This window comes from Electrophorus electricus, chromosome 19 (genome assembly GCF_013358815.1).
Source record: "Electrophorus electricus isolate fEleEle1 chromosome 19, fEleEle1.pri, whole genome shotgun sequence".
In the NCBI taxonomy this organism is placed as follows: Eukaryota; Metazoa; Chordata; class Actinopteri; order Gymnotiformes; family Gymnotidae; genus Electrophorus; species Electrophorus electricus.
In genome coordinates, this window is record NC_049553.1 from 2,630,690 (window position 1) to 2,702,778 (window position 72,089).

At 38.8% G+C, this 72,089-nt stretch overlaps 2 protein-coding genes, 1 pseudogene and 1 gene segment (V, D, J or C); all 4 read right to left on the reverse strand.

Annotated features, from left to right (window-relative positions):
- Positions 1–497: 497 nt before the first annotated feature.
- On the reverse strand, positions 498–1,415 carry LOC118240119. The segment is given in 3 exon segments: positions 498–763; positions 920–1,282; positions 1,370–1,415. Coding segments are annotated over 3 exon segments (675 nt in total).
- Positions 1,416–15,817: 14,402 nt separating this feature from the next.
- On the reverse strand, positions 15,818–20,339 carry LOC118240090. Of its 3 annotated transcripts, XR_004775265.1 has the most exons (7): positions 20,210–20,339; positions 19,742–20,092; positions 19,300–19,644; positions 19,070–19,168; positions 18,916–18,950; positions 18,578–18,753; positions 15,818–16,057 (listed from the first exon to the last, which is right to left on the reverse strand). XR_004775265.1 is itself a non-coding variant. In XM_035519744.1 (6 exons), the coding sequence occupies exons 1-6, from the start codon at positions 20,247–20,249 to the stop codon at positions 18,694–18,696; spliced, it is 930 nt and encodes a 309-aa protein (XP_035375637.1). In that variant the 5' UTR covers positions 20,250–20,339; the 3' UTR covers positions 18,477–18,693. The 3 variants fall into 3 exon arrangements, 2 of the variants coding, with proteins under 2 accessions (XP_035375637.1, XP_035375638.1); XM_035519744.1 differs by lacking the exon at positions 15,818–16,057 and having other exon boundaries at positions 18,477–18,753; XM_035519745.1 differs by lacking the exons at positions 15,818–16,057; positions 18,916–18,950; positions 19,070–19,168 and having other exon boundaries at positions 18,731–18,753; positions 20,210–20,337.
- A 4,153-nt stretch (positions 20,340–24,492) lies between these two features.
- On the reverse strand, positions 24,493–26,197 carry LOC113569116. 3 transcript variants are annotated; one of them, XM_035519748.1, is made up of 5 exons: positions 26,139–26,197; positions 25,676–26,023; positions 25,191–25,535; positions 24,956–25,021; positions 24,493–24,604 (listed from the first exon to the last, which is right to left on the reverse strand). In XM_035519748.1, exons 1-5 carry the CDS (start codon positions 26,176–26,178, stop codon positions 24,600–24,602), a joined length of 804 nt encoding a protein of 267 aa, XP_035375641.1. In that variant the 5' UTR covers positions 26,179–26,197; the 3' UTR covers positions 24,493–24,599. The 3 variants fall into 3 exon arrangements, with proteins under 3 accessions (XP_035375641.1, XP_035375640.1, XP_035375639.1); XM_035519747.1 differs by having other exon boundaries at positions 24,956–25,054; XM_035519746.1 differs by having other exon boundaries at positions 24,493–24,819; positions 24,956–25,054.
- A 24,875-nt stretch (positions 26,198–51,072) lies between these two features.
- On the reverse strand, positions 51,073–54,315 carry LOC113568752 (annotated as a pseudogene).
- Positions 54,316–72,089: the final 17,774 nt, after the last annotated feature.

Here is a 72,089-nt window from a genome sequence, read left to right on the forward strand (position 1 = left end):
AAAAAGAATCCATCCCCCAGGTTTTTGTGAAACACAAAATCTGAAGAAAAAAACAAAACATCCGAATATGACATAAAACAGTTTATGTTAAAACAAGGCGGAAAAGTCAGAATATCAATAAAGCCAAAATGAAAAAAGAATGATGGAAAAGGGTTTTTTGAATAAGCAATGACATATCAAGCCTTAAGTCACATGATTCTGATGGCACAGGAGATCTTTTACTGGAACCCACTGGCCCTACAGATGTTCTGATCATAATACATAGCTTTTTAAAGTTCTACTTGTAATTATTATATCTATACCAACTCCCTTATACAGAATAATTCACAGAAGTCTAACTACACCTCATACATACAGCTAATTCCCAGAAGTTCATTGTACCCAACAATGCTAAATTAACCAATAAACCCATGGTTGGCTAAATACGTGTCCAAGCCCTGCTCTCTGACTGGAGCCTCCAGCTTCCATGGCCTACCAAGCTGGCGCCCACTAGAATATCATCTCTTCTTCACATTTGGTTGGGTCTGCCCACATGCAGCCACAGCACAGTAGTAAATTCCAGCATCAGAGAGGCTGAGGTTCCTCTTGGGGAGTATGTACACACAGCTCTGTGTATTTTGAGATTTTCCAGAACCATGTCTGAACCAGTAGACACTGTGCTCTCCTGCACAGCTCTCAGTGAGGAATGTACACTTCAGAGTCACGGAGTCTCCTGGATTCATTATCTGTAATGCAGGCTGCTGGAGAAGTTTAAGGATAGAAACTGGTGCAGCTTAAATAATAAATTAGAGAAAAGTAACTAATACTTAAAATATTACCAAATAAGAAAATCCATGATTCTGTCTGATAAATATCGGCAATAATATCCAATTAAAATTCTTCTTTCTGCATTAACATTTGGGTTGAAAGTGTGACTAACCTTCAGAATCTTTGATCACCAAAACGGTTCCATCTCCAAAAGTAATGATATTCATAAAAGCCACAGCACAGTAGTAGGTCGCAGAATCAGACTGCTCTGTTTTCACAATGCTCAAAGCACAACTGCCATCTTCATTCTGTACAATATAATGGTTTTTGTCAAAACCATTATAAAATGTGGCTTCTTTTGAATAGCGCTGAGAGTCTGCAACTAGTAGTGGTCTTGTTCCGAAAGTCTGCTTGTACCATGAAACTTTATTCATTAAGTCGGAGGAATAATTACAAAGAATTGTCACATTGGCTCCAAGTTCAGCCGCTATTAGAGGGTCCTTTTGCACAACCACCACCACCTGACATTGTGCATCTGAAAATGCAGAGAATATATGCATAAAAATTAAATGAAAAGGACACTATAATCATATGAAAAACAAAAATAGAAAATGTAACTTACAAAAGCAGTCTGAGCAAAGGTATATAATCAAGAACAGGAGCCTCATTTCTCAATGAAGTCTGGAAGAAAAACTTTTAGTAGAAATATGTATGTGTATGCAAGTGAATTTATGCAAGTGTACTTATCAAACAAATCATATTAACAGACTGGTAGAATTCAAAGACAATTTAAACAATTTAACAAATCTTAGTCTGTAATTTCACTTTTATAATATCGACATAAAATCATAGATACTTGATTATTTAATGTAATGGTCACATTTGTTTCATTCCAGTACTTAAAACAAACTGGTTACACTTACATGTTCTGTGTATAAATTTTAGGTGGAATAATCCTTTAACTCTGCCCATGTATTAATTTGCACAGAATAATGACTAGTGAGAACATCAAAGGATACTGACATCACAGTGTTTAATTGGTTGTATGACAATGAGGGGCTGGATCATTTATGTCCTTAAAAACCTAGCTGCATTTGTATTTTTTAAATCACTCTCATTTTCTGGTGATTTTTCTGTTTCCATTTCACTACATTATTAGTATTTAATAAGTATAGTATATTAGTATATTTTCTTGTCAATTTCAGATGCATCATATCAGGTGACAACTGTTGATAAAACTAAGCGCCAACAGCAATGGATCCAGTGCAGCAAATCTTCATATATTTATTGCACTGAATCTATACATAAGTTTCATTGTAATAAAATATATACAGCTATGGAAACCCATAGAAAATGATGTGTCTGGTAACACGTGTATTTGAGTGTAGCAGTAATTTACTTCAGATGGTCTCGCATTGTGCTGAATGGCCTCTTCCTGTCTTTTGTTCTACAGAATGTAACTGACTCCACTGAATGTGGTGATTGCTGGGGACTCAGACAGTCTGAGCTAGTGTTTCTCTTATGTACTCCTCCATGGCCTTGCTTCCTAAGCATAACAATGGGTAAACTTGATTGTGGGGAGATTGTAGAATCAGGGAGGAAATCTATTGTGCAATCTTCTCTATTAGGTGGAAGAGTCATGGCATAGATTTTGATGAAATCTATTGAGATAGCAGAAGCTGTAGTACTCTTGCGGCAGCTGAAGGAGTTCCAATGCATTAGGAAGAGGAAGAGGCCAACCTCGTCCTCGAGGGAGCGGGAGAACCCTCCACACTGACAAGAAACATCTTAATGTGAAACCAAAAACAAAATGAGAGATTGATACACAATTCATTTTTAAACTGTCTTGCATAAAAATGTATTGTAAATGTTAAAATGTCTTTTAACTGTATAGTTAAGACTGTAAGTTTTAATCATTGCACAGGTGTTATCGCTGATTCTTCCCACATGAAAGTGATGGAATAATTAGTGTATAAAAGCCAACAGACCAAACAGTCAGAGGAAGACAGTAAATGATAGAGGCTGTTATAATTACGGAATTGAGAAAGGTGACTTACCATATCATCCAGCTGGCTATTTTTATGTTCAATGCTGTTTCCCTTTTATGTTGACCCATGGAGAAGGGCAGTGATGTGTACTTGGGGGTATTATATATACACACACAACTCTGGAAAAAAATAACAGACCACTACAAAATGATCAGGTTCTCTAGTTTTATAATTGATGGGTATGTGTTTGACCAGGCTGAGCAGTTTTGTTTTATTTTATAAACTACTGGCAACATTTATTCCAAATTCCAGATAAAAATATTATATTTTAGAGCTTTTTTTTAACGAAAATGACTAATGGTCAAAATAACAACAGTTACAGAAATTTCAGACCACAAATAATGCAAAGAAAAAAAGCTCATATTCATTTATAAAGAACACAGTACTAATATTTCATCATAGGATGAGTCAAGAAATTGTGACATTTAACAGGTTAAGGAGGATGCGGGGACGATGCATGCTAAACAGAACATACATTTTAATAACAAGCATGACTCAACACGCATACAAACACGCTACTTGGGTCAAACACTGACAACTTTGACGATTCGACACGAGACTTATATACACTCATGACACACAACAAGGATCAGGTGCACAACACAAGAGGGCGTGACAAAATGGACACAGACACACATAGACACACACACACCCACACAGACACACATTTGAGAGGGGAAGGGCCGTACCATGACAGAGCTCCCCCTCAAGGGCGCGACTCCCAGCCTACCAGGCTGCGGCCCCGAGACCAACGCCAAAAGGCGATGTCGGAGGACCAGACAACCCACCACAGGCCAGTGCGAGCAGGGTAGCAGGGGGAAGGAGATAGGGACGCACACAGTAATGGGCACGGGCACAGACACAAAGGGGAACAAAGTGACCGGTACATTTAGCGTAATAGGGACAGACACGATGACAGGCACATAAACACCACCACACACATTCAATAGTCCGGGGAAGGGGGAAGGAACTCCAACCAGTCCCCCAGTTGTCAGCTGGGTCGAAGACTGACCAGCCTGGTGGGAAGTGTCCTTCGCCAGCCTAGGACTGTCCTGGTTCTGGTACCAGTGCCGCTACCTTTTTGCCTGCATGAGGCTTCGGTGTAGGTGCATATGCTCTGGAGCTCTTCACCTCAGGTGGGGCAGTGACCTTATCCAACAACGGTGCCTCCCTGCTAGCCACCTGGGTTAACCTGCTCGCACCTTGGCGGCATGCCCTGGGCGGTACTTTGGCTGCTTGAGGCTCCTTGCTCTCTGAGCTTTTGGCGTCGCCGTGGGAGGGAAGATCTCTATGAGTGTACTCTTCTACCTCCATTGAAGCTTCGTCCTCACAATCGGAACCACTATCTGACTGCAGACAGACATCGCTGCACTCCTCTGTCTCTCTGTAATCTGTGTCTCCCCTATGATCCTCCAGGTAGGGGTCATAGGACCCAGCAGAGTCCATCTCTGAGTACCGGTCCTCTTTGTCTGGCTGTTCTCCATAGGACTCTGCACCATCCGATCCCGGACCATACACAGGGCCCCCCCAAAATTGAACAGTGGGTTCCTGCCTCCCGGTAGCTCCATGAAGTGAGGCCAGGATGAGGGAAAGTCTTACCACTGGAACGTAGGGGTCCACAGAGTCTGACTCCGAGGACCGGAAATCGTTATACCAGTCCTGGTCGTCTGCCGGGGTTCCGTATGACTCCCCTGCTTCCACACCTGGAGTCAGGAGGGTGCCCAAGAACACGGGGGACTTCGCTGCAAGTGCTGTGGGAGGGCATTGACTTCCTTTCCTCCCCTTCTTCTTCTTACCTTTCCCAGGCATCCTCGGTCGTTGTTTCTGTGACGTTTAACGGGTTAAGGAGGATGCGGGGACGAGGCACATAAACAAAACATACGTTTTAATAACAAGCATGACTCAACACACACGCAAACACACTACGTGGGTCAAACACCGACAACTTTGACGATACGACACAAGACTTATATACACTCATGACAATTACAGGTGTACAACACAAGAGGGTGTGGCAATACAGACACAGACACACACACAAACACACACACACACACACATTTGAGGGGGGAGGGGCTGTACCATGACAGAAATCAATATTTGGTGGAATAACTCTGATTTTTAATCACAGCTTTCATGCATCTTGGCATGCTTTCCACATTGCTGTTGGGTAACTTTACACCACTCCTGGCACAGAAATTCCAGGAGCTCAACATTGTTTGATGGCTTGTGACCATCCATTTTCCTCTTAATCACATTACAGAGGTTTTCAGTTGAGTTCATGTCTGGAGATTGGGCTGGCCATGATAGGGTTTTGATCTGGTGGTCCCTCATCCACACTTTGATTGACCTGGCTGTCTGAGTTGGAGCATTGTCCTGTTGAAAAAAACAATCATCAGAGTTGGGGAACATTGTCAGAGCAGAAGGAAGCAAGTTTAAATCCAACACAGTTTTTTAAGTGGCTTGATTCATGTGTCCTTCACAAAGACAAATCTGCCCGATTCCAGCCTTGCTGAAACACTCCTAGATCATCACCAATCCTGCACCAAATTTCACAGTGGGTGCAAGACACTCTGGCCTGTAGGCCTCTCCAGGTCTCTGTGTAACCATTACACGACAAGGTGTTGGACAAAGCTGAAAATTGCACTTATCAGAGAACTCCAGTCCTCTATGGTCCAATTCTTATGGTCTTTTGCAAAACTCCAGTCTGGCACAACTTTGCTTCTCATTGATGAAGGGCTTTTTTCTAGCATTGCATGACTTCAGACCTACCTCCAGAAGCCCGTTTCAAACCGTTTGTATAATTCACCCCAGCTGCTGCATGCCATTCTGTTTGTAGGTCACTTGACATCATCTTACAGTTGTTAAGTGACATTCGAATGAGGTGGAGATCATCATGATCAGTAGAGAGTTGTTTTTTCGACCTCTGCCAGTCTGTAGCTGTTGTTGTCCCGTGTGTTTGCTGCTTGACCATGGTCTGTAGCTGTATTTTGACTACACTTAATTTTTGGGCAGTCCTAGCACTTTTTTTCTCATCCAGCTGGATCTATAACAAGAGAATAGTGATGACAGCAGCAGTGGTTTTTATACTGTTGCTTGTTAGAATAGGATTTTGTTAAGGTGATCACCTATTCAGCATCTCATTAAGTAGAATGAGGTGTGTCTGTGAAGGAATTCAACAAACACTTGAATGGAATGACTGCTGTATATGTGGAGATGCTGAAAAAATTAGAGTCTATATATATATGTAAACCATCTATGATCCTATGATCCTGTTACAGAATTTCTCTGTTCAGCCTTTCCTCTCTTGTTTGCTGGGCAGACATACAATTTCTCAGTAGGTTGCTGAGCTGGGACACCATATTCTCTTTTCCTGTATGTGTAACCATACAGGAAAATAGTACACTGTAACACATACAGGAAAAGAGAACGTGGTGTCCCAGCTCAGCAACCTACTGAGAAATTGTATGTCTGCCCAGCAAACAAGAAAGGAAATTCTGTAACAGCATCATATATGGCGGACACTGCACCATCAGTTCGAGCAATTTCAAAATACAGATACAGATAGATACAGATAGAAAGGCAAGAGTGACAGCTACTGGGAGGACTAGCAAGCTCTACAATAAACAGCCTCACAACCACACCATATGGTGAATGAAAGCTGCTGACACAGTTTGTTGAGACAAACTGTAAAAGAGAAAGCAAACACTGCAACCTTAACCTGTAAGGCTTGGCACCAGGCCAAGGCCCCCTCCGGCCACCAAAGGGAGGCCTTGAGTCAACCAAACCACTAATCAGGCTTAACCTTATATAAGGGCTAGACCTTATATAAGCCCAGTGACCCAGTCATTCAGTGCTGGGTCTTTGCTAAAGTTTTGAGCCAAGCACCTAGTCAGTATCTTCAGGTATTGAGGTCTGTGAGCCTTCGTGCTACACCTCATTTCTTGACTGCGAGGGTGTTTGTGTATTTACATGTCCCCTCTCCAGTTTTCCCTCTTGAGTCTGTCTCTCTCCCGAGGCTTCCCTTAGCCTTTCAAGTTCCTTCCTGTTTTCTGGTTTTGTTTGGGAAGTTTTAGTTTGGTTTTCCCCAGTGCATCGTGGTTGCCATTTCTTCCTGTGGCATCCTTTTGTTCTCCCTTTTTCCATGCTTGGCATGGTGGTTAGTTTTTCCTTTTTGTTTTACTTGTTCCAAGATCTAACTGTTCTGCACACAGGCCCACTCTCATTAGAACATGTTTGCTCACCCAGTATTCTGTCTGTGTCATCACCTAGCCGACCTGGGTTTGAGCTCATCTTACAGAAAGACCCAACCATGGACCCAGCTCAACAGTGCTATGCCGGTAAGGAAGGAGGTTGTAGGGGGTTTCTCCTTCAATATTCACTGGCTTTCAAGCAGCAGCCCTTTCGGTTCCCCACTGAATGAGCTAAGGTGGCATACATCACCTGCCTTCTGACTGGGCAGGGTCTGGCATGGGCCACTCTGGTCTGGGAGCACTAAACAGATGTTCCACTGTGGTGGAGTTCACTGCTGCTCTCAAGCAGACTTTTCACCATCCAATCGCTGGAGGGGAGATGGCTTCCTGTCTCCTTAATATACCTCAGGGGAAAAGAGCGGTGGCTGATTACACCATCGAATTTTGCACTATGGCAACCGGGAGTGGATGGAACTCAACAGCACTGATTGCCACTTTCCACCAGCACCTCAGTGAGGAGCTTAAAGATGAACTGGTCCACTGAGATACTGCTGCCTCTCTCGATGACCTGATCGATCTGGTGTTGCGAATTGATAATCGCATATGGGAGAGGCGCAGAGCATGGGGACCAGAGATCAGTGGAGGCTCTCATGGAACTCCATGCACCTTTAGCCCTGTTCATATGCCTGACAAGCGGGGTGAGTTTGGACCTCAGCCAATGCAGCTCGGACACACCTGCCTTTCCCGAAGTAAGCGTGATTCACGGATGCCGGAAGGGAGGTGTCTGTACTGCGGAAGCTCAGGTCATCTCCACCCAGCTTGTCTGGAGCTCCAGGGGAAAGGACAACGTCCATCAGGGGTGGGAGGACCCCTGACTGACTCAACTAGTCCTCCCCGAGCTCAAGAGTTGTTAAGTACCACAATTGCTTGGGGAACATCTGAAACATGTCTCCAGGCATTCGTGGACTCGGGAGCGGTGGACAACTTTCTCGATGCTGATTTTGGGGTACCCCTGGCTTCAGCGACATAATCCCCATGTGGACTAGCTGACCCGGTCAGTGCTGTCTTGGGGTTTGTCATATCGGAGCTCCTGTTTGCTGCTACCCAAGCCTCGTTCTGGGTCCGGTCATGGTCCTGGCGGTCCAGACCTGTCTAGAGTCCCCCAGGAATACTGGGACCTCAGGGAAGCATTCAGTAAACAGAAGACCCAACTATTGCCTCCCCACTGGCCATACGACATGATGAATGGTCCCGCTGTCTTTCAGTAGTACATCAATGAGGTCTTAATGGAAGCCTTTGACAGGTACGTGTTCATCTACTTGGATAACATATTGATCTACAGCCAAACAGTAGACGAACACGTTACCCATGCTAGGCGGATCCTCCAGCTCCTACTCGAGAACTACCTCTTCGTCAAGCTGGAGAAGCAGGTGTTCAAAGAACTAAAGCGCCATCTAATCATGGCTCCTATTCTTTGGCTCCCTGATGCAGAGCTTCCACTCATCGTTGAAGTGGGTGTTGGTGCAGTTCTGTCCCAGCGATTGGGAGGGGACAAACTGCATCCCTGTGCCTACTTCTCTTGGTGTCTGTCCCCAGCAGAATGGAACTACAATGTGGGTGACCACGAATTACTGGCAGTCAAGCTCACACTCGAGGATTGGAGACACTGGCTGGAGGGGGCAAACACCCCTTCCTGATCTGGATGGACCACAAAAACTTGGCCTACAAACATGCAGGCCAAGTGACCTAATCTGCGCCAGGCCAGATGGGGACTGTTCTTTTCCTGGTTTGATTTAACCTTATCATATAGTTCTGGCACTAAGAACATTAAACCTGATACCCTCTCCCACCAGTGGGAATCCTCGCCGCCTTCTGCTCTGCTCTCGACCGTTATCCCAAAGGCTTGCGTGGTAGCACCGATCCAGTGGGGGGTTGAGAAGGCAATACTTCAGGCTCCCCTTACTGAACCAGACCCAGGTGAAGGCCCACCAGGATGGCTGTATGTCCCTAAGGCGGTTAGAGCTCAGGTCCTCAAGTGGGGACATGCATCCCCATTTTCAGCACACCTATGAGTCACACGGATGCTTGAATTTCTCTGTAGGCGGTTTTGGTGGCCACGAATGGAACCTGACGTCCGAGCATTTGTGAAGTCCTGTTGCATCTGCGCTCAGTGTAAGGACCCCAGGACAAGGCCCGCTGGTCTGTTGCACTCACTGGCTGTCCCTTGGTGCCCTTGGTCTCATCTGTTGCTCAATTTTATCAAGGGGCAACACTGTGATTTTGGTGGTCGTCGACAGATTTTCCAAGCCCGGCCACTTTGTTGCACTGCCAAAACTGCCATCTGCGAAAGAGACAGCTAAACTATTATTTACTCAAGCTGTCCATCTTCATGGGCTGCCTAGCAACATCGTGTCAGACAGTGGGCCTCAATTCACTAGTCAGTTCTGGGGGGCCTTTTGTCGGTTGTTGGGGGCAGAAGCCAGCTTGTCCTCTGGCTTACATCCCCAATTCAATGGCCATACTGAGAGAGTTAACCAAGACCTGGAACGCACCCTCTGCTGTCTGTCCTCTTCCTGGCCATTCTCTTGGTCTGAGTACCTATTTTGGGGTGGAGTTCACCCACAACACCCTGTGGCACTCCTTTAGGCATGTCACCATACGAGTGCCAGTACGGTTATACTCCGCTCATGTTTGCAGACGTGGGTGTCCGGTCTGCTGGGCAGACAGTCAGGCACTATCGCTTGGCATTCGGAGGGCATGCAGGGCTCTTTTATCTGCTACAGCTGCTCAAAAACGTTATGGCGACAAGAGACGGTGACCAGCACCAACTTTATCGGCCTGGACAGCGGGCTTGACTGTGAGCCAAGGACCTGCCTTTGTGTGGTTATACCCACAAACTTGACCCTCACTACATCGGGCCATTCAAGGTTCTTCGCCGCATAAACCCTTGTTTCTTATCGCCTTGCCCTTCCCCCATTGTTGCGTGTCCACCCCACTTTCCATGTATCTCGCCTTATGCCCGTATTGTGTTTGGTGCCCCCCTCCGACCCGCTGGGTCCGCGCATGGTGGATGGTGCAACGGCATACAGTCAAGCATCTCTTGGACATCCGGCGGGTTTGTGGTGGATTCCAGTATTTGGTGGACTGGGGGGGGATACGGGCCCGAGGAGCGGTCCTGCACCAACAGAGGCAGCTTGGCAGTGGTGCAGCTTGAACCAACAACCATCCGATTACAAGTTAAGTACCTTAACCACTGAGCTGCCACTGCCCCTTTGTATGATTTGGTCATTATACCAGAGTAAATGGAGTACCACTTTGCAGTAGTTTTGCAAAACCTTTTCATGTGGCACAGCAAATAAGCTTACAGAATATGAGAGACATTTCATCTGGGGTACCTGTTGATGCTTGTTTATACACTCAGAGTACTTACCTTACATTCATGGGGTATTTTCTCCTTTGTCTATATTACTTTTATCAAGATGTTACGACCTCGTCTAAGCTGTGAGGCCATAACAAGGAAAAAGAAGTACAAACAGCTAATATAATGGAAGTTGTGACAAAGTAAGCAGCAACAAAACAAACAGAAGAACAAATGGAAGGTGTTTTTCAGTGCATTTTACAGAGGTTATGGTTCATAAAGAATCATACTGGTGCAACTGTCTTCAGGAGTGACCCAAGCCAAAATAACAAACCAAACTCACACTAATTAAATAAAACTACACACGAACTAATCCTAACAACACAACAAACTGACAACAAACTTTCCTAACTCCCTAACACAAAAACAGAGACAAAACTCACACCCAAAAAAACTGGCAGTCGCTCCCTACCACCAGTGTCCAACACCAAGCAAACAATATTTAAACCATCGATTATATATGTATATATCCACAGCTACTGAAGCAGGAGGGGCAAAGCCAAAGATGAAGTCCAAAAATGGGGGAAAAACAAGGTCATACACAAAATGTCATACAAATTTTAAATCACAGCAAACTAACATCAATCAATCAATCAATCACTCTCTCTCTCTCTCTCTCTCTCTCTCTCTCTCTCTCTCTCTCTCTCTCTCTCTCTCTCTCTCTCTCTCTCTCCTCTCCTCTCCTCTCCTCTTCTCGCAGTAAATGGTCGACACAGTTGGCTGGGAAACCCGGCAAGGAACAGGGCGGAGTCTCAATCAGGGTGGAAATCCTGGCATTGGATCTGGAACACACACACACACACACACACACACACACATCCATCCATAACAAAGACATATCTTAGTCATAAATAAAACATCTTTTTTAAACAGTATGATACTGTTTAATTAATGTACTATAACATGATCTGATAGACATGCATGACATAAGGATATAAACAATGTAATCATAAAACACTTGAAAATATTATTAGTATGAAATGTTTCATATATTCCTAGAGACCTTGGATATATAACATAAATCAATATAAAATATCAAAACACCATTTATCATGATTTGTAAAGGACCATTTAAGCCAAAAATCAAATTTTCACAATTTATTCTAGATGTAGTTGATCAGCCATGTTTGAAGTCCAGGTTTTGCTAGTTTAGTTTAGAACTGAAACTGCAAGGCTAACATTACTATCAAACACTAGAAACCAATAGTCACAAAATCAGCATTTTAAATATTTTTCTAAAATCTGAGTGTGATGTACAGGCTGAACTCATTCCTGTAGGTCAGCATTACCTGCTAGCTACTGCAACATGATTCAAACACTGATGAATAAATAAACAGTAGCATAGCTCAAACAGAAAACATATCTCAAACAACATATCTTATTCCGGAATGGCTCACTCAAAGCCCTGACCATAATCCCACTTTATTGCTGTTGTCTCATCTGAACCACTTAAATCCTAGGCAACTATCTCAAAATAAAACTATATATTACTATCCCAAACCCATACATTGCTGAAAGAAGTTTGTGTAGAGGAATACAGGTTACAGTACCTCCTAACAGTAGTAACTGATAACTCTTTTAAATTCTGGATTCAACATACTTTTCAAATTAATGACCTTGTTTGTTTAACAGTAGAATTACCAAGATGATCCTTTTGACCAATTTAAATTGATGTAATTGAAATTGATAATTACATAACAAAATAAACCCCAACCATGTCTACCAATAGTTGACTTATATTAGTGTATATGGGTCTATACAGTATTTCAGATTTCAGAGAATTTAAAAAATGAGTAGTTCTACCATAAAGGCCATACCAGACACACTGACTGTATACAATATTAGATTATGTGATGAATGGACACATTTTATGAAACCTTCATGTTTAAGTGCAGATGATTGTAAAGGGTTCTCATATATGCTGTGATCGTGAATAGGTAAGTAAAATGTATTTATAAAGGTTATTTATGAATATGGAATGGCAAGATTTGGTAGGTTACAGGAAAAAGAAAAGGGACAATGTATACTGTAGTCAAGATGACATGTAGAAACAGTCAGGAATTCAGGAATTAAGGTCTCTTAGAAAGCAATGAAGGCATGTACTGGAGAAGAAAGAAGGTATTAATACACTACAGAAAGAGAGGAATGTGCTAGTGCAGCCTTCTTTAGGAATTCTTTCAATTATATGAAGACCTTATTTATTAAGGAGAATTGGTGATTTGAAGAGCTGGAAAAAGTTAATCAGATGAGTATTTTGAGGCTGTACAGAGAACAATAAGGAAAAGGAGATGGAGTTGCCACTACATATTCCAACCACGGGTTAAATTGAGTAGTAAATGGATTTTAGCCCACCAAAGTGGAGGGAGGTTCAAGATGTGGAGCGTCATGAAAATGCAGTTTCTGCACAAGGACCTAATGGAGCTCCGTATCGGGTGTATAAAAAGGGACCTGAAGTTTTTGTGGAAGTTGATGGTCATAATCTGAAAGAAAGGGATTATTCCAAAAGAGTGGAGAATAGAAGGAGGTATCCTTATTCCAAAAGAAAAGGATTCCATGGTTATAGAATATTTTCAGCCTATAAGTCTTCTTAATATGGATGGTAACATTGAAATTAGTGTGACAGTGTGGACACTGGCAGCATACTTGAAGACAAATAAAGTGATATGTCAGTATCAGGCATTTCTGGATTTGCAGGTTGTTTGGAGAATAGTAGTATGATCTGTCATCTGATTCAGGCAGCAAAGCAATAGCATAGGTACCTACATGTGGTTTTCCTATATATAGCTAACACATTTGGTTCAGTTCCACATAACCTCTTATGGAAAATGTGTAGATTCTTACAGGTTTCAGATAAAATTACCACTCGTTAAGCATATTTTGAAGATTCTGTTCTAATACAGCAGAGTTGGTTACGTCCTGGCTGAGATTGAAAATGGGCATGATGGCTGGTTGTACCATTTCACGTTACTATTTATAGTGGAGATGGAGGTAATAATGAGAGCCCTGAAGTGGGTTGTGGGTGGAAGAGGCTACACGATGGCTTCTGGTTACCTCAGGTTAGAGCATACATGGCAGACATGACAACACTGACAACTACTGTGCTGTGTACCTGGTGGTTGCTAGGGAAGATAAATGATAATCTTAGATGGGCAAGGACGAAGGTTAAATCTAAAAAATATAGAAGTCTAATAATTGTTAATGAAAAACTTGTGCAAGAAAATTTCATAATGGAAGGAGAAGTGACATGAGTTTACGTAGATGGTACAGTGCAGCCCTAAATGCTAAAGAGCAGGTTGTCAGGCTAAAGGCAGAATTGTTGAAGGCTATTAATAGTACTGAGTAATCATATCTTACAAGCAAATTGAAATTGTGATGATAGTGTCTCCAGTTTGGCATACTGTCTCATATTAGATGGCCACTAACTAATGTGTGTATGAGGTCCCAATTATAGTAGTAGAGAGGCTGCAGAGGATTCTGAATAAATCTATTAGGAATAGGCTGCATTGTTTATGTAGTATAGCATGGTATTGGATGGGAGTGCTGGGGGTACCACTGACAATCTTAGTTGAGGAATTTAAATGTGCAAAGGTGACTCTCGAGTTTTTTTATGGATTGAATGTTGTAGTGATAAAAACAGTTGCACTAGTGATGAAATCAGGGAGGAAGTGGAGTCCACAAATGGTGGAGCAGTTCTTTAGAGTAAAAGGATGCCATTGGATGAGTGCAATGGGAAAACAGGCCTTGGTTCAAGTAATTCCTGAAAAGCATTTAATAAGGCCACATTACCTGAAAGAAGGTGTATGAAGGATCATTTCAGCAGAAAGAAGATGCATGGTGCACAGCAGAGTATTGCATGGAAAGCAAGCCCAATGGATTTGCTGGGAAAGTGTGGATAAATAAATAAAGTGTTTAAAGTATTAGAGTGTTTATTTGATAATAAGCAGCTATAAGTTAACATGTCACAGATTGGTAGCAGTAATAAAGCAATTACGTGCAAGAAGGGCAACATGTTGTAGATCGAGCGCAAGCTATAAAGATGAGTAGATATGGTAAAGTGTAAGACTGGAAATTGGTAAAACTACAGGTCCCACAGTATTATTGCATTAACTGTGCTGAGGCCAGACATGGTGTTGTACTGTGAAAGTAAATAGATAATTGATATTATTGAGTTGATATTATCAATTCCATTTGAGGATTCTGTAGATGAAGCTTGAACTCACCTACCTCAGTTTGTCTTTGGGACAACACACAGTGATGTCCACCTTCACCATAAATGGACTAGAGGGATCCAGGTTCTTGAGAAGAGGGGCCATTCCGAACCTCTTTGTCAACATAGAGAACGCTTTCTCTGACTCGGGGGTCCAGTCCAAATTCTTTCCATGCAACATGGAAGTGAGAGGAACAGCAATACAAATGAAACTTTGGCTGGACCTGTAGTAAAAACTGATGGACCTGTGGTAAAAAGGGAAATGTTACAGTGCTTTCACAGAGAGCATTTTGGGTCATGAGTGCACTGCCTCTAACTTGTGGTCATCCATCTCTATCCCCTCAGATGTAATCCAGGAAGGAGAACTAATCTTGTTGGAATTGGCCCTTCTCCATGCAGTATAGGCAGGTACTCAAAGTGGCTTCAGATTGTACTGAACTCTGCCTTCCAGTCTTTCCCTTATGAAAATGAAGTTATATATACTGTGCAGGTGAAGCTTCACAACAGTTTGGTACAGCTATTTATAATCTATGCATGGCCTTAGACTAACATCCTTTTTAGCAAAAAACCCTGTGGACAAAGGGGAAGTAAATGGTCAAATAAAACCTTGTTTATAGGCTTCGTCAGTGTAGTTCTCTGTGGCCTGAGATTCTTGTAGAAAAAGAGAGGGTAGACACTAGCCCTAATAGGAATTGTATTTGCACTGAGATCAACTGAAAAGTCCAGGGTTGATGTGGGTGCTGGGTGGTTTGGTTTTGTAAAGCCATCCCTGAAATCCATGTAGGTTGAGGGAAAGATTGGTCAGTGATTTTTACCTTTCAGGTCATGCTTACTCTAGCAGACCATGAGACCACTGCATTTTGTGGTTGATGTTCAATGCTTTAGGGTATGTGTGATAAAAATGATCAGGTTTCAAATTGTGAAGGGGGATTATGTTATGAGTAATATAGCCCCTACCAACAGGTCTGCTGTCATTGTTTTTAATATTCATAGGATGAGAGAGAAGTATACAGGAAATGTGTAGTTCTCACATTAAGTTCTTGTCTATGAAATTGCTGGTTTCACCAGAATTTAGGAGAGCTAGAAGAGTGAAGGGTCTCTAATTCAAAACATTAATTGGAACAGCAAACATATGATCTGAAACAGCATCAAGGCAAGGTGAGGCAAATTTATTTGTATAGCACTTTTCAAACAGTGACAATTCTAGTGCTTCACATTGACTTCTGGATGTAATTAGTTATCTCCAGGATGTAGTGAATGTGTCGCAGGCAGCAGAGAGGAAGTAAGAGGCAGGGTAGCAAAGAAATGCTCTTTATTATCCATAAGAGAATAACTAAGAGAAGCACTGACAAGCAAAAGAATCCTTCTTCACAAAGACAGCACAGCGATTTGTAGAGACTCTCTGATCCATAGTCCGCTAATGTGCAGCGCTATCTTCTGGGACCTGTGGGTTTAAATAGGTGGAGAAGAAAATGGGGAACAGGTGAAAACAATTAATAAGCAGATGATTGACAGCGGTACAGCTGAGTGGTGTGATCCCTAGCAGGAGTGGGTGTGTCCCTCCTGCTGGATGGCTGGCCAACCATGACAGAGATATTTATCAACTTGGGAATGTTTTCACCAAATATAAAATATTACATTTTGTTGATTTAAATAGAAAACTAAATGTAAAGGAATAAAACAGAATATTAAATAATGAGATGAAAATTTAGTTAATATAAATATGCTTCATAAATGACATAAAATCATATGTAACCTATAATGTGTTGCTTTAAAAGATGAAAATAAAGGCAGAATAATGAGGAATTAAATAGTTCACTATCAGAGGAAATACTAACCCCAGAGCTCTTGCAAGTGGGACATTGGGCTTCTATTGTCATACTTTAAGAATATCGTTGAAACAAATCATCATGCAAATTAACTCCTCAAGGGACGACACTTCATCCCGACACACCAGCTCAGTTTGAACATGCTGATATAACTAATTTTGAAACATATTGCTAACCATACAGCCAGTGGTCTGCCTAGGCTCTGGCTATGGGGCTATAGCCCTTGGGCTTTTTTCATTAGTCCTGCAACTTTTCTAATACCAAATTTACATTACTAGGTGAACTTTGAGTAAAACCACTGTAAAATATAACCACAAATTCACTCACCAGGACTAAAAATGGCAAAATGTAGCATCAGCTGCCCTGCCCTGCCAAACTCAATTTCAAACTAACAAACTCCACCTCCTTTTTTCTTTTTTGTCTTTGAATCTCAGACTTCTTGTGAGTAATACAATGGTGACACACAAAACAATGAGAAAGGTAATGTTAATGTTTACATTGTAGACACTTTTGTAGAACATTAATTTTTCTTACCATGAATAGAAGATACTTCCCATCAGCAGGCTGTTAGACAGTTTAGTGAGTCTTGCCCCTACACCATTGCCATTACGCATATAATGTTAGTGTTCCAGTGAACCTATTATTTATTCACTTTTCTGGTTAAGGTTATGATGTAGTGAGGTTAGAAGTGTTGTATTTATGATGATGTTCTTGAAAATAAATTGGAGAATCAATCTAGTGTAAAAATTATTCTACATTGTGGGAATAACTATTGGTTTTGGCTAACACTAGAGTCAGAGCCCTGACCTACCTAAACTGGAATAAAATTGAATTACCCATCTCTTCCAGCCTGCTAGATGGCATTAGTTGATATAATAATTCATATTAAAATGGTGTGTGAAACTATGGAAGTAGGTTAGTAGTGAATAGAGACAGGCAAGAAAAGAAAAAAATAAACCAAAACTAAATATAATGGTAGTAATTAAAACTAGCTTCACATAAATTTACTGGCAGAAAGGTACACAGGCCACATTTCATAATATTCTCCATTTTTAAAAGATCCTATATGTTTTCTAGGTGGACATAAGACATTTTGTTCAGTAAGCAGGATGGAACACAGAGCAGTCTTGGTTTTTCTAAAGGTTTTTTCCTCATGTTGTAAGGAGATTTTCCTTGCCACTGTCACCCTTGGCTTGCTCATTGGGGCTTGGACTCAGACATTTGTAAAGCTGCTTTTTGAAAACAACTGTTGTAAAAACTACCATATAAATAAATTTGACGATGTGACTCATTGATTGTTTTCCAAGACTACCCTTGCTGTGACTCCAAAAAGTAAGATAAGATCAGATATGGTTTTGTGCAAATTGTTTAGCTGTATTTTTGTATTGTGGGTAATAATGTTCATTTATCTTATGATAAGAAGTAGTAGTCTCAGCCTCAGATGGCCTGCTCACACTCTGTAGTTGGTCATCTTGCATGTTAATTAAAAGTACACTGAACCTTATCAAATGTATGACCCTAATGTTGGTATGTTATGTATCATATCGTATCTCTGTTGCTTTGTGTAAAATGTATCAGAAAACACATTACCTGTGAAACCAACAATAACGGGCAGAATAATTTGTTTAGTGTGTTTAGCAAAAAATACACAGTAATGCAGGCGTTTTTTGAATGTTGCAAAAATTGTCAGATATGCTTGTATTTTTCAGTTAACATCATGGATTTTTATCTTGCTATTTAGGTGTACTGGTAAAGTACTCACATTAAATTAATCTCATATTAAATTTACTTGTGCAATGTAATAGAAATTTATAGTTTCAGTATAGTTCTAATATATCAAAGTACCTAAAAGTAAGATCACAGTTCATTCAGAGTGTGGTTTCATGAATATCTGGTAAAGATTTCACAGAGGAACATTTCTTATTTGGCTGAGCCTCAGCTCTCTGTGCAGTCTAGGCACAGAAGGCACTTTACTTCGGTATACCACTTCTGCATACTACAGTTGAGACTTCTTAAAATGAGAGTTACTCCTGATAATGGTTTCTCACAATGGGCTACAAGTTTATTTAGCTTATAGCTAGCTATGTCGCTGTAATATAGTTGTTTACATGAACCATTCAAAGAACTTGACTCACATCATTAAGCTTTCCTAAAATGTGGGGATACATGTCCATGTTGGTGATGATTTTGATGGATATTCATTTCACTTTAATCTGTATATCAACATCTTGACTGTCTTTGACTCTGGATATCACAAACGTTTCTGTGTAAATCTCACAGCTGTGCAATTTGATAAATCAAAGTCTTCAGCCTGAGGGAGAACAAGAGCCGTTACAAACTAATCACAGGACAAAATACACACAGAGCTAAAAATATAATTCTGTATTTTGTACAAATACATTATTGTGGACAGATCCATGTATATTATTAAGAAAATGAACGCATGAATTTGCATAACAGATTACCCTGTTACCTGATTTATGTGACTTTGATTGTAATTGGAAGCACCTTTATGAAAAAAATACGACTATTAATAATATTCCTGGTAATAAACTACTAATATTTACCTGTAGTAAGTGTTTACATCAGATTGTTACACATTAGCAATAGTGAAAGAGAAAAAGTACCTTTCTGTTGATTTTTAAATAGAATTCCAACCAAAACTACCATAATAACGTTAAATATACTGGATGTTGCCAGCGCAATAACAATCCAGTGATTATATTCTGAAATCATAAAAAATATTGTGGATCAATATCACACAATGTAGGGGCAAAGGTGCCCTCTAACTAAAACTATGCAATGTAGTCATTATTTCATTATTCTAGGAGATCTCCTGTTTTATAAAAATTCATACCTTCAACATCAACTTTAGTTCCATTTCCAAAGAGTATTTCCCCACATGCAGCCACAGCACAGTAATAAGTTCCACCATCAGAATGTCTGGTGTAACTCCTGGGAAGGTCATAGACACAAGTCCATGTAGGAGATCCACCATCAGAGTCTGTCTTACACTGATCACTCCTGTTTCCATAAGTGTAAATGATTCCTGGATGAGATTTGTTTGAGCCATGTCTGAACCAGTAGACACTGTGTTCTCCTGAGCAACTCTCAGTAACAGCTTGTAGTGAACACTGGACTGTAGAATATTCTCTGTCCTTGAAAACCATTTCAGTCTGAAGCTGCCACTTGATCTTTTCAGCTTGAAAATTTGTAAAAACAGCAAGTAATGAAAGAGAACCATGAATCAGACCAAAGGAAAAAAAGAAGCAGAAGAGAAAACCTGTGCACACAGTTACCTTGAAATAGCAGAAGGGTCCCAGATCCAAACTCTACAACATTTGCCTTCACTATTCCACAGAAGTATGTTCCAATGTCATCTTCTGAGACATCATTAATATTGAGGTCAAACATTTCTTCACTTAGAGAAACAGTGAAGTGGCCATTGGCAAATGCTCGAGCAAATCTGTACTTTGTACCATCCTCAACTGTTCTCAAAATGTACTGAGGCACCTTTCCTAAACTCACCTTATACCAAACTAAAAAATGATTTTTTCCATATTGAACTATGTTTTGGCCACATTTAATTGCCACACCAAATCCCTGCCTAACTGTGTGTACTTGAACTTCATTGACTGTAGAGGTTTTAACTGGAGAGAAAAAAAGGAAATGTTTAATGGCTAGAATCCACCAGTTATTTATATGTACCATGTACTTAACAGGTAGATTGTAGCAAAAACATACTGTTTATTTCAAATATGACTTACCAGTTATGAAGAGGCAAAGAGTGAAAAAATGACTAAACATTTTTACTGTTTAGACAGTGAGATAGTAAAATCTAATGAATCAGTACATTGTTCAACTATGCAACAGCAAAAGAGGCTTTGTGTTGTCTGAATGGATATTTTAAAGTTATAAGCAGATTTGATTGGTCCAGTAGTTTTGAGGAAATGCTATGTTGTAATTTCCCACTACAGGAAGAGTATTGCCGTGGTGCTATTTAAAGCAGTAAAGAGGTGAGCCAAAATGGGGCACAGAAAAACTTAGAAGAGCTATGTTGTCCTGTAGTGCTATCACATGAAACTTTCATCTTAATTTATTTGGTTTGTTTATTTCAGCTTAGTTTATTTAACAAGTTTTAAACCACTAGACTTTTGTTTTAGGCACAGTGAGCCTTGAAAACAATCACATCAGGTAATCCATAACAAAGTGCTCTAATTACAAAACATTTTAAATGTTGAACTAAGATCTGCGTGTGATGTGGTGGTTGAACTCATTCTTGTAGGTCGACTTTACCTGTTGGCTACTACAACATGATCCAAAAGACATGAGTCAACAATAGCATAGGTCAATCAGAATAACAGAAACATCTCTTATTTGGAATGGCCAAGTCAAAATATGGGGTTGCCCATATTGTGTTGTTAATGTCATTTGCTTTTCCTCTCAAGTTGTTTTGATTTGCACAATACTGTGGAAAAAGGTCATGTGGATGATCGATTGCCTACCTCAAAGTTCAATGTTATTATTTAACATTTTCAATAAAGAATTTATTGAAAGTGAAGTTATTTGCCAAGTGATTACTGGATAATTGTGTATCCTGACTCAGCCAGGTTACAAAAGTCCACTTAAACATGTGACATTTTGACGTATGTGCTTTAGATTAATTTCTTATCCTTCTGCTATTACCAACACAATTCTGGTTATTTATTGCATAATACCATCTCATAACATGATGTATGGTGTAAAATGCTGCACAGTATAGTGACATAATCCTGGTCAGAAGCATTTTAATCAGCACTGTTTCTGTGCTATGGTGAGGCCTAAACCCTGACTGAAAGACTTAATGTATCTGGTTCTTATTCAGGTATGAGGTTAGCTGCTGAGCTGCAGTTTTTTCTAAGATCTTGGAAATAAAGGGAAGGTTTGAAATCAACCTGTACTTTGACAGCTGACTTGGGTGAATGTAAGATTTAGCACTCAACAATATACCAATTGCATAGAGGAAAACAAATATTATGGTTATAGCAAAACTAATCTCAGCTTATTGCTTTCTTCAACCCAAAACCCTCCACCCAATGAAATGTTACATACTCATACTAGTTAAACCAGAACCCCAAAAATAAAACAGATGGCAGGCCTGAGTTGTTGCTCGGGAACACTGAGGCCAAAACCACAATGGCCACTTCACTCTAATAAGCTCAAAAATAAAAAATAAAAACAACAAAAGAAAGGTACCTTTCTAAAGTCAGTTCTGTAGGTACAAATGTGAATCTCTCTCCTGAGTAGGATCTGCAACACGCCATCACTAGACATGTAAATGCGTCACACTCACTCTGAGCACCTCAGTGACCCAGGACATTATTCAGAAACTACCTTTAGCCTATTAGGCTAATACATTGATATGCTACTTCTCTACCCTAAGTGAAAAAAAAAAAAAAACTTCCCACAACATACTCATAAGACATTGTTAGACACAAATGGCAGTTATGCAAAGATTCTCAAATCACCACTGTGCTTTAGTAAATTTAATTGATCAAACTGGAAAACCATCTTGCTACCCACCACATACATCTTCACATTCCTCCCTCTCCAAAAAACTGTTAAAGGGGCAGTTACACAAACATCACTATTCATCCCTGGATTACCAGATCATGTTTGCAATACATTAAACCACTACTAAACACATTTTCAGATGGGCTACATTAGTATTACTGTTGCCTTTCCATCAGCCAGACGCAGTCTAGCCATTCTCCTCTGACCTTTGGCATCAACAAGGCATTTTTGCCAAGACAATTGCCACTTACCAGATATTTTATCTTTTTCAGACCATTTTTTTGTAACTCCTAGAGATGGTTGGGCATGAAAATCCCAGTAGATTAGCAATTTCTTAAATACTCAGACCAGTGCACATTCAAAGTCACTTAAATCCTTTTTCTTCCCCATTCTGATGTTCTGTTTGAAATCCAGCAGGCCATCTTGACCTTGCCTAAATGCTTTTATTTGCTGCCATGTGATTGGCTGATAAGACATTTGCGGTAATGAGCAGTATATGTAATATATATACACAGCATCTAAAACCACAATACCACCATATAAAATAGTATTTAATTCAGTATTTTTGTCAGCTTAGGTCATTTAATGTCACAAAAGTTATGCATTTAGCGTGACATTCATTTAGTAGTATTTAAAATGTGCCCAAACTTTTTGATCATGTAATAGAAACATGGTATCAGTATGTGGGTGGTTTTCAAGAGTACATAGCTACTCATAGAAACATGGTATGAGTACGTGGGTGGGTTTTAAAGCATGAACGTCCTTGGGTGCTTCGCAAAATCTAGTATGTAATTTATTTAGGTGCTTAGCCATATTTCTATTCCTTGTGGTTTCCTAGTTCTAGTGTCCTTTTGTGACTTGCTTATGCCTTTCTGTTACCAATTATGACAGATTCACCACTGATAATTGTCTGCCTCTGTTTTAAACTCTTCTGCTTCTATTGACTGAAAACCCCAATAAAGCCAAAATAAAACAGCTTGGACATTACAGCATTTTAATATATGCAATTTAGGTTAGATTTTTGTTAAAGATATGGTATCAAATCATTACATCTGCATATTTTTATTCTATGTATATAGAGAAAATGCTTAGCTTCTCAATAAAAGCCACCATATTTGCCATTATCCTCTCTAAAGATAATACCATGTTAAACTCAGACTGCAGGGTCAGTGGGTGAGATGAGAACAACTGCACTTTTAAACACATAGGCAAGTTATTGAAAATGACATAGGATTCAGTGATATCTCAACTATGTATATGATACTTTCTATTACAACAAAAAAACATTCAAAATATTGGGGTTACAGGAAAAGCCCTTTCCTGATTCAGACGCTACCTAACCGACCTCCAAATATCTGTTAATGTAAACAGTGATGCATCCACCCACACATAAGTAAAATACTCACTCAAGGCACTCTGCTTGGAACTGTTTTAAACTAAACCTCTCAGTGGAATGATTCATAAACATTAGTTTCTATTTCGAATGACAAATTTGTATATCAGTTAATGTGATGTTGCATGGAGCCCTGTTGCCTGTGTTACCTTATAGCAGCAAAACTGTTATAACTCATTATTCCAAAGGCTATCCTGCACTTTGTGAATCATATTATTTATATATAACTGTTTTCCAAACAGTGCTATATCCATGTTTACTTCTCTTTGCTGAGCTGCCCCTCTTGTCTCTTCTAATGATGATGAAAGCTTGACCCTGAAGGAGAGATCCTGTTGAGTGCCCTTCTGACCACTATGATCCCTCCAGCTCTACCTGATTGGCTCCTCTGTATAAACCACCTACTGAAGAGTTCACAACAGTGAACAGAACCTCCACCACTATCAGTGGCTCTTCTGTTTAGTCTGTATTTAGTTTAGTTGTTTCTTGTGTAGACTCTGAGCCTGTATCCTCTTAATGTTTCTCCCTCTTGCTCTTAAGGAGTTTTTCCTTGCAACTGTTGCTTTGGCTTGCTGATTAGGGGCCTAAACCAAATAATTTTGTGGCAGAACTTCAAAACCAGAGAAAAGTATGCAGAATACTGAAATTGTGTACAATTATAATTTAAAATGATCCAAGACAATGACAAATGTTACATACTAAAAGTATGTCTAATTTTCTACTTGGACGAGCCACCGTACTAAACAATATCCCATGTGGTGAACATAAACTAAAAGCATACCAAGCACATTAGTACAATCATGGTTTTATTGGAAATATACAGAAAATAAATTTTAAAAAGGCACAAACTTTTTTTGTGGTAGGACACTACATGAACCCGTACTATATCTAGCTATAAGTTGAAATTTGTGATTTTCAGACCTTAATGAATTCTACCATGTCTGTTTTAATAACATTTTAAAACTGAAATAATTTACTGATTATATCCATGAAATAATTCGCTGATGACATATGATTGTGCCATTCAGAGTACTGGACTCACATTGTTAAGCTCTCTTAACCACGTTCATGTTGGTGATGATTTAAATCTGTACCCATTTCCCATGAGCTAAGAAACTTTAATCTGTGCATAAACATCTTTGACTCTGCATGTTGTGGAGGAGGAAGGTTTCTGAGTAAATCTCACAGCTGCATAGTTTAATATAGTTGAGTCCTCAGCCTGACAAAGAATATGAGCTGTTATAAACTATACATAGGACAAAATACAAGTAGAGTTTAAAAAGGATGTTTTTTTAATCTGCACTTTTTAGCTATAAATATAACAAATGCATTGTTGATTCTAGGACAGATCCATCTTTACCAGTAGGAACATGAATGTGCATGATGGGAGACCAGTTACCTGATTTGTATGATTTGGGTTGTAATTGCAAGCACCTTTATGAAAAAAACAGAACTTTTTGTTCTGTATACTTTTATACTCTGTATACTCTTAGCAATACTTTAGAAATGTCTACATATAGCAAGTTTTTATATTTGTCAGATCGGTACATAGTAGTTAAAGTGAACTTACCTTTCACTTGATTTTTAAATAGAATTCCAAACAAAATCACCATTATGACAAGTATTATAGTTGATGCTGCCAAGGCAATAACAATCCAGTGGTTATTTTCTGAAATTATGAAAAATATTTTGAATTAATACCACACAATGTATTTATAGGCAGATATTTCCCCATACAAAAATTATACAATTCAATGAAGTTCCATTATTTCCAATGTGCCTCCAAATATTATAAAAAGTCACACCTTCAGATGCAGCTTCAACTGCAATTCCATTCCCAAAGATTATCTTTCCACATGCAACAATAGCACAGTAGTAAGTTCCAGTATTAGTGAGGCTGAGGTTCATCTTGGGGAGCTTGTACACACAACTCTGTGTAGAATAGCCAGCCTCAGATCTCTTCTCACATTGATCACTGCTGTCTACATGTGTGTAAATGATTCCTGGATCAGATTCTCCATGTTTGAACCAGTAGACACTGTAGTTTCCTACACAGCTTGAAGTATCAGCTTGTACTGAACACTGCATCATGGTAGATTCTCCCCTCCTGATAACCATTTTAGTCAGAGCACTGTGGACATTCTTCTCAGCTTTAAAATGAATTAGGCAAAACAGAAAAGAGCAATCAAAAAACTAAAAGTGGTGTAAAACAAAATACAAATGTAAACAATGTTGGCCATGGTGTAATGTTGGAGTAAATTATGCATGCTGACACAGCACAACTCTATACCTTCAAACATCAAAAGGGCCCCAGATACAAACTCTGTAGTACTTGTGCTTGTTTTTCCACACAAATATGTTCCTACATCATCTTCTTTAATTTCATTAATGCTGAGATCAAAAACACCATCCACATTAATACTGAAGTGGCCACTGTTAAATGCAGGCTCAAATCTGCACTTTTTATTGTCCCCAAATGATCTCACAATATTCTCTGGCAGCTTTCCAAAATTCTGCTTGTACCAGGCTAAATAAATGTTTTTGTTTTCTTCAGCCATGTTGAGGTCACACTTTATGGTAATATTGTCTCCATGCTTTACTGTTTTCATTTGAAGCTCGGAGATGTCAGATGTTTTTACTGTAAAAAAAAAAGTGTTAAGGCTTTGAAGTGTTTAAAGGCTAACAAATGTGTAATGACCTTATTCAGCTTAGTAGCATGAAACATAAAAATATTAAAGCAGAATGACACTCACCAGTTACAAAAAGATAAAAGGTGATAAAGAACACAGCCATTGTTCCTGCTGAAGACAATAGTGAGGTTTCAAAGATTGATCTCTTGTCAGTTCAGTAGTAGGCCATATATGATTGGACAGTTTGAAGTTGGGGATGGATTTGATTGGTTCAGTAGTTTTGAGGAAATACAATGTTTACTTAGAACTAATTCACAAGCCATTTTAGATAAACAAACAAAAAAAATAATATTGCAGCATTTTTAAAACTTATCTCTATATAGCAAATTTGATACCTTTGTATATGGTTATAAAAGAATATAAAACCCTTTGACACAACCCACACTTAATGTTAAACCTTCACAATATTTTAAACACCAGAATGAATAATAAAACTACATAAAATGGTCACCATTATCACTCAGCCAAGCAAAGAAGAGGTAAACATTAAAAATAAGGTAACAGGGATTCAAATTGCACAAGTACAGCAAACTGAAAGAATTCATAGATTATTTGCCACAGTGAAAGTTTTTAGAGTAACAAACTTTAATTTAGGTTTAAACATACAAGATCAAAACAAAGGGCTCAAAGCATGTTCATTTTCTCAACTGACTTAGTCAAATATAATATACAAGAACTTATCCAGGAAGAATCTTTTTACTATTTAGAATCAAACCTACTTGAATAGGACACAGTGACAAGTGAAGAGCTTTTCACTGAATGTATTATTAAATCACATGACCAATTGAAATGATCAAAAAAGAAAAACAAAAACAACACCCTACTCCAACCATGTAAGATACAAAAATATTAATAAAGAAATAAATAGAAAAATAATCACTAATTGGTTAATCCCAAAATATTCATATCCAAAGACTTACCATATTTCACTTCTTAGAATAGGATTTTTTATAGCCAAATGCAATTTCATACAGAGGAACAATTTATCAGGACTGCTACCATCTCTCAAACTGTACTGTAAATGGGAATTAAGTGTGTGTGTGTGTGTGTGTGTATGTCTGCTTATCTGGTGTGATGATTGCCTCTAGAAGGCCTGCCAGCTGACTCTATCCAACCATGGGGCCCAGGGTCACCATTGAGCATGTCAATGCTTCTGGACCTATGCATTAAGTGGCAGTCATGTCACAATTTCCTGCTGGCTTATTTCTTGCTTAATGACCATAGACTATGATTTTGGGATTGCCCTAAAAGTAACTCACTACACACTTGAGTCTGGCTTCACTTCTCTACACGTTACAATTGGTGACCACAGGACCACTGCTGGCTAGATATTTTTGGGAAGCAGACCTTTCTCTACACCGCACTGACAGTCCTGGTACTGGTATGAATGTGTAACCCTAGTAATTTGGAGAAAGCAAGGAGGTGATTTTTTCCACACAGTTTTCCTGGTATATTTAAACTTTGCAATATAACAAGATTACTTGAACAATTATCTCTGTTCTAGAATGGCTAAACACATTTTCAAACCCTTACAAACATTTGTTCTGCAGACCCAGTTGCAGGCTCATTTTATTTTGCAGTTATAGGTAGAGTAGACAAAGGCACTGTCTGAATATTTAGTCCATACAGGTTACACAAAGACCTAACATAAATGACAATCTAAACCAAGCAAACATTACAAAGGGATATTTAAACACACAGGCAAATGAGGAACAGGTAATAGACATTAACTCAAGGGGGATTAGAATTCCAGTCAGGTCTCCAGGTTTCAGTGGCTGGAGTGGCACATGCCAGGAGCCAACAGAATAGGTGGCTCTTAGGTGGCTGCAATGGAACTTCAGAATTTTGCCCTCACATTCTTGGAGCCTGGGCAGTATGTCATAATGAAACTGAAACAAGAAAATAATAATGCTCACTGGGCCTAGTAGGGGTTTAGTCTTTTAATAGTATATACTGTGGTCTGTGATGGATAGGAAAGGGATGCTCAGCTCCATGGAGCTAGTGTCCACAATCATCAAGAGGATTTTTCATAGCCAAGAATTCCCATTTTACATTTACATTTACTGGATTTAGTTGATGCTTTTTCCCAAAGCAACTTACAATTATGACTGAATACAACTTGAGCAACTGAGGGATAAGGGCCTTGTTGAGGGGCCCAGTTTCTTTCAGATGTACTAAGCATCCTTGAATAGGCACATAGATACAACTTGTCTGAGGTGCCCTGGCATTGGGAAAGCACAGTCCCTGCTCTTGTTTCAAAGGCATCCACCTTGCCTACTAAAAGGAGTGTGGGGTCAAGGTGTTGGATATGGGAGTAGACATGAAGCATTCCTAGAGGTCCTGGAATGTCTGGTTGGTAGAATAAGAGAACAAGTAGTTGAATAAATGGTTGGCCACTTTATCACAACTGTCTCCTGGATAAAGGGAGGATGGAAACTCTGTAGGACCTTGAGGATTGTGATTTGAATACCTTTGTCCTAGGTAATCCACACAGAATTCCCCCATCCTTCTTTACAAAAAGGGAGAGTGGTGCAGCAGCAGGGCAGGGAGATCCCTGAGATAGCATCCCCCTGACATTTGTCTATAGCTAAAATTTCAGGACATGGTCTTGCTAGAATTTGTACCAGGAATTTTGTTTTGGGACTTTTGGGGCTAGGGTGGGGACTCAAATTATGTGAAACACTCAGTGAGCTCCCCTCAGTCCCAGGGTTTTGTTTAGCTAGTCAGGGACATCAAAGAACAATAGTGCTATGCAGGAAATGGGTGCTTAGAAAAGAATGTGCTTGTGATGCTTGTGTCTCCACCATAAAAGCATAGATCATGAGAGTGAGGGGCACTCCTCCTCTGGACTGAGTTTGTTGTGGCCCATTTCCATAGGTACAGCTTTAGCAGGGGTGTTGTTCAAAGCAGCTTGTTCATGCAGCAAAGATAGCGGAGCAGCCGATGTTCAGGTGCAAAATATGTAGTCAGCATGGATGGCTAATTGAATGTACTGAGACAGAGACAGCTTATCTTGACTGGCAAGTTTTAAATGTAGTTCTGTACCAAGACTACAGCAAAAGGCTGATTTCAAAGCAAGCTCACTCCATCCATTTTTACTGGCTAAAAAACAAAACGTAACTGCATAATCCACCGCAGAATGGCACCCTTGTTTAAAACTTAAAAGTTGCTCACCTGGTTGCTTGCCAGATACGGGGTGATCACAAATGTCATGGTAATTTCATCTGCATCCTGAATGTAGTGCTGGAGGTATGCAGTGAAATGCATGTCACACAGCTGCTAGATGCAAGTACTGCAAGGGAATGTTCTTAGGAATGCATATGAACTGTTTTGTCAGCCACTTTGTTGGAGACTGGAGAAACCTGCTTAAAGGCAGTGGTTAGGGTTAGGTTAGGGTTACGATTAGGGTTATGTGGCCATGATGTCATGCAGCTGCTGAATGTGACTGCTCAGGAAAGCACCGTGGTTACCTAGGCTGTTTTCAACTCTTAGACTCCCACTGAATACCCCCTTCTATTGTTTTCCATAACAAAATTGCAGAGGTTTATCTGTGACTGATAGCTTGGCACTGAGGTATTATTTTGTATTCACCAGGAAGAGTAAACAAAAGTACAATACACTCAGTCCATAGAGGAGATGCAATATCAAAAAACCCAATTACAACCCAAATAAAGCAAGCAAAACAGATGAGATCCAAAATGTAATAAAAAGCAAATTCTGCAGTAATAACAGCCTAGAAATACACAGATAAAACTTCAGTTCTCATGACAAAAAACACTCAGAAAAGCATTTTTCAGAGATTGGCAAGATCTCACAAAGGACACAGAGATGCAAAGGTGTATATAAACACCTGGAAACAAAGGACAGATGAAAGACATGTACACATGGGAGACTAGATTTCCATTGAGGATTCTCTCCATTGGCCATAGAGGAAGTGGGTGGAGCCGGTGTGACAGTCAGAAACACTTATCATTTCAATTTAAACATAAAGTATGTAATTATTTAATGGATTATTTATGGATGTGCTGCAATTTTTTTTTCATAATTCAGATACTGTTTGAATCCATTACAATGTACATTGTTAATGGCTAAACACACAGTCAGAGGGGTGACTTATACATACTGTCTTATGTGATAGCATGTACAGAAGTTAGAAACAATAAATTACTGCCATTATATGTATACATACATATATAATAACATACAGCTACAACTACTTTGTAGCTGTATGGTAGACCATCCTTTATGACACTTTCATACTGTTACTTCCTGTTACTGTAAGTTACTGTTTATTGTCCTGTTGTCTTGCTTAGAAGCAGTCTGTCTCTGCCATTTTGCATAATATGCTTTTTTGACTTAATTTGTCTAATTATCTAGTCCTGATACAGAAATGTAGAGAAAAGCTCTTTAGTGTTTTCTCTCTTAATCTTAACATATCATAAAGATTGTGATTAGAGAATGTTTTGTGATGACAGTCAAGTCTAGTAAAATGCTTTTTTTTTGAGGTGAATTTGAGGTGCGACTAGTTGTCATCTGTGCTGAGGCCTTACCATTGCTCTTTTACATCCTCTACGCTGCTCCCCTTTCTCCTTCCACTCCCTCTATTTCCTCCATGTGTATCTACTGTACAACAGATTAGCTACACAGAGCTCTTAGTTAGTGTCACTTTTTATCCTTGTGTGTGTTCATATCCAGTAGTTGTGTTTGGAAGTTCACTGGATGAAAATTGGTGTGGCAAGTATATTCAGTTTATTCTGTGTGTAGAAATGAAGTGTCTGTGTGAGCATAAGCCCCATCCTATGTGAGTTTTCTCAGGACTAATTAATGAGACACATTTCATAACAAAAGAACAATGAATTGTCATCAACATTATGGTTCTACATTACATCATAGAATATTAAATTAATTTACAGCTAGTGTAATATGGCTCTTACAATATGGATTCATAAGTTTAGTTATGAAGCTGCTTATTGTGTTTGGTCTTGCTGCTGTTGGAGTTCTGTCAGTGATTCCAACATATATGTATTTTCTGTTCTAATCTTTCAAAAAAACTGTTAGTTTATCATAAAATTTGTGATAATCAATGTAGCATTGTGTGACATGTTTTTTTTAAAAGAAAAAGTGTATAAAAGGTTGATAAGAGCCAACTCCATTAAAATTTGTTTTGAGTTTTGCACCAGTGATACAGGCAAAAGTCTCCTGAGCTCTGGTTATGGACAATCACATGCCAAAAGTTAATTAGTAATCTGTAATCAATTGAGTAAAAACTGTATGGCTTTACCATATTGCATAAATGATTATTGCATCCTCTAAGCACTACATCTGGACTCCACCTCTGGGCACCATATGTAGGTCCCTAGTTCTGGCTTCTTACTCTCTCCCTGTTTTGGCTTGTGGTCCCTCTTTCTTTCTTTCTTTCTTTCTTTCTTTCTTTCTTTCTTTCTTTCTTTCTTTCTTTCTTTCTTTCTTTCTTTCTTTCTTTCTTTCTTTCTTTCTTTCTTTCTTTCTCTCTCTCTCTCTCTCTCTCTTTTAAAATGACAATGGATTATAGGCCTTTTAGCCTAGCTTTGCATTTAATTTTGTGTGGTGCATATTTGAAGGCATTGTAAGAGGACTGACCATCACTGAACTCCTGACAATTGTCCTCCACACCCGTGCACATGTCAAGACTAATTCACATGTGTGCAGAGCTCTATAAAAGAAAGAGATGTTGAGCACTTAGATACTGCAATATAAGCAGCATGATTGTGATCAACAAATATAAGGGATTAATTCTTTCATTTTGGTAGATCTGTAAGGGTAGCCTAGCATGTGTTTAAACTCACATTTTTAAAACATGTACAATGCAATGAACCCTGTCATGAGAGTACTTTGAACCTCTTTGATGTAGAAAAGACGTTAGTGGTCACAACAGTGGTTTTTGCACTGCTCTGTGAGTTTGCTCTCTTAAACTAAAGAAAGGGTGTCAGTGTGGCACCTTTATAAAGGCACTAAATGAAAGTGAGATAGAGGTGGGTAGAAAGTCATACTAACCTTCTGCATTTAAAACAAAAATAATTGGCCATCTTGACATGGTGTTAGGAAACCTGTAATGTAATGTAGAAATTGTACTAAAATACAGAAATATAGATCTTACCGATACAATCATCCATTTCTTTTTTTACCATGAGATGTTCACTTGTTTGAAACTTGAAGCTCTATAGCAGAATAATATGGTCAGATATCCAGCCTGTACTGCACTGTACAGCTGTTGTCTTTATTAAACAAATGATGAAACAGGGGCATCTACATAATCCAGTTTGTTACCAGTATGTTGTTTTTTAATCTAGAAACTGATAGCTGTGTTGCTTTTGCCTTTAGAGATAATGTAGCTCATGAGATTACAAGAAAATTAGATTAATTGCAAAATATTGTGCAAAAATAGATAGATAGAGTGGTCACTTCATTAGTTCCATGTATTCTATAGTTGTACCTATGTGACATTTTATGCAGGAGCAATACACAAGCAATGAAAAGAAGTGATATTATTTCAGCAAATAAAGAAAACACTTGTAAAAGCAAAAAAAAAAAAAAAAAAAGCAAGAAAGTGCACTGAAAAGGCAATAGCTCCAGGACTGGCTACTTAGGCTGTAGCAGGCTAAATGTGAAGTGCTAGAGGATGGCAACTGTGGGGATACAATGCCAAATAGTATGAGGCATTGTAAGAGGCAGGTGATGGTAATGATTGAAGGAGATGACAGACAGGGCCTGGGAATGAATCAATAAGTGGGTGACTGGGAATGGGGAAGTAGTCTAGTAGGGTGTCTCTTCCTGACTTGTGGCAGGCCGGGCATAACAACTTATAACTGTACCTTTTATTTAAAAATATTTGTTTCTTTGAAACATATTTATGTTAGACTTGCATGTCCAGATTAACACGGTATCTAGCCAGTGGGTCAAGATCTGAAAGTTGGTCTTTTTAGTGGCAAAAGCTTTTAAACTTCATTTTTGTCTGTAAGTAACTCTACAAAATCTACTACAATAAAGTAAGGTTATGTTTCAATGGAATTTTACCTGTAGATCCTTTACTGAGGGCTTTTCTATAACTAATTAAATACTTTTTTTTATGAAATATATTGTTTGCAGAGCTTGGAGATGATTCGAATTTATTTTGCCCTATTGCTCTCAACAGCACCAGGTAACATATCAACAACAAGGAAGTTAATCCTGTCTTTCCAGTTTTATAAAATGCTGCATACTGTCTAAAATACACAAGGTCATTTTATTAACATGAAGCTTTTTATTGTGTTAAAATGTAATAAAATTTTAGGATGACTGTGTGTAATGCATAGCAAGGTGTCATTGAAGAGGTCTTGGTTGTACATAAGTTAAAAGTTGAGAGGAAAGTTGAATGCTAAAGGTATTCACAGGTTTAAACAGTTTCCCTTCCTGTCAAGAGTCTTTCTGGCTGTTAAAAGTTTATCTGTGATGTGGTCAGAATCCACAATAGCCTATGTACTGCACCATATCTACACCATCTAGATTGTGGTTATTGTTTTCATGCAAACATATAACAGAGTTCACAGGAAAGTGCATTTATCAGTAAACTATGCTGAGCATTCAGAAATCTATGATCTATGAAGGGCTGAAAACAGGATTCATAACAAATGTGAATGAAAAAAATGTCAAAATGTATTTTAGGGCATTGGAAGTGGAAATAATCATGATTGTGTGTGTAGATTATGAACAAATATCTTCAGACAAAAACAAGACTATGGGGTATTTCACAAAGCTTGTTTAACAAACTTTAAGCTTTACCTTGAACTCCAAGTTGACTTATTTCAGCATGTCATATACAGAGTTTTTGGTTTCTGCCCAGCTGATCAGTATTTTGGTAACAAGATCAGTCAATACTGAGTTGGTTGATCCTAACAAAAGTGCATCTCAGTTAACTATAAAAAAGCTGTCCTCAATAGTGCACCAACAAAAGGATTCACCATAGCCTTTAAAGATAAAAAAAAAGAATAGAGTATATGCAGACTATGAGCATACAGTACCAGTCAAATGTTTGGACACACCTGACACAATAAAATGTGGCATTTTAATCTAATGGATTACACTTACATTTGTTTCTAATATAAATACAATTTGGGAAACGTGTTAGCCTATATATGAATTAATTTTCAAAACATACACACTAACACAAAATTTTAGATACACTCTCAGCAAATAGTTTTGTTTCAGAACTTTGTTCTTCACCCTACAAGTTCTCTGTATATGTGAGAATGTTTTCAAGACTGATGGGAAAGTATAATAGGTGTCTGCTTCATGAAGCTCGTAAGAGAACACCAAGAGTGTGCAAAGCTATCATCAAAGTATATGAGAGTTACTTTGAAGAATCTAGGATATAAGAAAGTCATTATTCATTTATCGCAGCATAATCACATATGTGTTATCTTATTGGTCTGTTATAGTCCATGTTTTTTTTAACGTGGAAATAGCAAAAATAAACAAAGAGTACGTGTATCCAAACCTTTGACTGGTAGTGTATATTTCAACTCAAAAGCAATACAAAAGCATTTGTAAAGGACTGTACCTTTAGCATGTCACATGTTATAATTACATTTTAAAAACATTTTGTAACAGCCTAATAATTCAATATTTAACAGAAGGATAGGCCAAAAATATTTAATATATTAGTTGTAATATTTGTCTCAATTTTACACATGCTGATTTTTCTTTACATGATTTACTTGAGTTAGATGTAATCCAAGTGGAATCAAACACATGGCCTCAAATGCAAATGAAATATGAAAACATTATTCAAAGTAGTATGAGTAGTATTAACTATTTAATGTCCTTAATTGTAACCTAATTTGCCATGGTGTATATTTGATTCTGGCTCTATAGCTAATAGGTAGAAGGCTGAGGCCCCCAAAACAGGAAGGGGGCTGCCACGACCTTTCACACAGGCAGTGAACAGTAGCCTGCCTATAACCGAAGCCCTTTAGAGCCACAAATCCCCTGTGCAAGGTAAGTTCACAGCACTTAACAGCACATAAACTATGGAATGGTCCCTCTACTAAGTGTCTGAACATACAGTGATCGATGTTGTGGCAGTGACTGAGCCTCCTGCAGTTGTACTGATCTAAATGTCCATAGAGCTTGCCTGACCAATAATCATTGTTTCAGGATGAAGAAACCATCTCAGTTGTGCAGGATGATACAATGAAGCCCCCAGAGGTACATATTTAACACAAAGGATGGCATTTCATTTAAATTGCCATGATAACATGTTTGTGACTATCCTCTTAACAGAATGTGACTGGCCATAATGTTCTTACTCAAGAGTAATTAAAAGGAAATTCTACAATCGTGTGTAATTTGTATTTAAAGGAAATAAAGAAAGCATGAAACTGAAATAAAATTCTCTCTAAAATAAATGCTTATTAAAGGGCAGATGCTTGAAAGCACAGGAGTATTACAGTTAATCACAGAAATGGTTATTGCAAATTGTGCCTCTGACAATTCTGCCATTTCTGTGGTCAGCTACAAGCATCTACTTGGTGTATGGGCAGGATGCCTCTTTGCTTTGATGGTGGCTCTGTTGAGCAAAACCACACATGTTATTGTAATTTCACATGCTCTCTCTGAGGTGACCCTGAGCCCACACAAGATGCGGAACCTGACCTTGAAGATCCCTATGGTCATCTTGACCCTTGCATTAGTCCTCCAATGGGAAAGGTTTTAGCATGACTGTGGTCCAGGTTCAGGGACAAGGTAAAATGGTACAGGGTACAGGGTGTCATAACATAGGGAAATTAGGGATACCCTTTGTCTGTAAGCAGGAGACCATCTTATCATCCTGCAATCACATAGATTTGCAGTGAACACTGACTCCGAATCAAGACACAGGTGTCAAGTGTTGGGCAAGAAGCTTACTGAGGATGGACAGAGAATATACACAGTAAGTGTCTGTGCATAATGAGTGAGTCTCAAAGACTGAGTGGAATCCATTTGCAACATTTAATAATAGGGGCAAAACAAATGGATATTTGAAGACATACACAGGGTCAAAATCAGGCAAGGCACAGATCAAAAACCAGTAGAGGTACAAAAAAGGGCTAGGCAGAGGGCAGAGATCAAAACACAGAGAAGGCAAGAGAATATGCAACAGGAATGTAATGTATACTTGTGGAGGCAATAGTTCACACTGAGCATTTGGTTTAGTGTTTAGTGAGTTTAAATAGACTGACCGATAACATTAAGTAAAACCATGCAGACCATACTAGTATGCTAGAGAGGTTGACCTCTGGTGGTCAGAGGGGGGATTGCTGACTGTGTGTGTGTGTGTGTGTGTGTGTGTGTGTGTGTGTGTGTGTGTGTGTGTGTGTGTGTGTATGTGTGTGTGTGAGAGAGAGAGGAAAAAAGGGAAGTGGTGTAGGATGCAAAGATAAATGTATCAATATGTTATTGACAGATAAAGAACATAAAGAACATGTTGAAATTGATTGTCTAACAGGTGGAAATGAGGAGAGGAGCATTTTCCCCCCAAGAACAGCAAGTACATAATGCTTCACATACTATTTAACAGAAAGATGTTTAGTCTAGGAGTTTGTTTTTCTCTTACAGAAGTGTTTTTTATTCTTATAAGAGAGGGCTTTATTCATACAATGCTATCTTATATTGTAACAAAATAACAATAGGGAATAAAGTATTCTGAAGGGTCAGCTGAAAAACCCTACTCTAGGCTAGATGATTTTGGGGAAAATCCTGACCTACCCACATTTTTCATGTGATAGAAGTTCATCCTATCTTGGGGTATGATACATTTACAAAACAAACACGAAATGTTCTTCATGAACAAAGTTACATTAAAAAAAAAAAAGAATCACATATTCTTGAATAAGTTTGTGGTGTTGACATCCTCAGGATATTAGGTATTAAAACTGAATGATTAACAGAGACAGTATTTACCTCTAAGGCACTATAAAAGCTACACAAATTTATTGACATAGGAGGATAATATTATTTTGTGACATAAATGGTTCATTAGTCCAAGCTGTTCTCCTGACCCAGGTAAGATTGGTGGAGCAGCTCCTATCAGGATGGGGTCATATTTGTGAGATCCGTCGAGTAACCCCTTTAATATTACTATCATGAATCCACTGGGGCTGAGAATCTGTTAATACAATAGTTCTGGTTACTGCAATGACAATTACAGGTGGTCAGTAGCTAGTCTCCTCTAGTTTCCTAGGAAGCAGACATTTAATTACAACCAGGTTTGAACTTTTGTGTAGGCTGTACTGCTGGAATAGCAAGAGAGAAGGCAAGATTAGGTTGAAGCAGGTCAGTTTTTCAATCAGAATTGCAGTATATTCTGACACGATTATGTCTCCTGTATGCACTGTGCCAGGCTGGCCCATGATCCATGGGGTGGGGAAGGTCCTTCCAATTAAAACTTCAAAAGGAGACAATTTAGTGGGTTAACACAGGAAGTATATCAACCCACTTTTTTTCCTGTCTCTTGCATTGCTTTGCTTAGCCTATCCTTAAATGCTAAGCACCAATGTATGAAAATGTCATACACATAAATACAGTGAAAACGTAGTTTCTATCTTGTAATCCATCTTGAGGGAAGTGGTAGCTCAGTGGTTGCTGGTTCAAGTCCCACCATTGTTGGGCACTTGAGCAAGGCCCTTAGCCCTCAATTGCTCAAGTCATAATTGTACGATGCTTTGGATAAATGTCATGTAAATGGGATTATAGTTAGAAAACTTTTTTTTTACAAACTCAAAGAATACAACTTTAAAAATTGTTCTGCCTCGCCTTCTGTCTTCAGAACATAAACATTACCCGTGTGACGTAGATGGTGGACAACTCAAGAAATTGAACTGTAGATGATGCTAATTGACAAAAAGGAGTGTTGTCTTTGGCTGCAATAATTCAATGTACTTTGAGACCTCCATGCACAAATAGCACAAAGATTTCAGAATATCAACAACATCAAAAAAAGATAAAGTCTGTCAACTTTAAAAGGGCACATCAGAAAGGGTCCTATACAATACTAGTAATATGAGTATAGTAGTAGGGCGCCTCCCATCTGTTTGAATTGCTCTTATTTGTATCAGGAAGGAAAATGTAGATCTGAAGCAAAGAGATTTTGAGCTGAAGCAAAGAGCTGTAAAATCAGTGCATTTTTGCATTTCGTCTCACACTTAGGACGGCTTCTATCCATTTTGAGAATTGATCAATGATTACAATATAGCCACATGCTGGAATATGTGCTCTCTACTGCACAGTGGCCCTGAGAGTCCTTGCACATGCTTGGTGCAGTCAAGTCACTCACTCAGTCAGTGAGTGAAACTGCCTTTTCTAGGTTGGGCAGATAAACTGTCCATCAAAAAGACTCTTCAAGTATAGTAGTACATACATACAGACATACATACATACACACATACATATCCATACACACACTCACACATTGTTTTGCATCTGACTAGTGCTGAAGTCAAACCTCACACAAATAAACTATGCACTCCTGTTGCAGTCTTGCATATTATCCTACTTGCTGCTAGAGTACTGTACTAAACCAGCACTGTACTCTGAACTGTTCTGGCTGCTACTGGTGACTGCTATGTTCATTGTAGCTCCTATGCACAACTCACTTTACATATGCTCCTATGCACAACTCACTTTACATATGACTCCTATGCACAACTCACTTTACATATGCCCAGTACTGTGTACTGGACTAAATAATTACACTGTCTACTCATTTTGTATTTGTCCTGTCCTGTATTTATTAATGTTCATTTAATGACATTTTTGCACTATATTGGACTGTTTGCACTTGTGTAGCATGTTGTCTTTTGAACTGTTGTTTTGTGTTGCACCATGGTCCTGGAGGAACATTGTCTCGTTTTTGTTGTGAACTTGTATATAGCTGAAATGACAATAAAACCTCTTTGAACTTTGAACTAGTAGGGCACCTCCCATCTGTTTGAGTTGCTCTTATGTGTATCATGGAGGAAAATGTAGCTCTGAAGCAAAGAACTGTAGAGCTGAAGCAAAGAGCTGTAAAATCAGTGCAGTATGTAACAATGCAGGATTTGCATGAACCTCGTCTGTTGTATTTTTCCCATATATAGTTAATATAGTAAATATTTTAGAACCTTTTGTAATGAAAAGAGAAGAGTTCTCACTGACACTGCATGAAGACATGGGATGACTAATTGCTAACATCTGTAGGGCTCAAGAGAGGTGGCTAGGAGGCACCTGAGGGCTCCTTGCCCCTTTGAATACATGGTCCCAGAGTATGGCACAGACCACCCTTTACTGGGGATGATAGTTTGCCAGGTTGATGCATGGGATGTCACCTTTGGGATGGTTACAACATCCATATATGCAATGCAAAGTGATACTAGCAGGTGTGTTCCATGGATCTTTGGGCCCCATGAAAATGTATTTAATCAGAAACATCTGAGACACTTGGGTTTCTGGTTTGGCAGGTAGTGCCATATGAGTGCCCCTCACATTGAGATCCAGCAACAAATTAATTCCCAGCCAGGCCAGTCACAGCCATTATCCTGTTATCATGTTGATTATTATCATGTTGCTTGGCAAAAGTCCAGTCCCAACCCAGTTGCAGAACTATCTGTTTTGGCAGAGCCATATAAATTATTAAAAAAAATATGGTGTGAATTCATGCTATGAATTCATACAGTGAATGTCATTTTTAACTTGAACTGAATCCCAGCTGTGCAGATATTCAGTATAACAGTGCCCCCTCTCATAATATTGCTTAAATGTTGTCATCGAGCCCATTATCACATCATTTCAACACGGTGGCACCTTATGTGCAACTTGATTCTGTACCCAGTGGGTATTCAAGTATGATGTTCTGTATGCAAAGGAAAATTCTAAAATAATATTCATTTATATATTGAAAATGTCAAAGTCATGGATTTATATAATAATTGTGGTATTTACAGTACATTTAATAATGTATATGTAATGTCTGTGCAGACAGATATGATTGGGCATGTGCAAAAATGAAAGATTTCTTTAAAAAAGAGACAGGAACAATATCAATAAACACCAATGTCACCTTGAAATTGTGTAACTATACTAAAATGCAATACACCTTTGAAGGCTTTACTACTTCTTTCATAAGGTTTGGAAACTGATTTTGTGTTAAGATTACTGTGCTTTGCACACTGCAAGATGAGTATTACATTTGTAGTTGACCACAGCTCTATTTCACAACTACCATCTTTTCATCCTTTTAGGATGAAGTAAATATACAGTTTAAAAAAAAAATCACACTATTATCTTTCAATTTGGTTAATTAATTTTCAATTCTGTCATTTCAGCTTTATGGGTTGAAAATGTCAAAGTCATGGATTTATATAATAATAGGGGTATTTACAGTACATTTACACTACAGTACACTAATAATAATAATAATAATAATAATAATAATAATAATAATAATTGGAATTCCCTCCGTGTGTAACAAAAACAAATTCAGCATAAGAGGAAAAAGTTATGTATTTTTTTAATGCTAACAAAACATTTTTAGATTTCAAATTTAATATTAGTCTGACAGGCAGCCATTTATTGCCATTTGTGTTGTATTAAAACAATAAAAGTTGTTTTGCTATGACTTTTCATAAACAGTGAATGTTCAGTGCATGTTTTATTTATTTTATTCTGAATCACATTTATTGTTTTGATTTAAATACAAGTTTTCTTATTTGGTTATTGCAGACAAAGGTACTATGGACCCAACTATTTTTATTTTAGCAGCATCAAACATCATATGCCTGCTTGTGGTTTTATTATTATGCAGAAGATTACACACCAGTCATCATAAAGTTGCATTTATTTTTGAGACGTAATTGTTCATTTCTCATTGTGGGTGAATGTACCTTCCATATTTCACATTGGTTTAATTGATCTACTTATCATTTGTTTAAAATTCTTCTGAAGGTCAAAGAGTTCAACTAACCAGGTGATTATTTTATTCTATAATAACTTTAGTAGATTAGGTTACAAGCGCTAAATTGTTACATATGTTTAAAATGCTCAAGCATTCTCACATTGTGCTACATGTTGGGTTGTGATTACTTTCAGACTGAGGACCCAGGCACCTTGAACTATACAGCTCTGAGCTTTGCTCATTCTCCTTCTGCCCGAAGAACCACAGCAAAGTTCAACAGTGATCAATCTGTATATGCACAGGTAAAGACACATCAGTAGAAAACCATGTAAGGATTTCCTTACAATATTCTTTTAAGAAATGAATGTATGGTGGTATAATTTATGTAAATGATTGGATTTCAGTTATTGTAAAGTTCCTATTGCTGAAATAATAACAATAATACTTAATACCAATTATTATTACTTTTGTTGTTAGTAGTACTAGCAATGTGGGAAGTGTGTCTAATTTGTTAGCTCCAAAACAGCTATACATGTGGTACAGCACCTAGCTTTTAAGCAGTCAGTTGTAATTCTTATGTGTTTCTGCAGTTTGTTTGTACAGTACTGTTTTAAAATAAATACTTATCATTTTAGGATTTCTGTCCTCTAGCACACTTTATCCAGCTTTTATCCAGGGCAGTGGTAGCCCAGGGGTTAGGGTACTTAAATTGTAATTGGAAAGTTGCTGGTTCAAGTTCTTCCACTTCCCAGTGTTGGGCCCCTGAGCAAGGCCCTTAACCCTCAATTGCTCAAATTCTACTCAATGATAATTGTAAGTCATTTTGGATTAAAGCGTCAGCTAAATGCTGTAAATGATTTTAACCTTTTTTAATCAATATAAATGATCAGTGTTTTGTTTGATCTGCAGATCACTTGCACTGTTTTGTGCACTTCCGTGACATGAAAAATATATATTTTTTCCTGCTTTGTAATAAATAAGTAGATTTTTTAAAATCTGAGAATATGAAGCTTTGCAACACGTCAGTGTTGCAGTTACAGGTAAATTTATTAATAGTAATAGTAAGGCTTGGGCATAAGAAGGCTTGAGGTTTAGAATGTTTCCATCCTTTTTTGGGGGTGGGTGGGGGGGGTTCTCTAAGCCAATCTTTGATGTGGACAGAACCCTCAGATCCATGTCTGTGTTATCTAGAAAGTAGTTACAGATAAATATACACTTAAACATGGAACAAAGTTCAAAGGAAAAGAGCTTTTCACAAAACATTTTCAACATACACTTAATTCTAGCATACTGTTTCTAATATATGTGCTGAAGGAATGCATTAAGGATGCAAATAAGTTCTTCAGATGAAAGATCTCCATGCTTGAGACTTGAGCAGCCCTGTTTTATCCCAGTCATCACTTAGTTCTGCCCACAGGACCACTCAGTTATGGCCACAGGAACTTTGCTGAGACCATGCTCAACACAGTATTGATTCAAGCATGGTAATAGGTGTTGAGCTGGTGCAAGGATTTTTTTACACAAATCAATTTTTTCAGTTTGGTTAAGAGTGGTCTGCAACAGTGCCAACCAAACCACAGGACTATTATTTTTAGAAACTGATGTAGCAGTTTTAATACTTTTAATAGATTGTCAAATACAATGGATAAAATTAATTGGGGCAACAATTTGATTAAAAGGGAAATGTATTAATTTTAATACATTTATTAATGATTAATAATACAGTCTCAACTCATGAAAGTCGCCAATTCAGTAAATGATTATTGCTCATCTACTAAACATTTGAATATCACTTCTCAACTCACAGAAGAAATAATCAAGGGATATTTATTGAATAAGCATAAATAGGAAAAACCTGCACAACAATCATTGACTAGAATTCTAATAATGATCAGGAGTATTAAATTCACTAGAATAACCATCCTAACAGGCAACTAAACAGAATGTAACACTTAATTCATGGTGGATGGGGTAGGAAATTAGGCTAATAAAAAACAAGCTTCTGGGAATGACCAACTGGGTAATGTACTTATCAACCAAACAAATCTAAAGCAAATGTGTTAATCAAATAAAATTCATGATATAAGCATAAAAGGAAGATAAGGGGAACAAGGGCCAGCCTTTATGACACAGTGTAAGGGAAACTGGGCTAATAGTGGTGTTTATGAGGCTGAATCACAGACGAGAGGAAAGAGTTAACTAACCTAATTTAATTAGTAAATAATAAAGTTACTGTTGATACCAACTGGTAACGTAGAAGGGAAATCTTATGACACGCCGGCGTCTGAACCATCTGTCAAAGCGTGTGTTTCAACAAAGCCGTCTGGATAGAGAAAATCATAAATGGGTAACCCCTTTCCTTGGAGTTGTCTGATGGCTCTGAGGGAGAAGTTCAGTCTCCATCACATCGCCAGAGTGGCTCATGCAGACAGAGTCCATTTCCTTGAAATCATCTCAATGGCAGTGCATGATTTATGAAGACTGATGACAGTGACTGGAACAGGATTCTTGGACAGGGGGAATTGGGTCTTCATAGCTTGCTCGAAGTAGAGCCATATAGGCCCTTGTGGGCAGACATTTATGAAGCAGGGTTGTTGGTTCATTACTGGCAGTGTATTGGAACTCCAGACTTAAGCAGATAAGTTTGCTCAATATAAGATGTGATGGGCAAATTACACAACAACAATAAAAAATTAGTAAGATAATAACAAAAATAAACAAAAAAAATGCAAATATAAAATATGGTAAAACAAACTAATATAACCTGGATTTGAATCTTGCTAACCAATAGGTTATTCACTTATATTAGGAAATAATTTCTGCTGAAGTTCTCTGGTGTTTTTTTTTTTTCAGTAGTTCTTTGCAACTTGCAACAGACTGAAGAGGGGGTTGAGTTTGACAGGTATATCTTTGGGGGGGGGGGGAGATACATGCCTAGTTCAAGCAAATTTAATAGCCTTTGTCATGGTTGGCCCCTCCTATCTTTCTTATTGTCTTGGTTTCCCTGTCTAGTGTAATTATTCTGCTTCTGTGTTTCATTTTCTCCACCCTTCATTTGTAGCACCTGTGTCTTGTTAAGTCCTCATGACTGTTAGAGACTGGTTCAAAGTGACCAGCCCTTCAGGTTCGATCTCCTCCAAGTTACCCTCTGCCCTCCATCCTCTGTAGCCGGATCCGGGGAAGTCAAGAGACACTGACATCAAGGTAGTGAATCAAGAGAGTTCCACTTTATTGAGGAAAGCACACAGTATATATGTGTCCTATATCTACTATCTAATTCTACAGGATGACGGGGAAAAGTGAAGCATGTTCTAAGGGTTTACCTAGAAAGGAAAGAGACAAGATTAGTAAAGATTAGATGTTCTATGTATGAACGAGCCATGAGCTGTTCCTGTGCCCACCATGAGCCACTCCTGTGCTTAAAGAGAGACAGGGAGAGAAAGAAAGAGAAAGGGAGTGGTAAAGGAGACAAGAAGAGGGAGCGGATGACCTCGGGCGACCGGCTCGCGGTCAAGCCGCCATGTCATGGCTGATAGGCAGAGACCTTGCGTTGGGTGCCTGAAGACATAAAGGCTCCAGTATCTAACAATTACACTGTGTATGTATACCCTGCCTTTTTGCCTGTGGTTTGGCTGGTTATTGTGAATCAAAGCCTCTGTTTGTAGTCCATGCCTTGTTGGTGATTCCTAGCCTCTTTGTTAGAGGCTGCATCCTCTGTTTCTCATGTGCTTTTGTTTGTTTAAGATGTATTCTCAGACTCTGTGTTGGTTTGATGACCCTGGACTGTACAAACGATTAGGACTCTAGATCTGCCCATAATAAAATTCGCTCTTCTCCGCATGCGCTCGCTCCTTTCCGCTCAAAGTTAAAGCCTTTGTGTTCAAAATTGAGGAAAAAATCATTTAAGAGATACAGGAATACATAGGATCCACCATGAATCAACTATAAAGAAAATAAATGAATAAAGAAAAATAAACAAAATCACATATTCCTACCCATTTCTGCCTCCTCATCTTAGAATGAAGTTTATAAACAAACCCTGAGAGGTGTAGAGCAATTGGATAATTTCCTATTTTCCAGAAGTTACAAACTACTAACTGTAATGTATTGTCTAATTGGTTCATATACGATTTCTGGTAAACGCAACTAGGAGTGAGTAACAATTTGTTTACAATATGCATGAGGTTATGCAACATACAGATGAAGTAATCTGGATGAGTACTGCAAATTAATAAGGAACAAATAATGAACAGAATAATGTGACAATAGATACATATAAAATAACAGGAGCAAATGTCATGATTTGGAGATTATGTTAAAATAACCATATATTACTATTTGATTATCATTTGAGATCATATTAGAGTAAATAGCAAGTTGTTACTTTGTGAATCTGTGGGATGAGAAAATATATTTGCCCTGGTAGGGATTTGAGTGAGTCTGATGGAATTTATGATCACAGTTTCTTGAAGTATAACCAAGCTAGGAAGCTTTTCTCCTTCTCATACATGAGTTTATGACATCAAAGGACAGGGGGCTGAGGGTCAGAACACAAGGCCATCTTGACAGCTAGGCTGTTTATGGCTTTGTTGCTCAACCTCAAAGCACCATTGGGTCCTGGGTCTGGTTGGTGGTCCGGGGGTAAGAGAGGGCCCCCCTTTGACCAGGTCAAAGTTTCATCAGGGGAATAAATGGTAGTCTTATCTTCACTACACTGAGTATTCATGACTAGGGGCTGACTAAAAAAAAAAATGCCAACAGACATATACAACATGATTCCAATAAAATGTCCAGTGGATGAATACAGGGTTATAGCTGTATTTAGATGTATCTATGTGCTGTCCTTGTGTGCAGTTACTGAGGGTACCACAAACATTTATTTTAGAAAAACAAAAATCATGCCAAAATAATTACTCTGTTATTTAATTCTCAGTTTGGTTATTTCATTTTTATGTTTATATACCAAAATAATTGATGAACCAAACTTAAATGAAATATACATAGCAATATCCTTTTATATACTTCATTGTCAGTTAAGGTGGTTTCTTTGCCTGACAATTTCATAACGCATTAAGTGTTAACACATGCTTCTGCAGACGTTATAGGCAGGGAATAATGCACACACATGGCACATTTGCATTGCATTGAAATGAGGCAATTTCTGCTCCATCTCTCATTCATTTCTAAGAACGCCAGCACCATCTGGTGCATTTTGTCATATCACATCAAGCCATAAGTTGAAACCAGTGTTGTTACAAGATGGAGGAGAGTTGACCAGGTAAAGTTGTTAATTGGTATGGGATGGTCCTGACAGAAACTTGCTTGTGTTTTTAGTGACACTCCCCCAAACCAGCCAGCAGGAGTTGAAACAAGCATTTCACTTCACTGCAGTGTTTTTCATTTTTCTCACATTAGCATCTTTCATGCAGTAGATTTACTAGAGTGCAGCATGGTCAGAACAGGGGGTAAAGTCATGGGCATCAGACGGTGGGACATATAACTACTTTAACTGGGTTGAAAACCTGTTCATACTGCTCTGTCAAGTGGACAGATGTCACTATGAGAAAAGGATCATTACAATTTTTTTCTTAATTGCTCAAATGCATTTCTAAAGGTTTTGCATTATAGGCTACTACATGTATAAATAAATGCTTTACTTGTAGTCAAACATGAGGTTATACTACTGTGTTGGTTTAGGGGAAATACAAGGGGAAATATTTGAAATCAATGCCACAAAATACTGTGTACTCTCACCTTATGCCCTAGTAGATTCGGGAACTGCAGGTAATGTCATGGACTGGGGCTTTGCGAGGAAGCTGGGTATCAAGGCCATTGCTCTACCCTCCTCGCTAAGTGTACAGGCTCTGGATGGGGGTCCGGTGGACCCAGGATACATCTCCCATGTGACTCCCCGGGTTCTCCTTGTCACCCGGGAAGGGCATACGGAATGCATCAGTTTCTTCCTCCTGCCTGGTCTGTCTCACTCCCTCACCCTAGGCTTGCCATGGCTGCGTGCGCACAATCCACAGATGCTGTGGGCAAAAAAACAAATCCTGCAGTGGGCACCATCCTGCCATTGGAGGTTCTTCCCCAACAAGGCTACACCCCTCCAGCCTACTTCAATAGAAAGCCCGGATGCTGATAGGCGGGTGCCTATTCCTTCGGAGTACCAGGACCTGGAGCAGGTCTTCAGCCCCATCAAAGCCATGCAGCTTCTGCCGTATCGGGACTGGGACTGCTCCATAACACTCAAGGAGGGAGCGGTGCCCCCTCAGTGCAGGATCTACCCCCTCTCTCAGGAAGAGGAGCGGGCTATAGAACAGCACATCAAAGAGGCGCTGCAACAGGGGTATGTCCGACCCTCGACCTCTCCGGCATCAGCAGGAGTCTTCTTCGTGATGAAGAGGGACGGGGGCCTGAGACCTTGTGTGGACTACCGAGGACTCAACAAGCTCTTGGTGCAGTACCCATATCCCCTCCCCCTGGTACCAGCTGCACTAGAGCAACTGAGATGAGCCCGGTATTTCACGCAACTGGATTTACGAAGCGCATACAACCTAATCGGGATCAAGGAGGGAGATGAATGGAAAACAGCTTTCAGCACCTCCACGGGCCACTATAAGTATTTAGTTCTGCCATACAGTCTGGCATTGGCCCTGTCGGTTTTCCAGGCCTACATTAACGAGGTTCTAAGGGAGATTTTGGGAAGATCTGTTGTCGCAAATATTGACAACATTCTGATCTACTCCCCCTCCCGGAACCAACATGTAAAGCAACGTACGTGCCGTGCTACAGATCCTATTAGAGAACCACCTATATTGTAAGGCGGAGAAGTGCTAGTTCCATCGCAAGGAGATAAACTTTCTAGGGTACGTCATTCAACAAGGGTGTGTGGCTATTCAACCAGGCAAGGTGGAGGCAGGGAAGGTGTGGCCAAGGCCATTTACACGCAAGACACTACAACGCTTTCTGGGCTTTGTCAACTTTTACAGGAGGTTCATTAGATCCTTCAGTTCACTGGCAGGGCCTCTCACAGATCAGCTCTGGGGACCTGTGAGAAAGATCAAATGGACTCAGGAGGTCAACAAGGCCTTTGAGGAGCTCAAGATTGCCTTCGCAACTGCTCCCGTCTTGCAACAACCGGACCCTGAGAGACCTTCAATGCTAGAGGTAGACGCCTCTGACATAGGAGTGGGCACGGTGCTTTCGCAACACACGGGAGAAAGAGGTGGCCTGCAGCCTATCACTTAAATTCTCTCAAAAGCTGAGCTCAGCAGAAAGGAACTACGGGGTTGGGGACTGTGAGCTCCTGGCGATTAGGCTAGCTTTTGTGGAGTGTAGACATTGGCCGATCTACTGTTCTGCCAGGTCTTCAGGCAATTCGGTCTGCTAGGTCAACTAGGAGCTGGGTAAGTTCTTGTGCCTCTATTTTAACCACCACCCAGAAACATGGAGTATGTGCCTCCCATGGGCGGAATACGCGCATAACTCCTTGCGACAAACAGAAACTGGCCTCACCCCGTTTGAGTGTGTTCTAGGCAAACAGCTGCCTCTTTACCCCTGGAACGTCCCTACATTGGACCAACCAGAAGTGGAGAGATGGTGCCAGGAGAGCGAACGGACCTGGGAGGAGACGCACCAGAACCTATGTAGGGCGATCACTGTCTACAAGAGGAAGGCCGACAAAAAAAAAGAGGGGAAACCCCCAAGTATGAGATCGGGCAGAAGGTATGGGTCTCTACCAGGGACGGCCGAGCAGGCACCACAGGCAAGCGTGAGGCGAGATATAAGGGCCCCTACTCCATTACTGTCCCGGGTTAATGAGGTGACCTACCAGGTAGGCCTGTCAGGGCTAGTCGGGCTTCCAGGCCCTTCTGCGTTTCCTCACTGAAGCCCGTGAGGGAGGGCCATCTCACGGAGGAAAGGGATTCCCCAGAAATTCCTCCCCCGTCTCTGGTGACGGAGGAGGGACCGGCGTACAGTGTACGTTCTCTGCTGGACTCCCGTGGGAGGTCCGGGGCCTCCAGTATCTGGTGGACTGGGAGTGATACGGTCCTGAGGAGCGCTGTTGGATCCCGGCCTCTCAGATTTAGGACCCCGACCTCATTGCCTCATTTCATAGGTGGCGCCCACTGAGGCCTGCCCCGAGTTGGCCCCATGGGCCGGTGCCGGTCAGGGCCTTTGGAGGGGGGTTCTGTCAGGGTAGACCAGTACCCAAAAGGGGGGGACACACCCTCGCAGGACCAGGACCATGTCACGCACTTTCCTGGCTCACAATCACCTGTCTTCTGACAGGAGACACCTGCACCTCATTGACCTGCACGTGTATTTATACACCCACTGGTTCCGAAGGAAGGGGCTGCACATTAGTAGCCGAACCACGAGAGCCTACTGGAGAGAAGCTACTTCGCTCCTACCTACCCACTAGACTCGGCGAAGTGACGTGGAAAGTATGAACAATAAAGAACTTGTTAATGGAACTTCGCCTCTTGCTTCCTCTCTGCTGCCCTTGTCACATGGACAAGGCTTGAGCATGTTCTTTCAAGTAATACTCCTGATTTTGTCTACTTACTCTATATTGTCAATAAAGAAAGAATCACCATAAATGCAGATGGTCTTGGTTTGCTACCAGATGTATTAAATGAAGCATTGGATGGTCTTTACATGAATTACTCTAGAAAACCACAAGTACTTTGTTCCTGGACCAGTGCACATGCAACACATTCACACCAATTACAAGCTTATCAAGCAGGTAGCCAATAATGTTGCATGCAGGGTACTTATATTATACCTTCAGTTCTGTGTTTACACAGTTATTATCAATCATTCTTTTTATCAATCATTTTTCTCTTTGAGCTCAGACGTTTCCCCCAGCATCATTGTGCATGCACAGTTTACACACCACATTATGCATGCTCAGGCCTCATGTATCCTATTTGGCATTCACAGGCAGCTGACTTTTCTGTTTTCTGTCGTTTCACAAGGGAAGATACTACACATCACCTTGTCAATATGCATCCAGAAATACTAACTATGAATGAAATCATTCTCTTATTCTCTATTTCAGAAACTATTATGTGTATGAGCCATTTTGTGGTGGGGTTCAAAATCTCAAAAATGGTAAATTAGGCAATGTATAGAGTTCACTTTCAAATATTCAAAAATTGTAGTGAACGGCTGATGTGTGCTACATTTTATAATGGTTATTATGATGTGATGTGAAGGTAGTTCATCAAAGATGGCTGTTTTGTATAGGAATAAGTGGTCAAGAGCTAGGCAATGTAAACTGAGGTGACAAACAATTCCTTAAGATATAACTAATATAAAGGGTGACATTTTGTCAGTTTATGTATGCTGTATTTCTAGCTGGATAGGAAATTATGTCTCTGTGATGTAAGTTGCTGGGAGTAAGTGAATGAATAAACCTTTCAGAACATAGCTAGTGATTCTAATAAAATTAAAATGTTTGAAAAATTCTTACTGTCTGGTATATATAACCTTGAGATCCCCTTTAATGGCAAGAAAACTCTTTAAAATCCTGATATTCTTAATATCCCATTACCTTTAAAATTATCAGAACTTATATTAAAATAATCCACTTTGAAAAATGTCATATAACAGAGAATACCAAACCTAAAAAGAAATAAATAAAAATGCAAAACACACTCACAAACATTTTTACCTGATTCAGCTGAGAAGTGTGAGCAGCGCCTTATGAAAAGAAGACAATTTATATGTTTCTAATGAGCAAGTTTACTATGCCAGTAAAATTTTTTTTACGAAAGACCTTTTGAAAAATATACAATTTGAAGTTTGTCTTACTTTTTAGCCAGTGCTTGCATAACAGTCTTCCAAGTATAACAATCACAGAGACACAAATTATGTTTGATGTTGCCAAAGCAAGTATCATTGAATCCCAAGATGTACAATTCTCTGGTATAGTAGTAAAAAATCAAAATTTAAAAATTCCAAAATACTTAACAATATAAAAAGGGGAATTTATAAAGCAATATAGACTAAATTTCAAAAGTAAACACACTTTGATGAGATGGACTCAGTAATGAATGAATTTATTTACCTTTGATTCTCCACGGGGAGCTCATATACACAACTCTCTGTAGGAGATCTGGCTTTAGAGCTATTCTTACACTGATCACTGCTGTCTCCATGAGTGTGAATAATTCCTGAAAGAGATTCTCCTGAGTCATGTCTGAACCTCTAGACACTGTGTCCTCCTGCATAGTTCTCAGTGAGGACTGTACACTGCAGAGTCACAGAGTTTCCTGGATGGACTGGCTCCAACACAGGCTGCTGCAGAACAGACAGGCTATGGGACTGTGAAGCTAAAACAATGCCATAATTTCATGTGAAAGCAGTGATACAAAAATATTATTTTAAGCCAAAAAATATATTAAATGAAAGTATGTAAATATAGCTAACATAAACAGAAATTACCTTTTACAATCGATTTTGTTGCTTTCCCAAATTTCACTATGTTGGATTGAGCATTTCCACAGTAATAAGTAGCAGAGTCAGAGACCTCTAACTCTGTTATCACCAAATGATTTCTATCCTCTCTGATCACCAAGATAAAACGAGCATTATTCTTGAATCCATCATAGAATGTGGCCTTCGTGTCATATTTGTAGATAGTTGCAATGAGTTCAGGCTTCTGACTAAATGCATGCTTGTACCATGAGAAATGCATATCAATATCACTTTGATAAAGGCAAGTAACTGTGATATTGTCCCCTTCATTAACATACAGCAGAGTGCTGTCTTGATTAAGGACTTTTTGGGTTCTGCCATGATCTGGAAAGAAGTATAAAACAAATTAGGTAACTATGGTGTGTCATACGTATTCAAAAATAATTAAAAGACATATATTTACTTACTAATTTGGAAAATTGACTTCACACAAACAAAATGTTATTTGAATTTTTATTTAACGTTGTCAAAAACTGTCAGACTTTCCATAAGACTGCAATGAAAACATTTTTCAGTTGTGTGTGTGTGTGTGTGTGTGTGTGTGTGTCTATTGTTACATGCATGTTGTTTTTACCTTTTCCTGTACATTGTTACTGGACTGTGTTTTCTTACTGTGACCGCTTAAGGAAATACTTAATACTTAAATAATTCCTAATCTCTGTTGTACTTATTGCTCCTTAACACAGATAAAGATGCCACTTAAAACAAATATTGCATAATTTATACAATGATTTATTTTGTTAAAGGTGTAAAGTACAAACAGTAAAGATAATGGTAAATATTACTTACCCAAATTAAAATAAGGTAAAGCAATTAAAGGCCAGAATGAAAACAATCCCCTCATGTTCAAAGCTACACAATGTGATCTATCAAAAACAAAATGGTTAGTCAATGTGTTGCCTAAAAGTTACACAAATAATTCACATTTAACTCATTTAACGCATTTATGTTAAAAATACAGTGGGAAACACATAGATGTTAGAAGAGTACAGTAACCACATGTCCTGGCTGAATATTCTCAAACAAATATGCAAGGCAAATATGCAAGTCAACTACCTACAGTGTGCAAGGATATAATTCAATGACTGTCACTGTAGGTCAGAGTGAGGACATGGCTGGTCACTAGAGGGCAAACCTTTTTTTGTAATGTGCTCAGGAAAAGAGGTTTAACGTTACTATGATTCACTGGCGCCTTTTGTCCATTTTAGAAACATGAGAACTCATTTGTTTTTGCTTATTTTAGTAATAATTGTTGTCATATTGCCATATCAAGGTTGCATTTCAGCATTTAGTGAGGCAAATAAGCAATTGGCTGCTTCTATTGCTGCCTCTATGCCAAAACAGATATTAAGATCCTCTAACAGTGGGGACTAAATGTTTTTTTTTTTAGGGTTAATCCTCAGGGCCTTTGAATGTTAATTTTAACTTAATTTCTATCTTTAGAACTGTATAGAACTGTCTATTACAACAGACAAAAATGTAAACACATTGTGTACATATGAAATTGTAAAGAAATTTACAAGTGTACCAAATGAGGCAAGCAGCTAGTATCATAAATAATCATTTAAAATAAGAAAGAATAAGAAGATATAAGAATATTAACTGAAGAACACTCTTGTGATTTTATTTGGTTAAGTAGTAAACCAACATAATTTGGGTTTTTTTCAGTTGATCTACTTTTCCTGGTATAACAATTTGGCCATAATCAGAGATGGATAGAGTAACTAAAAACTGTAATCAAGTCAAAGTCCTTTTACTTTACAATAAAAATTACTCAAGTAGAAGTAAAAGTAGTCCTTTAAATTATTGCTTCAGTAAAAGTAAGAAAGTATCTAGTAAAAAGACCACTCAAGTAGGGAGTTCCTTTATCAGATTTTATTTAATAATGAAAACAGAACGGCAAAAATCACAGCCTTATTTAGGCAGCCGTGCTGCATCACATACAAACACCACATCAAATTAAATCTTTAAGAAACAACATATCTTTAAGAAAAATCTTTAAGAAAATCAGCTACACATATGAGATCCACAAAAAACACTACTATAGTAGGTTTGAACTTACACTTAGATTTATGCTCTGTATTTTAAATGCAAGGCGAACAAAAACATTTTCTGCAGTCACTTTCTTTTACAACACAGCTTTAGAATCAAATGTCGTATACCTATTTAACAATTCTGAACTCTTTTACTTATCTTTCAGTCATAGCTTAAACATGTTTACTGAAGTGTGTCATTGTTAGCAAATTTGCATTCTGACATATATCATCTAGCACATGTTAAGTTTTAAAAGCAGTTGGCTTTCAAGATGTTTGTTGTGAATTCTTGATCATTTTGCAGTGAATATGTAAGGGTTGGCACCAGACCAAGGCCCCATCCGGCCACCAGAGGAAGGCCTTGAGTCAACTGTACCACTAATCAGGTTTAACACCCAACAGCTAGGCTAGAGCTTATATAAGCTCAGTGACCCAATCATTCACTCTTGGGTCTTTACTAAAGGTTTAAGACAAGTTCCTAGCCAGTAATTTTAGGTATTGAGGTCTGTGAGCCCTTGTGCTATACTTCACTTTTTGTCTGTGGGAATGTTTGTGCTTTTATATGTCTCCTCTCCAGTTTTCTCTCCCGAGGCTTCGCTTAGCCATTCAAGTGTCTTCCTGTTTTCTGCTTTTGTTTGGGAAGTTTTAGTTTGGTTTTCCCCAGTGCATCAGGGTTGCCATTTCTTCCCATGGCTTCCTTTGTTCTTTATTTTTCCACACCCTGTGTGGTTTAGTTTTTTTTTCCTTTTGTTTTACCTGAACCAAGATCTAACTGACCTGCACATGGGCCCACCATTGTTAGTGTGGTTGCTCACCCAGTAGGCTGTTGGTGTCGTCATCTAGCTGACCTGAGTTCAAGCCCACTTTATAAAATAGGAGTACAGCATTACTAAACAGTCTCTCACAGGCTGCAGAATTTGAGTGACAATTTCTTGATTTGAGGAAAGGAATGCAAAATATTGATACCTTCATAGATGAACATGAAATGTACCACTCCAGCTCTCCTGTTTAGAAACAAGTTCCTAAACTTCATAGATGCAAAGAAATTTTCATCAGAGTGGCTATTGTCTGCAAGAACCTCATCATTATCGAAGTTCATCTCAAGGTGATTCCGGATGTAGTCAAGCCCTGTGCCAAGACATCATTTTCAAAATTTTACTCAATTATTATATAGGCTAGCAGGGCACTATTTTGGAGCCATCTCTATTAGAAAGCCTACAGCGTTTCAGTAACAAATCTGTGATGTATTGCTTTTGTAAAGACTAGAAAAGCATTCACATTATTGTTCAGTGTTATTATTCAGTGTTCCATTTCTACAAATGTTCTGTTCACTTTTTTTGCTATTTATTGATGCACACTGCACTGAATTTCTTTATTAAAGATAAATTACCAACCTTCAATAAGACTTTCTCTGTGGTTCAAGATGTTCTGAATTCTGGTAGAAGTATAGCTACAGCAATCAGCTCAGTATCTTTTATGACCTATCTGAACTTCTTCAGAATTCCTATCTATAGAGCTATAAGCAGGAGCCTACAGACTTTACAGGATGATTCAAGCTTCAACATCCCCTGCAGATGAGAATGAGTTGGCAGAATGAAACCCACATGTACAAAAGGATTCTTCTTGGAGAATGTCAAGGGCCATGAAAAAATGTTTCACAGTAGTGTACTCATCCAAAAATCCCAATTCTGCCGGCTTCAGCCGTAGATATCAACTGTAGATATTCATCAGATGGCATGCGCACTTTTGATGCCTTGGAAGCTGGTATTTGAGGCCAGTGTCATCATTCAAAATAGAAGACATCTTGGTATTCCACTTCTAAATCACTTTCATCTTATGACTCATCATCAAGTATGGAGACATGTGAATTCTTCTTTTTCTTCCCCGTACATGTAAAATTCCTTCAAGAACTTTGAGCTACTGTCTGTAGTTGTCCTGGTAATCTTTTCCCTGATGTGGTACTCTGAATGTATTTCCTCTAATGCAGATGTAAAAACATTAAAAGTGTGTGGGCCCTTCATACGTCTGCAGGCCAGGGCAAATGAGTTTCTGGACAGCTTCTTGCATTTTCAAACTGTCCCGATCAGTCCCTCCCAGGTTCTGTGTTCCGTGTTTTCCCTGTCATTTGTTTTTTAGTTCCATACCATAGTTTCATTTCCTCCACCCTTCGTTTGATTTTCCACACCTGTCCCTCATTTATAGTATTAAGTTCATGTATTTAAACCCTGTCTGGAGCACAGTGGTTTGCTTCTCATTTGAATTTGTGAATGTGGTTTGTTGTGGTTGTTTCTTGAATCTGTGTTCCTTCATTTTTGTTGGCCTGTCTTGTTTAGCCCCGAGTGTTTTTCCTAGCCTTAGTTATAGCCTGCTTTCTCATTTGCCTTCGTGAGTTTGTTAGTCATGTATTCACATACTTTCCGTGTCGGCTCTGACCCTGGACTGCTTTAAGGACTCTGATTTTGGATTTGCCCATAATAAATCTCGCTCCTCTCTGCACATGCGTCCACCTCCTTACCGCTCAATGTCATTACTTTCCTTGTCATTACTTTATAGTAAGGCTGAAATGTTTGTCACACTCTAGAATGATGATAATTTAACCACAGAAAATGGTTGGGTACCTTCAGAAATAAAATTAAGCAACAACTTCTCTACCATTGCCTGAATTACTTTTGGGACATGGAGAGGAAAATGCATTTGTGAGCTTAGCAGACTTCACAGCTGATGACATTCTAGACTGTTAACTGAGTATATGTCTTCAGTTTGTTGGGATGAACCCTGTGTTGAAGAACAAAGTTTAAATTTAGGCTGCAGGGTAAAAATGTAGACTTATTACAAAGATGAGCCTGCTCAAATTCAAATCAAAAACCTATCCAGCTACAGAAGGCACTGGAAAGCAAGCTTAGCTCAAGAAGTGAGCATTACAAATTGATAAACTATAAAATTCATACAAGGTCACTTTTAACAGTACTAATATACCATAGCTATAGTAAAACAACTTTAAAAATCAGTGTCATGTATGACACTGTTTGCTTTCTGGTTAGCCACATTATCTGCCACTGTTAGCTACTAACTCCATAATTCCCCATTAGCCAAATCTGTGACTTACAGCAACGTTTTCTCAAGTTGGATGTTGAGTTCTTGAATGCTGAAGCAGCCACAATTTTAGGTTGGCTGAACAGGTAGTGCATGACATAACTATTGGTTTTGGAAGCCTGTAAAGAAAACATTGCCTCAATATGAGGTCAGGCATGCTGTCCATTCACTGTATCATCTGCTGTTTGAATTTGCTTCATTCGCTTCATTCAAAAATAATTTTAAAATATAACAGAAGGAACATTAATAAATATAATGGCATAAAAGTACATTTTGACCTCACAAATGTACTCGAGTATAAATTACTGTCTTTTAAAACCACTTTTAAAAGTACAATTTTTCAAAATGTTACTGAAGTAAATAAATGTAACAGATAATGTAGCGTGTTACTACCCACTTTTGTCCATAACCAACCTAATCATATTTAGAATTCACAGAATATAGCCAGATTAGGCAAGCCATGTAACGAGGGGAGGCTTGGAAGGGTGCAAAGACATATACCATTTATTTTGAGACAGAAGACAATGTAGCACTAAGGCTATTGTGGGATCATACACCGACAACGTTCACGTTTACACAAAGGATATATATATATGCACACACTAACATCACAACAGGGAGCAGATGTGAAACACATGGGGGCGTGGCCACACGGATGAATACACACAAACACACACAGGGAGACATTTGGGAGGAGGGGCCGTACCATGAGAGAGCCCCCTCCCAGCGGCGCGACAGCCTATCGGGCTACGGCACCGAAACCCACACCAAATAGTCCACAAAACAGTCCAATAGTCATAGTCCACAGATTTGAAAAAAGATTCATATAGAAGCCTATGGGCTAGCATTCACTTATTAGTAAAACTGTTCATGTTCATGCAACTGCATTAATAAGATGAATTAGGTCTTTATTCTCTTCTTTTATATCATCAGAAAACACTGAAAGTATGGTTGAAGGATCCAGCACCCTAGTCCGTACACTTCTTACTGCAAATGTCATATGTGCTGCTCGCTTACATTTCAGAAAACAACTACAGTGATTCCATTGTGCATATGAGTAGCCAGAACTTTTATTATTTTGCTTTGAAGGTGAAAAAACTGATTAAGTATTTTCACTGTAAGAATAAGTCTCATGCTTGTCTCATACATACTTACATTCAAAAGAGTAATATATGTCATTCAAGTACAGTGTTTTAGCCCTATAGTCTTGTAAATTAAGTTTCCTTTCTGCTTGCCTGGTTTGGTGTTCATGTAAGTGTGTTTTGATTTCTTTTTGTAGTTTTTTTTTTTTTTCTAAATCAAAAGTAATAAATAATGAATTCGGTGACTCGGCTGTACTCCTTAAGATTTATGGGTTTGGCAGGGTACTATCAGGAATTTTTCAGTGGTGGCAGCACCTCTTACCTAGGAACAAAGGTTTAAGCTTGAGTGGACACTGGCACTGATGGGTTTTCTTTCACTAGGAACTTCAGTTTGTATCAGTTGGATTATTTTGTGATAGAGAAAGATCATCTAAAGAAAGGGTTTTGCAGCATTTCAAGGTCTATGTGCTAGCCCTCTTGTGGTATATACAGATCATAACCCTCTCACTTTTCCCCATTCCTTACAGAACCCCAACCAAAGGCTTATGAGATGGATATATTACACATTAGGGCATGGAGATCATGATTGCTGATGCCTTATTCCCTGTTGCTTAGACCTTGTGTATTTATTTATTTTTGTTTGTTTTTGGCCAGTGTTTCATCCTGCTCTCTACCTTGCGTTCAGGTTCTACCTTAAATTCTGTATTCTTGGGCCATTTTTGGTTGAAAGCAGCCCCTCTAATTTGGCTTGTGGTAAATACAAATTCTGAGGCTTTTGCATATTCATTAGCCCAGTTTAAAAATACCTTACTAATTTTTAGCTATTAGGAGTCAAAATCCTATTGCAATTCAGGCAAACAATTATATTATACAATTGTTTTCGATCTGCAAAATAATTTACTCCCCATTTTATTTCCTGCACTCGTTCTTTGCTACTTCAAAATTGCACAGCCACACCCATCTTCTGAATCTGAAAAAAATCCTGATACATTTCTTGTTAGAAACATGACCTCTTATTTGACTACATTTCAAATATACAATCAGATGCATCAACAGAAGTTCTACATTAATTAGCCAGGAAATTGCTTAGTTTTGATTTGTTTAGCTTGTTTATTATTACAATTATATTATTACAGGACCATAATCCCACCCCCACACATCTTCACACACACACACACACACACACACACACACACACACACACACACACACAGACACACACACACACACACACACACACACACACACACACACACACACGCGCACATACACACAAACATATACACATACAAACATTTATGCATCAAATGATAATTTAGCCTACAACCTTAAAACTATGAATGATTTTAAATTAACACTCAAATAAAATTCAGGATCCTTTTCATTCAAGATCCAAACAGAAGACAAAATTAAACTACAAAATATAATAATTGTTTAATTACCTCAACCAAGCCTAAGTTGCTTCTCTGTGGCATTAAAATATAGGACCAAGGTTGTTGACAAGACCCTGTTCACATTTTACTAAGATTCAAAGGTTGCCAGAAGAAATCTTGCCATAGCTGTACCACTGATTAAGCTTTAGAAAGAAGACTTTTACTCAGATATAACATTGGTTGCTCATCTGAGCCCTTTCTCTGACAAGTGAAAGTTTTCAGTTAGACATTTAAAAAGCTAAGATAAATTTGTAAGTCGTTAATGTTTGCTAGAATACAATATGCTTTAGTATAAAAGAAACTAATCCAATGAATGAATGCAAGACACTGTTTATTTTATTTTTCTGCATTAATTAAATTTAACTGTATATATACATACAGTCTCTGATTCTCTATGAGGCCTGATTTTATAGTTTTCATGCCGGCATATTTTCACCTGAGCAATCTTTATTTGTACTTGCTCCAGTTGTTCTAGAGATGGATGGTCTATGAGCAAAACTTAGTGAAACATAATTCAAGGCATGTCTGTCTTGAGCCTGATATAGAATGTGAATAATTAAGATACACATGGTTAATGTAGAGATATGTTTAGATAAATATATGCAATAGAAACTGATATTTAAATTTCTTACAGTCATAAGTAAGTCTTACACCAGTAGAAAATAACATTTTTTTGCAAGATAGGTGAAGATTATGTTTGAAAACTAAGAGACTGCATACCAACCACAACCCATCAGTAATGCTACTGTCACAGTAGGCCAGCCATACAGCAGGAGGGACATGCCCACACCTGCACATACCCATGCACAGCACCTGCCCCAGTCCCAGTCACTAGCCTACTAATTACATTCACTTGTTCCTTATTTTCCCCATCTTATTTAGGCCTATAGGGTCTTTGCCTATTAGCGGACCTTAGAGCTACGCACGATGACCAAGCGCAACACTGATTCAATGCCTGTTTTGTTTTCTTATGGTCACTGCTTCACAGCCGTTTAGTTGATGGAAAATAAAGGCCTCTTTATTTCAGTCTCACCTCTCAATCCCTATGTGTCACCACCATCACAATTTCTAAAGTTCTAAAGCAAATGAAATTATGCAAGTGTCAGTCATTTAGCTATTTATATGTCTAGAGTGGCACACTTTTTTTTCCCTGTTTAATATTTGAAGTATATATATATTTGTTCCTATACCCTCATGTGCAGAGTATGACAATCCAGTATATGACAATAATGCAAAAACTAAAGAGCAGTACTGAAGTTCTTAAAATAGAAAAAAGAACCAAGTTGTTCATGTGTGCAGAGCAACCCACACCTGAAACAATATTATGATATCATGATAATTGATAAATGATAATTTTATCCCACATTTTTATTTAGAAACATGAAGTGGAAGTTTATATATATATTTTTTAAATAAAATCACATGCAACTCACTTTTAATACCCATCTTCACTTTAGTCCCATTTCCAAAGAGTTTCTACCCACACATGGCCACAGCTCAGTAGTAAATTCCTATATCAGAGGAGTCTCTTGGTGTCTCTCCTGCTGCAGCAACATTATCTGACAAGGACTGTGCTACCCTGAAAACCCCTGTTCGTTCCCATTCTCCTGAATATTGATTGCACCTGTGGCTTATTAATCTGTTGGGTCTTCGTGTATATACATTCCTAGGACTTTGTTCAATCTTTACAAAGTCTCATTTGCTTTCTTTGTATTTCTAAGTGATATTGTATAGTTGTATTGTTTCTCTGGTCTCTTAACTCTTTGCTCGTGTTTTTGGATTAATCTTTTGCCTGCCCCTTTTTGGATTTGTTTGCCTATCGTATTGGATCTTTTTACCCTGCCTGTTTCTCAGTCTATGTTTTGGATTGCCCTTTATTCTTAAATTGTTCAGTATTCCTGCACACACTCCATCCCTGTTCTCCCCATGTTACACTGAGGAGCTGGTACACACAGCTCTGCGTAGGAAATCCAGCCTCAGAGCTCACTGATTACTCCTGTCTCCATGAGTGTAAATGATCCCTGGATGAGATTCTGCTGAGCTGTGTCTGAACCAGTAGAACAGACCATGTCTGTGTTCTCCTGCACAGCTTTCAGTGAGGACTGTGCACTGCAGAGTCACATTGTCTTCTTGATGAACAGGATTTAACACAAGTTGCTTTAGAAGTGTGGGACTTTTTGATGCTCCATGAGAGAGAGAGAGAGAGAGAGAGAGAGAGAGAGAATAATTATATGCATTTTATAGTGCAGTATATTGTTACAAATTATTTTTTAAATATACAAAACACTATTCACATTACCTTAAAGAATTACAAATGTTAACTCAAATATTTTAGAATTCAAAATGAACAGCTTAGTGCTGATATTTATTTTAAAAACATGATATTGAATTAAACTATGAGTTCAGCATCTCAAGTGGAAAACCCCAGAGGTTATAAAACTTGCCTTGCATGAAATTCACTGGTTGATTAACATCTAATTCTGCCAAAATAAACTATTTCTTCCATCATGCTCAAAATGACTATGTGATGTTATTGCTAGTACTGAGCACAAAGATGCATCTGACAATTAAACATTGGCAAGTCTTGTTTGTTGTCGGTGCTGTCACCTTGTCATCTCCCATGGCAGTAGATTTGGAACAAAAGGCAGGCAGAAATCCAATGGAAAACTGATTGCAATACATGTACACTCATATGACGGTTAGTACTTAAAAAAAATTGGTACTTAAAAAAAAAAATCCGTAAATTTAATACATTCATGAAATGGTGGATAATTGTATTTTTCTGCACACTTGTGACAGTGAGAAAGCACATTTCTTCTATTCGCTCATCATTTTGCTCTCCATAATTTTATGCAAGACCTTTTTTCACCAGGACTGTTTTGTGGGACTGGTAGGGAAGCTTGGTAAGGTGACTTGAAAATGTAGGCTGAAATATCTAATGAACATAGTCTCTACATAGGGTGTTATGCATGCAACTCATTTTACAGGGACTTCACAGAGACCTATGGGAAGCTCTAAACTATTTATAGTGTTGTTTGGGAGGAGCCATGATTGTAAGGAGTTGTAAGCAGATTGTAAGTAGAGGTGGAGCATGGCAGAGCAGAAGCAGGCAGAATAGCAGAAGAGGTGAAGGTATATGGAGGTGTTATATGGGGGGCTCCCAAAGTCCTAATATTTTGGGAGTGTCTAGTTAAAACCTTTGTAAAGCAAGTTTAAAAAGAGGAACAAAGGGCACAGAAATAAATGTCATGAGTTGTCATTTAATATTTGCAGTTTAGAAGTAACTTCTTAAACCTTAACAAGATAATCCTATGCAGTTCTGCTTTAAAACTGACTTAATAGATAATAGTTGCTTGAATATTACTGTAAAAATATGAGACTGTGACATTGACTATCGGCGATACTGTCAGTACAATAATTTAAAATCATATTTCAATTACAGTGAATTCCTTTACAGTAAATTGAAGTAGCTTCAGAAAATTCCAAATTGTAATTTTTGCTTTTATGAATATTACACTAACATCACAGGCCAGCTCACAAAGAAGTGTGCATGCATTTTGTAACCTAGTCTTCTTTAAATGTGATCAGTGAATGAATGAATGCTAAGCACCTGTTTGAAAATGGAAGCAACACAAGCATAAATCATAGGCAAGCCTGCTTTGTACATATTAAGTAAGTTCAACTGAGATGACCATTTTTCTAACTGGTCTATCACTAGGAGTGGACTTTGTTTCTTTTCTACACTGTCTCTTACCCACATTTTATGAAAGATGATTGTCAGCCTCTCAATAGCCTTAAGAATTTACAGCCATCTCAGTAGGTGTAATTCAGGGCAAAAAAACAAGCTTAGGTTAACAGTGGAAGACCATCTGAACTTATCTGTCAGCCAAAGGTAATAACTTTAGCTATTTCCAGTCTTTCAGCTAACTGTGTGTTTTATCAGTTACCTGAGCTTGAACCCCATCCTTTTCTACCAGTGGATACAAAATGACCAATCAATTATTCATTATTTATAACTGAGTGTTTCCATCATTGATCTGAAGTTGAGCTAATAGCTGCTTCATGGGGCATTTTAGATTTGCACTCACTGACCATTTAATTAGAATCACCTCCTTATATTTACAATTAGTAAGTGTACAAAAACAAAGTATAGTCTGATACCATAAACAATTTGTTAGGGTGCCCTCTAACATATCATCAGTGGTGAATTTGTGTCAAAAGGATTACATTTTATTATTTGGGTGCCAGAACATTTTCAACCAACTTACTGGAGCTGGAATTTTCACATGACACTGTCATTACTAGGGTAAGGGGGAGCCACCATGCACACAGACAAAATCAGCCCTCTGGCCAGAAACTGACCCTTAATAAAAACCTAGGACATCAGCATACAACCTATGCTTGACCACAGACTGCCAGTAGTCTCCAACTGTGCATATACACTATTTAGCCATGGAATACCTGTGCAACTACACGTTCACGTGATTACCCAAATAGCCCCATAACAACCAGAAAGAGGGTGGTTGTGTGAAGAGTTGAAGCCTGAATCCCTTCCCTTCAGCAGACATGCCGGAGAGACTGGAGGGGTCTGCCCAAAGCCTCGGAGGAAACCGCCTCTGGCATGCTCCTAGAGCAGCAAGAATAAGGAGGACCATTCAGGGGAGGAGCACAGCCAGAACCCGGGCGGACGTGCACCCCCGTGTGTCCATTGACGTCAGGGACACATTTACAGTGCCTGCACTGACTGAAGGCACTGCAGCACTGTGCCGAAAGTGTTTGTATGAAGGCACTTTTGGTTGTGTATGTTTCCGCTTCTTGTTTGTCTTTAGGTGTTTCGCTGCACGGGAAAAGCGACAGACTGACCTGAGAGAGGCAGGCACCCTGCCTTTCTCCCTATTTGGTGAGGGTCTCCCAGGTGGGAGCTTGCTGGCCTGCCTTGTACTGGGTGGGCACCGGGCATAGCCATACTGTGTGTGTGTGTGTGTATGTGTGTGTGTACGGCAGCCTGGACTTCGCTCTCCCTGAAGGGGAAAGTGTCGGGAACCACATCCCTAGAGAGGGGTCGTCGTCAGGGAATGTCTCCCCCCCCGCATGTTTTAAAGAGCTTGCCAGACTGCCCTCAAGGAGGCCAAGATCCTGCCTCTCTCCCTCCTGTTGAGAGGTCTCCCGGGCCACTGGTTCCTAGTCCACCTTGTGTTGCATGGGCACCGGGCATCGACGTGTCATGTGTATGTATTTGTACATGGCGGCCTGGGATTCACAGTCCTGGGATGGACGCGTAGGGAGCTGCACCCCCTGGGAGGCGGTTCTGTCACAGGGGGACCCCCCCCATGAGTCACGTCCCCAAAAGTCTACACCCCAAGGCCTTCAAAAGTAACTTTTGGAAACCCTAAGGTATCCAAAGAATGTCACTCAAGAGGTTAAATGTGTGTTCTGGTGGCTATGTCAAGGAGCTGGCACTTTACTCTGGGAGAAGATCTGAGCTTGAAGACAAGCCTGGTTGCTGCCTTCTGCCTTTGCTACACTGTATTGTAATCTGCTTTTAAATATTCTTTCTGTACCCAGGCAAGAAGATTTAGGAATTTAGATGCTTCTCACATTGCATTCACTGGAGGGAGTGCAATGTGCATGACTGGTGTCTTCCTCCAGATAATATCTGAAGCCTCCTCCTCTCAGTTTGAAAATTATGAAGAGCTGGAGGACTAAAAACAGCTCTGTAAGTACAGCATTTGACATGTCCAAATGACCTTTTTTCTGTTAATGTTACCAATAAATTCACCCTCACTAAACAAGTGACTATCACAATTTAAGAATATACTGGACGACAGCACCAAAACATGCCTTAGTTCATGGTCTTTGTTATGTATTTGTTACGCCTTTGTTACAGTCATGAAACCCAAGGAAACAATGGAAAAAGGACCCTGTTAAAACAGCAGGTTAATAATACTGAATTGAATAATACAATGAAGAGTGACAGGATTTCATTTATACAGAAAAGATATTCCCAATAATTTAAGTATGCACCATACTTTACCATTTCACCTTACTATATACTATTAGGATACATGTAGTTTAGAATACAAGCTCCATTCTGGTATAGGTTAACCTCTGGACCAAACAACTGAGATAAATGCTCTCTACCACTATGTGAAGGTTGAAAGGCCATCCCCTCCTCCATTGTGAGTGAAACATTAAAAACATGAACCTATTTCACCTACTCAGTAATAAGCTTTGGCCCATCTGGTCTTTAAAGGCAATCTGACCAAATGAAAGCCAATTAACTCACATTGTTTTCAATGTAGTAACATGGGACACACCTAACTTAATCTCCCAAACTTTCTTAAAGCAACACTAATTGTAGTTAGAGCTGATATCCCAAGATTAATAGATAGGTAGTGTATTTGTCAGACATTCAAGTTTAATCTTTTAAAATAGGAGCTATGTGTTGGCACTTTGTCAGTTGTGGCAGAAGGCCAAATTGAATCCTTGGCCATCAAATAGACCACCAAGGAAATCAGATTCTGTCCTAAGGGTAAGTCCTTTACTTTTATCACCAACTGCCTGGGAAGACTAAGAATGGAGGATTGTGGAGACAAGTTGATATGTCACCACACAAATTGATCAGCATATAAGTCACTGTAGTAGCAGGCAGCTGTCCAAGGTGCTGATCAAATGATAAAAAGTTGCTAGCACCTGTTTTAGACATCAGGAACCATGTGCTGGTGGATACAGCTTCGAAATACTGTGGGTGCAACCCTGAAAGGAATTATGGGTGGAGGCCAATTAATGCACCCATGTGCACTTACTGGGCCCCCTCAAGCTGCCATAATAAATGTTACTTTGGAGCCAGTTCAGTTACTGGTACAACCATGTATGGACTGACACTAATATTGTGTCTCTTTTTCTCTCCATTTTGATGAGACCAGGATAAGGGCACTAATCATGTGAACAACAAGGGAAAAAAGTGGGAGAAGTCATAAGGCATAAGGGGATATCCTTCACTATTATATTTCCCTGTCTTATACCACTTATCTTTACTCTCCCTCAGCTACCACTAGGCTGGCATTCTCCTTCCTATGGCTAACTGTGGACCTCACACATTGGAATTGACTTTACCGTAGGGTGGCAGGAAGTAGGGAATGAGTACTAGCAATACACAAACTTGCAAAACAAATTAAGTTTGCAAAAGCCTGAATACCATAGGAGACTACTGTTCCGGATGGAAGAAATAGTTGATCAAATAGAGGCAGAACTTGACTAGAATCCATATCTGGCTTTCCCAGTTCCTAGGATTAAGAAGAGGAAAGTAATACCATGGGCCATTTTCAGTACCAGAGCTTAACTTACAAGGTCATAATTGATAAAATGGGCATAGCTAAGCCTATTTTTTAGAGAGGTGGTTATGCTTGTTGTACCAAGTAAAGTTATGACCAGTTGTGGTGCATGTCCATGTCCATGTGAAAGGTGTTGCTTAGCAACTCTCACTACTAATCAAATGACAGTTGCTTAGCAACTCTCACTACTAATCAAAATTGCTCCTTGTACTTATCTACTGTGGTAAAGTAATTAATGTGTAAGGGGCCACCTGTGGTGCTGGCCTCTCACTACTAAAGGGAGGCCATGTGCTTCTAATCAATAATAAACAGGATTACCAGCAGGTGATCTTTGTGTATATAAGGGCTTCACAAAGGCCAGTCTTTGTGAACCCTTGGCTATAGAGATTTGGTGTGAATAGCCTTGTTGGTAAATAGTATCTTGAATAGGAGGTTTGTATGGTACCTTTTCTGTGAGGGAAAGCTTTCCAACTTTTTTGTTTTTCCAGTTGTTTTTGGGGAGAAGTCTCCCTTTATGTTTCTCCATCTGCTTCTGTCATAGTGCAGGAATTACTGGCAGACCTTGCGGTCCCCCTCCAGTGGTTACAATACAGTTCTCCAGTTTATTTTTTCCTTAATTTGATTTCAACAATCAGTCAGTTTGTGGAAACACTGTATGAGTTTATGAGTACACATGTACATAAGCCCCATTCTATCTGGTTCTGTGCAGCCATCTTCTCTGTCAGTTTCTGACCTACCACACCTGTAATCCTGTTGCGTCTGGTAGGTTGTGGTGCTCTTTCTGTCCCTCTTCATTCTAGTAATCCTAATCTGTTCAGCAGGATGTGGAGCTCTTCCCCTTTCCATCTCATAGGGTTATTTTAATCCACTCAAGTTTCAAGTTTCAAGTTTGGTTTATTTGTCACATACACAGTCATACACAGTACAACTCGCAGTGAAATGGTTGAGAGTGCTCTGTCCAAACTGAGGAAAAAGAAAACAGGGGTGCATAGAGAAATATATATTCTATATGTGTACAAAAATATATTAACAATGTATGTACAATATATGTATATTATGTTTATATACACAATGTACAATGTCTATGGTTGTGTATATATGTATGTACACAATGTACAAAATGTACAGATCCATCTTGTAAAATGACATATTGACAAATGACATACAGATTTTACAGATGTTACATGGTGGTAATTGAACATATATACAGTTATGTTACATGGTGGTGGTGGTCCCCACAGTTTATCAGTTTCCCTGATTCAGGGTCTCTAGTTTCTTCCTGTAGCACCGCTTTGCCTCCCTCACTGCCCTCCGCACTCCGTATGCCGCAGACTTGTACTTGTCCATGTTCCCGCTGATGATCCCTGTGTTGTAGACAGCAGTGCGAGAGTTCAGAGCCTCAGGGATGGTTTTGTCCACCCAAGATTTACCTTGAAAACCATTTTAAAAATAGTTCAAATTAATGGATAAAACTTAAGCAGGACAAGACACTGTATTTGAAAATATCCAGTGACAGATTAAAACTATGCAAAGTGAATGGACTAATGTTGAAGAACTAATGTAAAGAACCTTAATGGTCTATTTATATTGGTGTGACAAAGACAATATTTTGCTCTTCCTATATTGATTATTATAATATTGACTTGATGAAGTCAGCATCTTGTTCATCCAACTTGTACAGTTTTCAAGCAACATTTATTAAGCCTTCATGTATTATTGGTCTAATACTAATTTGTTTGTGCTTATCGGACTTTTCAGCAACATGGTTCTCACACCATGGATGATTACTCTATAAAATCTTCTTTATAATTTAATTTTTATTCTTATTATTATTTAAACATTTTTAGACACCTCTGCTTGTACTGTTTTCAAGCTACGTTCGTCTTTCATACATCAATCATTGCACACCTCAGAACCCACTAAGGATACTTGCTGTTTTGGCACTGATCAGCCTTATGGCTTTTGTGAAGTCACAGATCATAGTCTTTATTTTAAAATTCAATCCAATTTAAATTTAAACCACTGATCCTGCTCCTATATTGACTACCTGAAATCTAGTCCTTACTGTAGGGTACTATTTGTTTTATTAGATAGAGCTTGTGTATTTTTGCACTTCTAGGCATCAGTATTGATGCTTTTATTTCAACAGTATTCTAGTTAAATGGTATCTTGAACTCTAACCTACTGAACTGGCTAGGATACATTCTATGTAAATGACAACACTTCTGTAAGTCACTCTGGATAAGTGCATCTGCTAAATGCTGTAAATGTAAATCCACTTACATGAACAGACAAAATATGTCTTTATTCTAAGCTCTTCCATATTTTGTTTAATCTTACCTTCAGCATCCTCTTCAAGAATGAGCTTACTCCCATTTCCAAATGCAAATGTTCTATATTCATATCACCCACAGATGTATGTTGCAGTGTCTGTCTGTTCGACTGATAGAAATGACAAATTGAAGGTAACTCTGTTCCATGTGACGTTGATTCTGGAGTGGTTTTCAAATTGTTTGTACATTTTCACAGCATCCACATGTGATGTAGCAGTGGCTATACCCTCTGGGGCCTTGTTCAGAGGAATCTTCATCAAGAATACTGAAAAGTCCCCTTCCGGCAGAACATGGCACTGAAGAGTGGTGGGATGTCCGGACCTTACCCTCACTGTGAATTCCAGCTGTGAGAGAACCCCAGCAGATACACCTTAAAATGATAAGATGCACAAATGTAGGGAGGTTAAATGTCATACAGTGAAGCTAGGATCATACCATCAACTAAATAATTCTCCATAAACTACATAGAGTCTCCATCAAAATTCTAATAATTTTACTGTTTAAACATTTTCTTTTGCCCACCAATCATTTATATGAATGAATAATTATTTTTACAAATGATAAAGGTATATACTCACACTTGATTATGCCTAGAAAGGTTAAATGTAATAATCCATGTATATTCGTAGTGGCATAAACAAAACCCTCCTTTCCTCTAATGTAGATTCAACTAAAATTCAAAGCCTTGTCAGATAAGAAAGGAGGAGTCGTGTTTTCATGTGCTGAGAGCTTATTGGCTGGCTGCCACTAACTGATTGACTATATTGCACTTTCATAACATATAGATCTCTATGTGGTACATACAGTATGTACACTGGTTTGGATGCTGAAAATGATTCAGTGAATGAATATAACTTCACAATCTCTTCAAGGGACACTTAATGAAGATCCGGGGAACAGCATAAACAGCAGCACTAACTTATCCAGTTGTTGTGTGCTAAATCAGATGTCATAGACTCTGTTTGTGCAATATGTGTTGTACCATACCATTGTAATGAAAAGGAAAAGGCAAATATAAATTTGAATGTAGCATTACACAGATTCTGCATTCACCATAAAAAGCATACACTTATCATATTTTCTTATATTTTAAGATGAATAAATAAAATTAATTTAAATGAAGACCTGCTACTGTAAGTTCAAATGAGGATGACTGATATTTTACTCATAGAACAAAATACATGAGAGGAGCCCCAGTGTGATCTACAAATAAACAGCTAAAAGTTATGGGTCTATCTTGGTGGTATTCCTCTGCGGTTCTAGGGTCATAGCTGCTTTACACTCCTTTGTACCAGTACTGTAAAGGCCCAGCAAAAAACAATTTAATGTTAATTTTAGAGGGAAAAAAATCAGATGGTAAATAAAATATACTGAAGGTGACTGAATTATATTTTAACAGATATTAAAAAACAACTGTGTCAATTCTTTAACTTCCTTTCTCCCCTACATTCAGTAGTAAATTAAAGTGGGAAAAATAATGTGTGGCGTACTATTAGTGTTACTAACACTATCTTCCCTAGCTAACATATTCAGTGTAATTCTTTGAATATGTACGCATGGACCTTATTCACTGATGTATATCACTGATGTAATAAAAGAACACTAGATATGAATTTAAATCTATTTAAAAAAATTTCTAAGGCTATCCGAACTCTTAACTGGCTTTTGTACTTGGGCCAGAGCTGGAATTATGTTTTGTTAAGGTTTATTATTAGGCAAAATAGGTGTGCCAGTATCGAACTTGTCAGATGCTTGTGGATATAAGGGGTTTTTATTTACAGCAGCATTATCATTATATGAATATCACCATACATTATTGGTTGAATATTTGACATCATAATAGATTAAATGGTAAATTGTCACTTTGTGAATATGTGGGATGAGCAAAATTGGTAGTTATTTGAGTGGAATTTATGGTCTTCCTTACTATACCCAGGCTGGTAAGAGCTTTTCACCTTACCATCCATTAGTTTATGAACCTTATAGAGAAGAGTGCTGAGGGTCAGGGGCTAGGTCATCTTGATAGCTGGGCCATTTATGGCTTTGTTGTTAATCCTTGAGGCACCAGTATGTCCCAGGTCTGGTTTGTGGCCAAAGGGTGGAAGAGAGCCCCCCCCACCCCCCGACCACATTAAAACTTAATCAGGGGAATAATTTTTAATCTAACTTCACTACAAGTTGTAGTTGGGTTCTCTGTGAATGGACAGCAAGGTTTAACAGTGCTTTTACAAAACACAGGAGCACTGTTTTATATATATATATATATATATATATATATATATATATATATATATATATAAAACCTACCAATGTTGAACAAGGTAGTCCCACATTAGATGCCCATAATGATTCCACAAATTCCAAAGGCTAGCCAAACAGTCCATATGAAACTTGTTAAAGCTAGTTAACGTGTCTCCGTATTTGGTGGTTTATTAACTACACATTTCAAACTTGCTTGTTCTGATTCTTGCTGTTTGTTCTTGCTTGTTCTTGCTTGTTCAGAACTTTGTCTATGTGCGTTATGACAAAATGTCCTTAAGCCTGCTTGACTTAAGCGTTTTAAACAACATTTTCCCTCCTAGCCTGAACTTGTAGGGCCAACAATATTTGCTTCCCAACTTTTACAAATAAATGCTATAAGGACTACATAAGAATATTGTGTATTTTTTGCTGTCTTCCTCACTTTCTTCTCTTTTCTCTTGCTCACTCCTTGCTGTGCATCTCTGTCCAATCTAACATTCTGTACTTCTATGCTTTATTCTCTTGTACCTTCTGGTTAATCAGTCTCCCTTTCAACCATTTAAATATGTCTCTGATCTTTCACCTGCATCTCTTTCTCACTCTCTGTTGCCAAAGTTCAATTGATTTAAATCTCCAACTAACGTAATCCTGGTATTAACTGAGTGACAGCTGTCAAGGGGATAAAAATAATTCTATTTTAACAGCACAGTCAGGATTGAGTAAATAATGCTTCAACTGGATTACACTGAAAATTTCTAGCATTGGATGGATTCATTAAAATGATAATAGATTTGGTGTAATTTTCTAGTTCTAAGTCCTGCTCTGACCATTTAACCTGCTTTCCCCACCAGCTCAACTCCAACTCATGTGATCCCCTCCATTAGATTCAGTTCCATTATGTACTGATCACAGTTCACAGTTCCATTTTTTGTTGTTATCATCAATTATAGGTTTTCTTGGATTATTCTTCTTTGCCTAGCCTTGTTTGAATTTGTTTGCCCTGTTCATATTCCAACATGTATCAAAACTTCTTCTTGGATTATTACTTATTTAC

What these genes read in the sequence shown, in the direction of transcription:
- LOC118240090 (XM_035519744.1), bottom strand. Translation starts at nt 20,249, where the DNA reads ATGTTTAGTCATTTTTTCACTCTTTGCCTCTTCATAACTG. An exon ending in TCTTTGCCTCTTCATAACTG is followed by an intron (nt 20,093 to 20,209) that starts GTAAGTCATATT and finishes TTTTCTCTCCAG; the next exon opens with TTAAAACCTCTACAGTCAAT. An exon ending in AACTAAAGTTGATGTTGAAG is followed by an intron (nt 19,169 to 19,299) that starts GTATGAATTTTT and finishes TTATGATTTCAG; the next exon opens with AATATAATCACTGGATTGTT.
- LOC113569116 (XM_035519746.1), bottom strand. Translation starts at nt 26,178, where the DNA reads ATGGCTGTGTTCTTTATCACCTTTTATCTTTTTGTAACTG. An exon ending in GGCCCTTTTGATGTTTGAAG is followed by an intron (nt 25,536 to 25,675) that starts GTATAGAGTTGT and finishes TTCATTTTAAAG; the next exon opens with CTGAGAAGAATGTCCACAGT. An exon ending in ATTTAAAAATCAAGTGAAAG is followed by an intron (nt 24,820 to 24,955) that starts GTAAGTTCACTT and finishes TTTTTCATAAAG; the next exon opens with GTGCTTGCAATTACAACCCA.